Genomic DNA, 72,089 nt, shown 5'->3' on the forward strand with positions numbered 1-72,089 from the left:
GACAGCTGGAGGAGCAAGAACTATGCCTTTGAGTTTTTGGAGGCCATCAACAGCGTGATACGCTCTGACTTCATGGCAGAGCTTCGCAGTGCTCGGTATCATACATTGATAATTGATGAGAGCACAGATATTTCAGTTACAAAAATGCTCATCCTCTACTTCAAATTCAAATTCTGATCTGTAACTTTAACAGAGCACAAAACAGTTTTTGGAGGAATTGTAACTGGGTACATGCAACACGGAGGCTATCACTATAGCTGTAAAAGACTTCTACACTGTCAATAAACTGGACCTTATGAAAATGGTCATGATTACATCAGATGGTGCATCAGTGATGCTGGGGAAGAACAATGGTGTTACTACACGCCTCAAACAATTCATTCCCCATCTAGTTGAGCAGCACTGTGTTGCGCACAGAGAAGATTTGGGAGTTGATGATGCCTGGAAAAAAGTGCCAATGATCAGGGAAATGGAAACATTACTGAGGAATGTCTACACTGTGTTCTCCTGCTCACCTGTAAGGAAGTCCAAGCTGGCCGAAATTGCTTTGGTCAATGAATGTGAAGCGGTCTCCTTTCGGCCACTCAATGAAGTGCATTGGCTTTCAAGGCATTTTGCTGTTGGTCCACTCTAGTGTAATTATCAGGTTGCTCTCAAATACTTTGATCATGAAAGAGTTGAGGAGATGACCCTATTGCTAAATATTGCTACAAAAAACTATCTGGCTCAAACTACCATATTTCATTTGCAGCACTGAACAACATTCTGGGTGAACTTACATCTTTGTGCAAGTTGTTTCCAAAAACCTCTTTGACCACTGTTGAAGCTGTACAGTATGCAAAAGCAAAAATTGACCAAATAAAGGGACAGTACTTGGGTAACACTGTCTTTTGGAGCGACACAGTAAGAAATCTGATTGCTTTGTACAGAGAGGACCGAGAATATGAAAGTGAGACGATGTTTTCTTTCATTAAACTTCTTTGTGAGCACATGGAAAGGAGGTTCCCAGAAGATGAATTGAAGGAATGGACTAGCTTTGATTTCTATGCAGTAACAACACAATCAAAGTTTGATTTTGGACTGAGAATGTAAAGAAGGTCTTGGTCCTGGGTGATTGTGACAGCCCTGATGATATTGTTCAGCAATACCAAGATTATAAATATGTGGTGGCAGAACATATAAAAAGCGGATTGTTTAGGACCTTTCAAGACATGGTGAATTTCACTCTGCAGAATGCTGCACAGTATAGTGTTGTATCTCAGCTTATTGATGTCTGTGCAACTTTCCAGGCTTCAAGTGCAGACTGCAAATGAGGATTCAGCCTCATGAACTCAATCAAGTCCAAATTAAGAAACGGATTTAAAGTCACCTAGATATGCTAATGAGGACAAAGGCCTATCTCTCACCTCGAGGAGCTCCTGAGGGACGGGATCACTTTTTGGTGTAAATCCCGATTCTCCTCTACTGTCGACTGTCTCAGCCAACGTAGGAGTCCCACCCAAGGAGTCCCACCCAAGGCTGCTTCAGCCAGGAAAGGGATTAGTCTAGGTGGGAAGGAAAGCTCCCAGCGAACATTCGCCGGTACCGGGAGTCCCCAGGCAGCCCGGGAGAACCTACGGCATCTGTCGTTCCTGGCGCTCCCACAGCTCCTGCTTCCCTCAAGAAAGAAGCAGTCAGCCTTGGGAGAGAACATCGCCTCATCCCGGGGCCGGAGCTCATGGGGGCAGCGCTCCCTGCGGAGCGCCCGGTCTCTTGCTGCATCCGCAGCTTCTGATTGCTGCTGAGGAAGCGACCTCTCCAGGAGCAGTCGGGCACCCGGGAAACGGCCGGGAACTGACATCCATCCACAGCCTCCGACTGACTGTCCGGGGAAGGCACCAGGCGCAGTCGAGCACCGGGGAGGGAAAGCCTCTCCGGAGCTTCAGTCCTTCAGTCCTGGGGTGGCAGCAGGGGCTGCCCGGGATTTCACCGCCCTGTCCGGGGCCGAAGTTCCCTGGATCCAGTAGGGCACTAGAGCTGTTGCTGGCCCCGAGTCCTGGTGGAGTGGATGATCCGCCGCGGGACACTGAGAGCCATCGATCAGGGGAGGGCCGAGGACTGCTCCGCATCTTCTCCTGGCCGCCACAGAGGAAGGCAGCTCCTTTGGGCTCGGGATCACGGGACCACCCTGGCGCTGCTTCCTTTCATTCATGGGCCGCCTCTCTCTCCGGCCCTCTGTCGGCCCCTCGCCCACCGGGGAGCCCTCCCTGGATGTACGGTCTTCACCGCAGATCCTGGCAGCTGTAACAAGATGGCCGCCGCGACGGACGCACCTCGAGGAGCTCCTGAGGGACGGGATCACTTTCTGATGTAAGTCCTGATTCTCCTCTTTCCCTCTGGTGCCCCCCCCCTCTACCACCGACCGCCCTCGACCCTGCGGACTCGGACAGGGTGTTTGGGGGTTAGTTGATGCCCTGGAGCCCTGCGCGCGAGGTCTGAGGATCGATTGGCGTCCAGGTCCCCGGCGCCTCGCCCGTCCCCGCAGTTGGGCTGCCTTTGCACTGAGGCAGCCGAGGGCATTTTCTCAGCGTCTTGGGTCCCGCCGGATGAGACAGACGCTGGACCAGGTCTGCGCTCTCCTGGAGCCTCGCCCATCCCCGCAGTCGGGCAGTCTTTGCACTGAGGCAGCTGAGGGCATTTTTATTCAGCATCTTTGGTCCCACCGGGTGAGACAGACGCTGGACTAGGTCTCCGCTCTCCCAGAGCCTTGTCTCTTGCCCCAACCTCAGAGGAGCTGTTGTCGCTGGCTCCTGCCCGCGGGAAGCTACCCGACCGCCATCTGTACTGAGGCGGCCAATGGGCATTCTTCTGCGTCCCTGATCCCACTGCCGGCGGGCTGCCCTCCCCGACCGGATCGGGTCAAAGGCAGGACCGGATTCCCAACCCCCGGAGCCTCATCTCTGGCTCCAACTACTAAGGAGTCACCACCCCCGGCTGTGACCCGTGAGGAGCCGCCTGACTACAATGTCCCTAGAGGCCCCTAACCTGGGTTGGTCTACTGGAGCCTCTTCTCTGGCCCCAGCCTTGGAGGAGCCCCCATCTCCGGCTCTCACCCGCGAGGAGCTGCCCGTCCGCTATCTTTGCCGATGCTGGAGACCCCTAACCTGGGGTAGTCTACTGGAGCTAACCTTGGGCCGACTCAGGCACTAGTCTCCTCGTTGTAAAGGCTGATTTGCGCCGTCTGCAGCTCGCGAGGAGCTACATAACCAGGAGGTGCTGCTTCGCCATCCCTGACTCGCTATTGGGGACGTTTAGTTTCACCGCCTGCATCACGGGAGGAGCTAAACTTCCAGGAGTTGCTGCTTCACCACTCCTGACTCCAGCCTTGGAGGAATCTTCCATATGGTCCCGCTCGTCCGAGGTAGGGAGTGTCCTTGAACTTTGATCTGGCTGCTGGGCTGACTCCCCGAGGTCCCGGAGGGACAGGAGCTCTGGGTTCTTCTGTCCTTCCCATGTGTGTCCTTTCCACGCAGCGTTTGCGTGTGGCAAGTGAGCTGGCCCCACCCCTTTCTGATGCTTACCAGTGCTCACCAATGGGCTTAGATTGGGCATTGAGTTCTGCACTTTCCCTCTGACCCTTGGATACGGGTGATCTGCTATTTGACTGATCTTCTCGTCCACCATCCACATGCGATCCTCACCCAACTTTCCAACTAGCAGTGAGGCTGCCTATCCTGACCCTGTGTGCTGGTCCTAAGTGATCCCCTGATGTGGAGCACCCTACCCCCTTGCCTGCCCCACCTTTCCTTCCTCCTTTAACTAGTGGTCTCTCTCCCACCCTTCCCCACTCTGTGTCCGCCCATCTCCCAACAAGAACACTCCTTTCTAGTTCTCCCCTCTTTCCCTCCCTGTCGCAATCTGTGGAGCTTCTCTACCCCAGTTTGAGCCTCCTACCCTTGTTTTTCCTCCTGTCAACCCCCCCTAGATCCTTGGCCCCCTTTTTGACCCCTCCCGCCTTAACCCCCTCCCCCTTTTCCACCCTATCCTGAGTCCCTTTTTAACCCCCTCACGAGCAACAGCCTCACCTCGTCCACTTGATGTCGTTCCCCACAGGATACACCTCCTCACCCATTTCCCCCTTCCTTAAACCCCACGGGCCCAACTCCTTCTCCATTTCTCCCCCGAATCACCTCTCCCCCTCTGCGCTGAAAAACTTCAAACGCAAACTTACCAGGCAACATCCGGAGCTACCTCTTGTGGACACTTACTTCACTGCCCATAAAGGCCCGAAAAAGACTGATCTCATCTTCTTCACTAAACGCCCGGCTAAATGGAACACTCTCCTCACTACTCACCTCCACCCCTTCAAGACTACTAATATCCCTCACGGTTGCAAACTCTCTATCTCCAATTCCCCGGCTTTCCAGGGAAATGTCATCATCTCCATCTTCAGAAATGGAACCATCATGATTCAAGCTAACGACTCCAACCTCCGTGCCTTTGAATCCTTATTCCCCTCCCTTAAGTTTGCACTCCCTCACCCCCCATCCACCCTCAGCTCATTGACACCCCACCCCACCCCCATTTTCCCCCCCATCACCACTCCCTGCCCCCCCCCCGGTTCCCAGTGTCGACAACCCCGTCCTGTCTGACCCACTCATCCCCATTTTCCCCTCTCACCTTAATCATGCCCCTTACTCCCTTAACCTCAATACCCCCGTCACTACTCCCACTCTGTCTCCTCTTCCCAAACTCCCTTGATCTTCCCCCACAATACCTCTCCTTTCTCCGAACCCCCCTTCGACTCCCCCCTCCATTGCCCCTCACACCCCCCTTCTCCCCCGGCTCTCCTCTAGACCTAACTTGTTGACCTGTAGAGACACTCATATCAAGCCTGCCCCCCCTTTCTCCCCTAACCCTTACTCTGACTCTAACCCCTCTAACCCCTCCCACCCCTCAACAGCCTCCTTTAACCTCCTGCCCAATGATCCTATATCCCATCTGAACCAATCACCCCAGCCCCTACCTAAGAAGAACTTTATCTCCCACTCCTTCACCCCTAATTCCTCTCCCTCCACTAATATCAATGAACGGCTCTCCAACCTTGAATCCCAACTAGAACTCATCATTCAAGGCATCAACAAATTAGCGAGAAGCCTCGACTCACTGTTTCCCCCAGTGCCGACCCAGACACTCACGCTCCTGTCGGTCAACAACTCTTCACAGAGTATCCACTGGCCCTCTAGACCCTTTCCTCGTAACACCTCGAGACCAAGAAGAACAATCCCTCCTTTATCCCACAAGGAATCCACCATACTCGCTATCTCCTATAACCCGTCCCTCCCCACCCCGATCCCCCCTTTGAACATACAAGTCATCACCGGTTTCAGGAGACAACGTATACAACCTCCCTCTCCCAGACCCCCTGCCCACCTCGTTAATATCCCCCCTCTCCCTTCCAAACCTGAGCCTAAGATCCATCCTCGTACCAACTGCATGCTCTTAAACTGTAGATCAGCAGTCAAACACGCTACAGATCTTGCTGACGCTATCCTCAACCATAATATTGACATTGCCTTCATCACAGAGACCTGGCTAACCGAACTATCGCAACCAATCTTGGACACCCTTGTCCCTCCCGGCTACTCTATCTACAACAAAGAGAGAAAGAACCGACCGGGGGGAGGTATTGCCATCATCCACAAAAATACCATAGAAATAGATTTCAAAGAAACTCTCATTTTCAATTCCTGTGAACACTTGAACGCCTCCTTTAAGACCAGCGTCAATTCTAAGGTGACCTTCCACCTTCTCTACCACCCCCCTGGTAATACCCAACCTTTTGCGGATCACCTAGCTGACCTAATAACTCGCTGCTCCCTCTCTGACCCCAACTTTATCATCTTGGGCGATCTCAACCTTCGCTGGAATGATGAGAACAATGCACTCATCCAATCCCTAAATGACCTCCTTCACAGCAACAACCTTTCCCAACACTGCAAGGGCCAAACCCACAACAAAGGCGCTACACTAGATGCGATTATAGCGCATAAAGATTCCCTCAAGGTTGAATATATCCTTCCTGTCGACTGGTCAGATCATCATATCATCCTCTTCCATCTCAACTATATCCCCCAACTCACTCCCCATCCCCAAAAATCCTTTAGTTGGAAAAGAAATGTCAACCAAATCACCCTATCTACCCTTGAAGAAAAAATCACCTCTCTTCTTCTCCCCCCTTCGACCATCCTCTCCACGACGGACTTAACCACCCACTACAACTCGACTATAACTACCATACTTGATCAGCTTGCCCCTCTAAAAGTGAAAAGACTGCGAAACATCCCATCTAGAGCTTGGTTCAACAATGACCTCAACTCAGAGAGAAGACAACTCAGGGCCACTGAAAGACTTTGGAGACCTGACCCCTCCTCTACCCACTTAGATCAGCTCAGAAGTGCACGGAGAAGTTACAAAAAACACATATATAATGAAAAAAGATCCTTCTTCCAGAATACCCTTGACAGAGCCATAAACCGCCCGAAAGAGCTCTTTAACATCATTAAACAACAAAGGACCAAACCTGCTCCCAACCCCTTACCCACTACTGAGGCCGCCTGCGTTAACTTTGCCAATTTCTTCAACGATAAGATCACTGATATTGAACGTTCCTTAGCAAGGACCCCCCCCCCAACATTGTTCCCCGCCTCCCATCCACTATCAATCTCATCCCCGCTCTATACCTCTCCGACAACCCGTCCCCCTTAACTGAAATCACTCTCCCCACCCGGACACAGCGGCCGGCCCCCGCTAACTGGAGTTCTTTCTAATCCCTCCTGGTATCGGACATCTCCAAACTCATGTCCTCCTCCAAAACCTCCTCCCACCTAGCTGACCCCCTCCCTTCCTCCTTGGCAAACAACTCCACCAGTCCCTCTCCCCTACTTGGACAATGATCATCAATAGCTCCCTCCAGAAGGGCGTATACCCAGACTGCCTAAAACTATGCCAAATCACGCAAATTTTAAAGAAACCGGGAGCAGACCCGAACAACCTCCACAACTACAGACCTGTCTCCAAACTTCCATTCCTGGCCAAAGTTCTTGAAAAATGTGCTCTCCAACAATTAACCCAACATATTGATTCCAACAGCCTCCTAAGCCCTCTTCAATCTGGTTTCCGGAAAGGCTGCAGCACTGAATCAGCCATCCTCAACATTGTAGATGACCTCCTCATCTCTCTTGACTCTGACAGACCCTGCCTACTCATTCTCCTTGATCTTACAGCAGCCTTTGACACTGTCGACCACAAACTCTTTCTCGACTCCCTCCAAAAGAGAGTAGGCATTGAAGGTACTGTCCTCCGCTGGTTTTCCTCCTTCTTACAAAACCGAACACAACTAGTAAAACTTCTTAACTCGACCTCACCCACCTCCCCTATCACCAGAGGGGTCCCCCAGGGTTCTGTCCTCTCTCCAACCCTCTTCAACATCTACATGGACCCTCTTACCACTATCGTCACTCGAGCGAATATCCCCTTCCACCTCTATGCTGATGACACGCAACTCTATATTGAACTATCTACCTTAGATGACATCCACCGTCTGAACAATACCCTTAAAGAAGCCCTATGCTGGCTCTCACATAACCACCTCAAACTCAATCACGACAAGATGGAAATACTCCTCCTCTCGAAATCGAACCAGCTTCCTCAACTGCAAGAATGGCTAAAATCTATGGACGCCCTCAAATGCACTCTCTCCCTGTCTACCACTGTCAAATCCCTGGGAATCTCTCTGGACTCCAACCTGACCATGCAGGACCATATTAAGTCAAACACTAATAATGCCTTCCGCAGCCTTAAACTTCTTCACAAAATCAAATCCTTCATTCCCCAAGATGACCTCAAACAGGCCACTCAAGCACTGGCACTCTCAAGACTAGACTATGGGATCTCTATCCTCACTGGCATGGTCAAATCTCGACTCGCCCCTATGAGGTCCACTCTTCATGCAGCAGCTAGACTAGTGACGGGAACTAAAAAATTTGACCACATCTCCCCAGCCTTGAAGAGTCTGAAATGGCTCTTGATTGAGGCCCGTTGCCTGTTCCGCACTGCCTGCCTGACACACAAAGCCCTTCACACTGGGAAACCTGAATACCTCGCTAGCAAGCTAGTGAAAGCTGGTCAAACCAGATCTTTGAGAAACACAAACTCTCTCCTCCTCCTCCTTCCGAAACCCAACAAGCAAAAAACTCGATCATGCTCCTTCTCAAACAATGCTCCAAGAATATGGAACTCCTTACCCATCCACATCAGATCTAACCCCTCCCACATGACCTTTAAGAAACTACTGAAAGAATTCCTCTTAAACCAACTCTCACATCAATAAGGGTCTCTCTCTCACCACCCCTCCTTCCTCGAATTGCCACCCTTCTATTCATGAGAACCCATATGTATCCTCATTCTACAAAGTGACTCTTGACTCGTGTGTTTCTTATGTTTATTTCCTGTTCTGTTGTAAAGCGCTCTGTTGCCCTCTCGGTCTTGCTAGCGCTATATAAAACTCTTAAAAATAAAATAAATAAATTGGCAAGTAGACTTAGAACAAGTTTATCAGCCCTGGAAGAATGGCAAGGACCAGCGAGTAAAACAAACATGTCACAGATCAAATGTTGGCACCTGACTTGTCCAAACTCTGATGCAGCTTCTCCTACAGTCCATGTGTGGGTTGGGTAAGAACATTTCTCATCCTGTCTCTTGGCAGGGGCATCATGGCATTCATCAGTAGCGTGTTCATCAAATTTTAAATGTTAACTAATTGTACAATGTGCTTTATTTGATGTGCATGGCCCTCTGCAGCACTCTGAGAGTATTCGTTAAAGTTTCCCAGTGGTTCAACTTCCTGATTTCTCTATTCCCTAGCTGGGGTATAGGTGGCACTTAACAGGTCATGTCCTTGGGGTGTGCCACCAGGTCACAAAACTGCCTTAATGGCCTATTATATGGAGCAATGTCTATACAAAAATCCCTTTTTTGCTTTAGTGGTAAAACACAGCTATGGAGAGGCAAACGCGAAAGATCTTGGTAGTTATGCACTGTGCTTGCGTGAATGGTCAATTTTTTGGCGCACGTATCCTTGACTGCAGCGCACAGAGACCTTACACTGCCGCACATAGTGGGAAAAAATTAGAGGGAACATTGCCTATGAGGCACCAAGCCGCTGGACATGCACTGGAATTGACATCTGCTCATCGTACACCACTGTGCCATGAATATCACATGTATGGGCCCAGCCATGATGGCAGAACACAGGCCTACACAGCATTGGAACATATGTCTAGTGTGATGTACTTATTTTTCCTTTAAAAACCATTAAAGGTGCTTAGAATGGCAGCCGCCTGTCCTGCGTGCACTGGACAGAGGGAAGTAACCTAATTCCGCCTGTGTATGTCGTAATGGTGGTAGGCGGTCGCAACCATCGTTTAATTCCTCATTGGATAACATTGCTGCCTGTGGGAAAGTGGGGCCAATGATGATCACCGTTGGCGGTGACCGTCATGAACGCGGCGGCCGTGACTGCCATTTTCCTGCACTTGGCTCCAGACACTCCTGCAAGCAAAACCTCCATGACATGAGCTGCAGTCTACTGCATCTGGAAGCCACCAGGCCACATCCTGCAGATGATAGGGCCCCAGATTTCACCCAGGAGGAGCAGGAGAAGCTTGTGAATGGTGTCCTACCCATGTATCGACAGCTGTAGGGGGCACCAGAGGAGCAGGTGAGCCCACTACCATCATCCAGTGTAACAGGGGTATGTGTGAGAGTGAAAGGCGTTGCCAAAATGGACAGGGAGTGGATGAATCAAGGGTGCATGGAGTACATGTGTCTGTACCGTGCACATAGGTTTGTTTGGGCATGTGTTGTGTTTGATGTGTGAAGTCCACTGCTCTCGATGTGGTGCCACTCTACATGACCTTCTCCTTCTGTCTGTCACCCATGCAGGTCAGTGCCTATCAGAAGAAGGGGTTGTGGCATGCCATTGCTAATCAAGTGCAGACACTGGGGGTCCATGCCCGGTGGAGCACCCACTGCAGAAAGCAGTGGGAAGACCTGAGACACTTGGCTCGGAAGACTGCAGAGGCCCAGCTGGGGATGTCCTCCCAACAATGGAGGGGTGCCCGTCAGACCCTGACCCCCCTAATGACCCACATTTTGGCAGTGGCCTACTTTATTGACTGTTACCTCGCACATGACAGGCCTTGGTTGGGATTGGGTGGCTTACTGTGGTAAGATGTTTATGTGATCAACTGTACAGCCAAATTGACAATGGGTATAAGTCACACTGGTAGGCTCACAGTCATTGATGTGTGACAATACTATGCTGTCAGTGGATGTACTATTCAGATTTCCCACGGTTGGGTGGGTCTGGACACCGTAAGCATTATGTGTGACCAGCTCCATGCATCTGCATCAGCATATCAGATGTGTTAGTGCAATCCCATCGGTAGTTGCCTTCTTCAACAACTGAGACAATCTGGTTATTGTACTGTAGCTGCCTGTGACAGATTGTGGGGCCGGCTTCACAGTTCCACCTCATGAAGGGCCTCAATGGAACTGGAGTCTTGCCATAATAGCTGACTATGCAGTTATATGTTAACTTCAGAGTTTAGGAAATATGCAGAGAAAGACAATGGAATACTGCTACATGTGATTAAATGAGGGCAGATTGCCCAGCAAAATTGGTTTTGGAACCAATCATTTTCTTGAGTTGCCATTTTGACAATGGGATGGTCTTAGATGTGGTAATTCCCCTGGGAGGTGCCTCATGTTTCACCACTTTGTTTACATGTAATTTATGACATGGCACTGGCAATTACAATGCTGCTACGCAGAGTCACAGCCTTCATCATGTAACTAAGTCAACGTGTGTGCACATCTGTTGTTCAGTTATCATTACAGCTTGGTAGAAGCAGACTCGGGGTGCAATCGTAATGGCTTGTCCTGCCATGATATGTTATGTCACAGATGTACATGTTGATATGTGTCTATGGGAGGTATGTATTGACCCTTATCCACCCAATCTTTGTCTCTCACCCTCCCTCTCTTTCTCTCTCTTTGTGTGCATCAGCATCATCAGGCAGAGGAGAAGGGGCAGAGGCCAGTGGGGAAGCGGCAGCCCATGGGATTCAGGAGGCTGATACCAGCTAGGCCAAGGAACCCAGTGGGACGGAGGGTGAGGGAATGCCACCAGGAGGACTAGATCGAGAACATCATCTTCAGATTCTTCCTCTGATGGACACTCCTGGGAGGTGGTGGATCCCTCTGGGACCACCCCAGAAACATAATTGTCCGCCTCCTCCCTTACTATCACCACCCTCCCTGTAGCTACCCAGCCAGTTGCCCACTCACCTAAGATGGTAGGCATCTCCCTCACTGCAGGCACCTCTGCCCCTGCCCCAGCCAACCCTGCTGCCCTCAGTGAGGAGGCTAGTAACCTCCTGAGGTCCATCTCTGTGGGTCAGTCCACCATTGTGAATGCCATCCAGGGACTGGCAGCTCAAGTCCAACAGAGCAATGCATTCCTGGAAGGCGTTCACAGTGCCGTGGCTGGCCTGCAGAGATCCTTTCAGGCTCTGGCCTCCTCACTGATGGCAGCCAGTGTACCTTTGCCTCCCATCTCCCCTCCACCTACCTCTTCCCAATCCCAAACCTCTCTCCCCATACCCATTCAGAGCACACTTCACACAGTCATTCATCCACCTCAACAGACACAGTTTCACAGTGAAAAACCCAGCCACTACAAGACCCACCAACAGCATACACACAGAAAACACCAACCTGCACACATAACAAACATCCACTCCGGTCGCTGACTCCCCAACCACTCCCTCATTCATAGACACTACAGACACACCACTCACACCAGCTGGCACAACACCAACACTCACTGTTCCAGCCACTTGTACCATCATACCCACAGTCAGCACAATAACAGACCTGCATACACCCACTGCATTCACCACATGCACACTCACCACATCCACCAACACACCACATGGAGCACATCGCCCATACCTGCAGACACCACCCCAACAGACAGTCACCCATCCATCATGGCATCTCACAGCACCTCCTCCCCCCTCCCAAGGCACCTAAATGCCTGCACTCACCTATCCAACAAACACCCAGCACACACATTCAATCCACACTTGCCCCTGCACTCAAGACACCTACAAGAACACATCTTACAATCACTCCCACTCCCTCCACTTCCAAATGCTTTTCCCATGACTACCCTTGGGTCCCCAAGAAGTGTTTCCTTTCTGAGTTTCCATGTCCCCTACCCCTCCTCCACCTCATGGTTCCCCGAAGCGCCCAGTGTTCCTCCCCAAGTCCAGCCCTTCTACCTCCCAGTCCTCCCCTGTCACCTCTGGTGTTGTCCATGCCCCTCCACTGCTAAGAAGTCCACCCCCCACCCAAGGTGCCTTCTCCCACGGCAAAAGCTGAGGTGGCTCCTACTCTTCCCAAACCCAAGCCGCCCACCCAAACCCAAACCAAAGGAGCGCCCGCCCAACCCAGATCCAAACCCAAGGACCCCCTCCCAAGCCCAAACAACCACCACCACCCCCAAACATTCCTGAGGTGCCTGCCTGCCCCCTTGATGCCCCTACACTGTGGAGGTAACTTTGCCGTAAGGAGTCAAAATGGGGCATTGTGTTGTGCCATATGTGCCATGGGCACAAATGACAATGGACTGGCCAATGGCCTTATTTTGTATATAGGTCTGTGTCACAATTATGTTAATTTACTACATCTGGGCCAACCCGCAGTTGGTATCAAAGGTGACAAACTTGTCCTGCCTTTCCTTCGACATGGATGCGTTGTGTTTGTGGGATTTGGTTAGTGTGTGTGTGTGTTGGTTGTGCTAGCTATTGTACCTGGACTGCATGTGTGTGTGTAAGCCTGCCATTGGTCCCACTGCTATTGGTGTGTTTTGTGTCTGTGATATGATTGTGTAGCCCCATGCATGTGGGTTGCTGAGTTGTGCATTGTACGTAGTGTGATGTGTTGTGGTCGTGTTGTGTACCATTATTTGGTCCTTGTGTGTATCTGTGTGTGTGGTAATGGCTATGTCATTTGCATTGTATATTGTGAGGGCGTGGTGTGACATTTGGTACACTGTATGGGTGTTTGTTGTTGATTGGTTGTGAGTAGTCTTTGCATGTTGTTGTCAGTACATGTTGTTATGTGTCAATGTGCAGTTCTCTGGGTTGGCAATGTTGTTGTGTAGTTGTGATTGTGATGTTGTGTGAGTCGGTGTTGTCGTGTGCATGTGTGTTAGCCTGTGGCGGTGATGTGTGTCTGGGGTGAGCTGTGTATGTCACATGTGTGCTGGCTCTGATGTGTATTGGTCTTGTGCATGTGTGTGTTTTTTGTGTGTGTTTTTTGTGTGTGTAGGTGTGTGTAGGTGTGTGTGTCTTGGTATGGGTGTGTGGTTGTGTGTATGTCTGGCAGTCGCTAGCCATCCCTAATATAGGTGTTGTGTGTGCGCGTGTTTTAATACCTTTCCCTCCAGTGTGTGCTAGGTGGGTGTACTTAAAGTTGTTGTCGTCTTTGCTGTCGCTGGTTCTGGAGAAGCAGGGCAATCAGGAGCATTAGGAAAACTTCAAGTTCTGGTTCCATGGCGGCTCAGTATCTGTCTGTGCTCCTGAAGGTGAGTGTATCCTTTTATTTGGTTTGTTTGCACCAGGGTTTTGGTGGCGGTGCAACCCCGCTGGATTTCATGTTGGTGTGCAACCTCGTAATACGCTCAGCTGAAATATTGTCCCCGCTGGCCTGGAGATGCCTACCACCATCCACCGTGATCCATCTGCACTGCCGGTACTGGTGGTGGATTGGCTGTGTTCGGTTCAGATGACTGCCACGGTCATAATATGGCAGTTTTCTCCAGTGGCCCGGCGGCGTTGCAACCACAATCACCACCATGGTGGTCCTCACACACCAAACTCATAATGAGGGCCCTAATGTTTCAAAAAGTATGGGTGGGACCAGGAGGTGCAATGTCAGCTAGTATCTGATCTAAAATATGTATTACCTTTATTTATAAATATTGAGCAGCACTGAAAATAAAATAAGTGCATAATATAGAAAATCGGTTAGAGCCTGTTTAGCACACCAAATAAGATGTACAAAGCCAATTAATTAAGTGCAGTTTTGATATTTGATAAAGATCCACATAATTCCATGTTTTGTTGACTGATCCCTAGCGTGGTGAACTACTTTGAGCAAGTTACACAGACAGACTCATTATGGTAACTCCCTTTTCACTCCGATGGGGCTAGTAACAGTTGGAAGTGCTTCGACTTGAAAGTAAGAGTTTTGGCTGGAATTCCATGTATCTGCAGTGTTCCATCCAGACATTTCAGCTTCTGGAAGTGGCTTAATACTCTGGAGCAGTGGTTCCTAACCTTTTGACTCCTGAGGACTCCCACTGAATCACTACTGGAAGCTGGGGACCCCAGGAAATTTGTACAATTTAAATTAAAACATTAAAATAGTATTTTGCAAATAACACACCAAACAAATACTTGAATTATTATTTTAAATTAAAAAAAGATGCAAAAATTGAAAAAATGTAAATGGAAAGTTGGTGCTGCATCTCTGCAACTAACTTTTCAATGTTTGGTTTTACCTACAAAACTGAATCCTCCGTACAAAACTGAATCCTCAGGTCAGAGTCCACATTTCATAAGTGATTTCTGTTTTTATTTTTTAGGTACATAGGGGCCCTCATTACGAATCTGGCAGTTCTAGGACCACCAGACTCGCGGTGGCAGTCTGACCACTGCCGAAGCGGTGGTCCAACTGCTTTGGTGGTGGTCTGACTGCCACATTACCACCGTAACAGTTGTGCCACGGTCTGACCACCAGCACCACCAGTTTCCCTCCATTGGAGGGACTGGCCGTGATGGCAGTCCTAATCCACCAGGGCAATGCTGCAGGCAGCCCCGCCGTGGGGATTATGACCCCCCCCTCTCTGCCAGTTTTTACATGGCAGTTGCACAGCAAACAGACAGTGAAAAGTGCAACAGGGCTGTCCATGGGGGCCCCTGTGCTGCCCATGCACTTGGCATGGGCAGTGCAGGGCCCCTCATGTACAGCCCATTCGTGCTTTTCACTGTCTGCTTAGCACCCTTTCTACCAGAACATTGCCGTTGGCTTGATTACAAGCTGACGTAAATGTTGTGGGTTGTTTCCCACTAGGCCAGAGGGCAGAAATTCTGTTCCGCCCGCTGACCCAGTGGGAAACCTGTAATAGGGGCTGCAGGAATGTACGCAGGACTTTGGATGGTGCCCTTTTCTGCATGCCGAAGTCAAAATGAGGGTCAAGATCTGAGAACGTTTTTCACATAAATATGTGGTAGGGAAAAGAAACAAAACCATAATGGCCTCTCATCTCTTCATAGTTTCTACGTCACATGTATTTCATTTGTTTTTTACCACCTCTCAAACCAGTGTAGGGTGTTAGAGCATTTTACACGGGACAACAAGGTGTGGGATTCACATGTCATCCATACTGATAGGAAGTTTCTAAGAGTACTTAGGCCATCATTACAACCCTGGTGGTAAATCCTGCTTACCGCCGTGCCGACGGCCACCAACATACCGTGTCCGTGGCGGAAATCTGCAACGGGTATTATGACCCACACTGAGAATTCTACCACTATAGAGACACCCACACAAGTCTGCCACACCAAAGGTCAGTGATAAAGTGGCAATATCAAAACCCACACCGTTATGCCAACAGGAATACGCCCACAGTATCACGACCCACTAATCAACAAAGCAGTCTTACAACCACAGTAAACCATTGACAGTACACACCGCTGCGCTCAAAATACACAGACATTTACAAAACTACACCACATTGGGCAATTCAAACTACACAAACCTGACACACATACACACACCACACCCACACACCCAATCCAATATAAAACACCCACCCACATTACCCACAACCCCTTACACTGAAAAATTTAGAAGAAGCAGAGAGAGAGAAAAGCAAACACCACACCAGCATCCAGAGGCACACAACACCATCACTCATACACCATCCACACCACATCATGGCACCTCAAAGACACCCCAGGTTTTCAGAGGAGGAGCTCAGGGTCATGGTGAAGGAAATCATCCGGGTAGAGCCACAGCTATTTGGATCACAGGTGCAGCAGACCTCCATTGCAAGGAAGATGGAGCTATGGCGTAGAGAATTGTCAACAGGGTCAACGCAGTGAGATAACATCCAAGAACAAGGGATGACATCAGGAAGAGGTGGAACGACCTACGGGGGAAGGTGCGTTCCATGGTATCCAAACAATGGGTAGCCATACAGAGGACTGGCAGTGGATTCCCACCTCCTCCCCCACAACTAACAATATGGGAGGAGCAAGTCTTGGCGATCATGCATCCTGAGAGCCTCGCAGGAGTAGCGGGAGCACTGGACTCAGGTAAGGCATATCTTTACTATAAAATCCCCCACCCAACCTGCATGCCATCTCATACTCCCACCTTCACCCTCACTCCCATGACTCCAGCATCTCCCACACACCCCACCTTCACGACCCACCACTCCCACAACCAAGCCCTGCATGCAACAACAATGCATGGACACCCATCACAGACATGCATGGACACCCATCACCAAAGCATGTCCAATAGAGAGACTCACAGGGCACACAATCACCACTCACACAAGGGTCAAGGCAATAGTGCCAGCACAGTAATAGAGGGAAACACACCCATTGCACAAGATGGCACACACAAATAAAATGAAAATGCATTTACACCCCAACAGGACGCCTACCCAAAGTCATCGGACACGAGGTGCCAGCCATATCCATTCCCCCCACAGAAGAGGCCACCAGTGACGACAGCATCTCTACACGCCTCGATCAAGATTACCACCCTGGCCCATCAGGGACCTCTGGACAGTCGGTTCCCCTGCCACAGTACCAGACCACCACAGATCTTCCCCCCTCAGGAAATACCACCACAGCACCCACCCATCGGACCCATGCCACTGTCCCCAGAACACGTCAATCAGCAGTGTGTCTACCACTGTAGGGACCCCAGGCAAACCCACTAACCCAGGACGATCAGGGACCTAGGGTCAGTGGCAGTGGGCACACGGTTCAGGGGACAGAGGCACTGGACAATAGGGAAGCTGTGAGGACTGCTGTGTGACAGGGGGAGGACAGGCCCAGGGAACAGACCCTCCACGAGTCACTATCAAACATCATGGGACCATACCACCATTCCCAGGAGACCATGGTCACGGTACTGGCCAAGTATCAGGAGACCCAGCGGCTGCAGGAGGGACAATACATGGGGATCAGGGAGGACCTCATCAACATCTACACCCTCCTGGTGACCATAGCATGGGTGCTGGCTGACATAGGCAAGACCATGAAGGAGGCAGTGGCACAGCAAAGGGCCCCTGACACTAGCTAAATTGAGGAACAGCCCTCCACCTCTGCCAGCGCTAGTGGACAGGAGGCCCAGCCACATGAACAACAGGCCACCAGCACCCCACCCCCTGCAGAAGGATAACCACCCCACAAACGGTCCCTGAGATCCAGGCAGAAGACAGAGAACATTGCCAAGTCCCCCACCAGGAAATAGGACCCTCCTGATTGTCACCCTTCTGTCCCACTCAGTTACCCTGTCCACCTTGAACTGCCATTACACCCCTTTCCCTTTGCCCCATTGGACAATGCACCTGTGATACCAAGAGACTGAACTCTACTATGGACCCTCCTCCACCATCACCCCAGCCCTTTCCACATACCCCTACACTCATTAGCACCTAAATAAACACCCTTTAATCACAGACCAATCTGGTGTCAGTCTGATCTTTCACAAATGTATTATTACAACATCAGCAACAAATAGCAATGCAAATGTTCATTTGCTCATACCAATGTATGACAGTTGTTGGGCAGCAGTACATATATCAGAAGGTAGAATGAGGTACCCAGATTTGAAAAATTGAAAGCCAAAGTGAACTGTCAGTGTCCATAGACAGAGGTTAAGTGGCAGACTTTTACAATGTCCTACAGTATTCAGAAATGTGAGGGGCAGTTACAGTCTCTTACCTGTGTCACTGGAAGAACTGCATGATGATGTTCGTCCGGTTGTCAATATCTTCTTCCTCTGCCTCCTATTCCTCATTGTCCACAGGCTCCACCGCTGCCACAAGATCAGGTTGTGCAACATGCAGCATGCCACGATTATCTGGCACACCTTCTTCTGTGAGTAGTACAGGGAGCCACTTGTTAGATGGAGGCAACAGAATCTGGCCTTCAGGAGGCCGAACGTCCTCTCAATAATACGCCTAGTTCTCCCATGTGCCTCGTTGTAGCGTTCCTCTGCCCTTGTCCTGGCATTTCGCACTGGGGTCAGTAGCCATGAGAGGTTGGGGTAACCAGAGTCACCTGCAAATGTCTAGGGATAACTGTTAGACGCAAACTAACCCTAAAGGACTACCCCATACCCAGACACCTACTCATACTGTGTGGGGACCTTAGGCTCACCTACTAGCCACACACGGTGCCTCTGGAGTTGGCCCATCACATAATGAATACTGCTATTCCTCAAAATGTAGGCGTCATGCACAGAGCCAGGATACTTGGCATTCACATGGGAGATGTACTGGTCCGCCAAACACACCAACTGCACATTCATCGAATGGTAGCTTTTTCTATTTCTGTACACTTGTTCATTTCTGCGGGGGGGGCAAATGCCACATGTGTACCATCAATGACACCAATGATGTTGGGGGTGTCCCAGGGCATAAAAATCAGCCTGTTGTGGGCAAATCCTCCACCTGGGGAAACACGATGTAGCTGCGGATGTGTTTTCAGCAGGGCAGACAACACTCTGGTCAACACGGTAGAAAACATTGGCTGAGACATCCCTAATGCCATGGCCACTGTAGTTTGAAAGGAACCACTTGCTCGGAAATGGAGCACTGTCAGGACCTGCACTTGAGGGGGGATTCCTGTGGGATGGCGGATACCTGACATCAGGTCTGGCTCTAGTTGGGCACACAGGTCTTGGATTGTGGCACGATCAAGTCTGTAGGTGAGAATGATGTGTCTGTCTTCCATTGTCCACAGGTCCAACAGGGGTCTGTACACTGGAGGATGACGCCATCTCATCATCTACCCCAGCGGATGTGGCGTATGGAGGAGAACGGTGAGCAGAGGGTCATGTACCACATAGGTTGCAAAAGTGTGTTTGCAGTAATGTGAGTAAATCTGTGTGTGGCATAGTTAGTCCGTATATGTGCCAAAGTGTGCTGTGACGGAGTTAGGTGCCATGCCATGAGCCCCCCTGAAATGGCAGCTGCCTGGCTTGTGAGGAGGGACAAGGGGAAATGAGGTAACTGCGCTGGCGTTGTGCAGCATCGTGGTAGGCGGTCGAAGACCGACACGCAATTCAGCATTGGTTATCATTGGGCCCAATGGGTTGTAAGAGCCAATGGTGATGTACACTGGAGGTGACGGTACGCACCGCCGTGGACGTGACTGCCATTTTCGGTCTGTTCACTCACTTGATACCTGACCTCCAACAGGAGAGGACCCACACTGCAAGTGCTTCTGTGACCTCAGTCTGGAAGCGACAATGGCTACAGAGTCTGGGGAAAGGGCCCCTGCCTTCACCGCAGAAGAGTTGGAAAAACTGGTGGATGGGTCCTCTCCCAGTACACGCTACTCTACTGATCTCCAGACAAACAGTGAGTACACTGTGAGCATGATGCATGGGCAATGCCTGTTTGGAGTGGTGTGGATGGAAGATGCATGTGGGGGGAGTCTGAGGGCCGCAAGTGAGGATGGTGAGTGTATGTGCATCAGGGCATGGGTGGGAACTGGTGGGCAATGAGAATGACGGTCCGGACGGGTGAGTAATTTCCTTTGCTCCTGTGCCTTTTTCTAGGTGAGCGCCCACCAGAAGAATGGTATTTGGCGTGCCATCGTCATGGAAGTGCGGACCATTGGGATCTATCATAGACAGAGCACCCACTGCTGCAAGAGTTGGGAGGACCTGTGCAGCTGGAGCAAGAAGAGAGCGGAGGCCCAGCTGGGGATGGCTTCCCAACATGGAAGGGGTGCCAGTCGCACCATGACCCCCCTGATGTTCCAAATCCTGGCGGTTGCATATCCGGAGTTGGATGAGTGCTTGAGGCCATCACAGCAGCCACAAGGGGGTGAGTACAGTGTTATAAAGCTGACTCTGCGCGCTTTACGAAGTGTCTGGGTGGGGGATGAGGGCTGTAGGTTCCCCTACGCCAGGGCAAACATGGCAGGGTAGGTCCCTTGTTGGGCAGGCTCTGAGGCCCTCCAACCCCAATATTTTCAGTGGGCATCTACAATTGGGCATGCTCCTGTGGGTTTCAGGTGTGCAGCCAATGGCGTTAGTCATTGTACCCCATGGCCTGGTGAATTTCCTACTAACTGGTAGTGCATGGCCTAGTGCAGAGGGCTGCTCCCTGTGTGTTGTGTCTGCCAACGGTAGTGGTGTTGCTGGCATTGACCATGTGAGTTTTCTGTCTTTCTCCCCTTCTTGTTTTGTCACCCTGTCCTTTTGTGTATTAGCATCATCTGGCGGAGGAGCAGAGGCAACGGCGACAGAGGGAGCTGCAACCCACATGGCCCTGGAGGGTGAATCCATGGAGGGTGAAGGCACCAGTGGGACGGAGGGCGAGAGGAGCTCCACGACGGGGATAGGAGGGGATACCAGCGACAAAGATTCCTCCTCTGATGGAAGCTCCCTGGCAGTGGCAGACACCTCTGTGCCCATCCCAACTACAGATACAGCTGCCACCCCCCCTACCAGCACTGCCCTCCCAGCAGCCCCTCAGCGTGTTTCCCCTGCCTGCTCACCCAGGAGGGTGGGCATCTCCTTCCCCCCAGGCACCTCAGGCCCTGCCTCAGTCAGCCCTGCTGCCCTCAGTGAGGAGGCTATTGACCTCCTGAGATCCCTCACTGTTGGGCAGTCAACCATTCTGAATGCCATCCAGGGTGTCGAGAGGCATTTGCAAAAACAAATGCATACCTGGAGGGCATTCATTCTGGCGTGGCAGCCCAACAGAGAGCATTTCAGGCTCTGGCCTCAGCACTGATGGCGGCCATTGTCCCTGTGTCCAGCCTCCCCCTCCAACTTCCACTGCCCAGACCCAATCCCCTCTACCTCAGCCTATCCCAAGCACACCATCAGACCAGCATGCACACACATCAACACACAAAAGTGGCTCAGGAAAACATAAGCACCACACATCCCACAGGCACTCACACAAGCACCATACCCATGCACACATACCAACATCCACTTCCTCCACAGTGTCCCCCTCCTCCACGTCCTTCACCTCCCTCTCAGTCTTGTCTCCACTCACACCTGCATGCACTACATCATCAGCCACTGCCTCCATCACCAACAAGTCCATCACTTCACACCGCTCATGTGCAATCACCACCCCCACTACCATTCACATGTCCCCTGTGTCCTCTCCCAGTGTGTCTGTGAGCCCTCCTCCCAAAGTACACAAACGCAGACACACACCCACTCAACAGTCATCCACCTCACAACAGCCTCCAACCCATGCACCTTCACCCAAACTCAGCAGACGTACACCTCCTACAACCCCTACCTCTTCCTCCACTCCCACACACCCTCCATTTTCCCATCCCAGTGTGTCAAAAAAACGTTTCCTATCTAATTTTAACCTCTTCCCTACACCTCCCACCCATCTTTCCCCAGGGCCAGGATGTCTAGATCCCAGCCCAGCACTTCAGCCACCAAATCTGCATCTGCTGTCGTCCCTGCTAGTCCAGTACGGTCTAAGGGGGCACCTGCCAGAGCTGCCAGTGTGCCACAAACAGAAAAGAAGGACCACCCTATTCTACCACCTGCAAAGGTCAAAAAGGGTCCGGCTTCCAGCAGGGGACAGTCACACCACCCACCCAGCAAGGCCTCGCCCAAACACCGAGTGGACAGTGCCAAGGTCCCTGCAGCGACTGTCAAGATGGGTAAGGGCCACAAACCAAAGGGCACGTCACCTCAGGGCACGATGTCTCCTGGTGACGGGCTGGGGACCACCATATCATCAGGGATGGCAACCACATGCACCACAGTCACCACCACCTCTCTGGCTGCTACCTGCACCGCCACCTGCACCGCCATCTGCACCGCCGCTGCCTCAACGTCAGTCTACAGCATTCTCCCCAAGAATCAGCCAACCAAGGCTGCCGGAGACGGGGTGGTGTCTCCATCCACCACAGCAGTCACTTGCACCACGGCCAGCACTGGCAGCATCTCCGCCGCAGACACCGCCAACTGTACCACCATCAGCACTGCCACGTGCACAGCCGATGCCACTCTGTTGGATATCAGCCCCATCCCCAGTGTGCAGACGTAAGAGTCTGCAGGTGACGTCCTAGACCCTTAATATGCCACTTGAGACACCACCTCCAGCACTGACACGAACCAGCAATTGGCAGCCTAAGTTGCTGCAGGATAGCGTGTGGCTCTGCCTCCATGGAGTATCATGCTACCTGTTCCAGGTACATCGCGTGGCTAAGACACTCAGGTGAGAGGATGTCAACTGCCACACCCCAGGTGCAGCATCACTGGGCACAAAGCCCCCTCCAGAACCAGTGGAGAAATGCATCCACTCACCCAGTCCTTGGCAGGATGAAGTACTCTGGGTACAAAAAAACCTCCAGAACCAGTGGAGAAATGCATCCACTCACCCAGTCCCTGGCAGGATGAAGCACCCTGGGCACAAAGCCCCCACTAGAACCAGTGGAGAAATGCATCCACTCACCCATTCCTTGGCCGGATGAAGCACTCTGGGCACAAAGCCCCCTCCAGAACCAGTGGAGAAATGCATCCACTCACCCAGTCCTTGGCAGGATGAAGCACTCTGGGCACTAAGCCCCCTCCAGAGCATGAGGGCAAACCACCCACTTGAGAGACTGTGGCTTTGCACTCCCCAGGACCAAGCAGTGGGCAGTGAACCCACTTGAGAGACTTGAGAGACTGTGGCTTTGCACTCCCCAGGACCAGGCAGTGGGCATGGAGCCCCCTCATGGAACAGTGGTGTTGTACCATCATCCGGCTGAGGTGCCCCCCCCCCACCCTTTCCCCCTGAAGTGCCTGATTTTTTTCGACCTGATGCCCCTGCAGTGTTCTCTCCATTTTGAGGCAGGTGTCATGTGTGGGCTTCGCCCATGCTTTTTCGGGACTACTTGTCCACGGACATTTCATGGGACAGTGTACAGACTTGTGTACTTGCTGTAAATATTTGTGTATACTGATTATTTGCTGTTCTCTTGATCTATCTGATTGTTCCAATATTACACTAGTTAAACTTATTTTGTTTGGTCTTTGTGTTCTCCCAGGGTGTGATGGGGTGTCTGTGATGTTATTGGATATGGGTGTGTGTATGTTGTTGTGGGTGGGGGGTGGGGGTGTTGCGTGCGGCGTGTGAGTGCCACTCTCTTTTCCCTCCTCCCCACCCCTGTGTGCTAGGTGCAGTACTCACCATCATCGTCGCCGCCTTTTTTCGACTTCGTGGTGTATTAATAGATACAGCAAAATGGGTAGGATCTGCAATTCGGGCTCCATGGCGTCCTTGTTCTTTCTTGGGTGTCGAAAGGTGAGTTGTTTCCCTTCTGTGTACTGTTTCTGCCGTGCTTTTGATGGCGTTGGTACCGCCCTGGAAAAGCTGGCGGATTGGTGTCTTGTAATAGTGTGGGCAATACATTGTCTTCAGCCTGTCTGTTGGCGGTTACCGCTGCGGTGTTTGTTGCTACCACTGTGGCGATCAGAGTGTTAAAGTGGCTGTCTGTGTTGGCGGTTTCCGGCATGGTCGTGATCCCATGTTTTTTTACCGCCGGCCTGTTGGTGGCATTGCCGCCACTTTAACTCTGACTGCCAGGGTTGTAATGAGGGCCTTAGTCTGGAGAAGCACAAACACGATTCAGAACATAACACAATGGTTAGCTTTGACTTTAATAATCATGTATTTCTACAAATGCAAATCTTTCCTTTTAGCAGCATAAGAATAATGAAAGACTGGGAAAGGAATATAACTTTCTAACTTGTTTCATGCAGTTTGCATGCAGTTCTTTAAATGGCAGTTCTTAGCTCACTGTACTACAGTACGATTGTAGCTTATGAACTGCACAGTCACAAAAGATACTGGCAAAAGCAGTAACCTGCTGTGCTAAGCACATAAAATACTGTTCTTTTCATGATACATGTTCTTTGCAGCAGGCATATTAACCATATGCGCTACCTTAAATGAGTCATCTCTGCCACTAGACAAAACTCATATCTCCCTCCAACAGGTACATTATTCACCAGAGTTATTTTTACACCTATTTTTGGCGGAAAGCTGTTGGATGTACAAGGACTTTGCAGTGCTTTTAAAACTGCTGCACAAATAAAGTAGCAAATATCAAAACACGGATGTTGTATATGTCTTGAGTCCTCGGCTGAAGAAGTGCCTTCCTACTGGCCCAGGTCTGTGGACCCAATGGCAATGGTCCACAGACCACAGATTAGGAACCACTGCTCTGGAACAAATACCTCAAACAATGGGGAAATTATGTGATGGAATTAAATGGGAAATTACTAATTTTGCTAGTAATTCCTCATTTTCAGAGGAATCTATGTAATAGACACTCTGGGGTGTAAATCACCCCCTTGTGTTGACCACACCTAGAGCTGCCACCTTTCTAACATTTTGCTGTTCTGGGACAGTTAACAGTTGGCAGGCGTAAAAAGAATTCTTGTAAAATTTTCAGGTTTCTTCTGTAACATTGCAATTATCCCCACGTTTGCTCTAATAACCATCCTGCAAAGTTGGAAAGTTCTCATATACAATTGAACTGATTTCTTTATGTGCTTGCTGTTTTAGGTTTAGGAAGGGAAAAATATCAGATTTCACTGCTTTCCATAATATTTTTTTTACTGACTGACTTAAAAATACAGATCAGACCAGTAAAAACACAGCAACTCTAACCACACCCCTGGAGAACTTGTAATCCTGTCCAAAGCCCACTTTTTTCTGCAAAACGTAGGGGCATATTTAAGAGCCCCTAGCGCCACTTGCCCCACATTTGCATCATTTTTAACGCAAACATGTCCCAACGAGGCCAAAAACGCTGTGCCATATTTACAAGCATGCATTGCGCCACTTTGTAACTTTTTGCCATACATTAAGCCTGTGCCAGGCATAATGAATGCAAAAGGCGAGAACCTCAATTAGGGTGGCCAAAAAACGGCCCTTTTAACGGATGATAAGAGCAGGTGTTAAAAGGAGGATTCCATTGCTTACAATGGGTCTCAGGGTGCTTTGCAAGATTAACATCAGGATTTTTTACACTAATCCTGCAAAGCGGTAAGCTAGCGTAAAACATTCAGATGGTAGTCCCTAACTACTGCCATGGTGCCTCGTATTTTAAATATGGGGACACATGGTGGCATTAGGGCGGCACTAAGGTGTGCAAGAAAAGTGGCGCTGCACAGTGTGCAGCGCCATTTTTCTTAAATATGGCACTTAGGGCCTTATTTATACTTTTTAGTGCCACATTTGCCTCATTTCTTGACGCAAAAGTGGCACAAACTTACAAAATATAATTGAATTTTGAAAGTTTGCACCACTTTTGCATCCAAAAATGATGCAAATGCGGCACTAAATAAGTATTAATCAGGCCCTTAATTTTTTAGTGTTCAAGTTTTTCTTGTTCACACTAAAAAGCATCCACTTAAAATTAAAATAAATTCTTATTTTATACTTTTGCTACAAATGTAGCACTTGTAAAATACTCAACAATTCATGTGTTTCTGAATAGATATGATTCCTTTCTTTGGATTGATTGGTTAATATTTAAGGATATAACAGATATTCAGGTAAACAGTGACATGTAAAACTATCAGGGTCATTTAAAACATTGTGACCTGCCTGTTCGCCATACTTAGGGAATGACACCTGTAGAGTCTGCACTTTTAGCTTGTCTGAAAGTATCCATTATTTTATCACCAATTTGGCCTGCATTTAGGTTTTTGACAAATTCACAAAGTAGAAATTATTGCGTAAACAAATTGTAGTATGTGTTTTTCCCTGTGTATGGTGGCCTTTTTTTCTTTTCCTTGCACTAGACTACTGTGTCTGAAGCAGCTGGCTTGAACAGGGAAATGTGCATCAGTAGGCCTGCACTACATAGGAGGATTTCCCAATCATGGAAGTTAGGTTCCTTGCAACGGATGAGCCATTGCATTTCATTGTTGGTGCCTCCCATGAGTAATCAATTGTTGCCCAGTTCAAATTGTGGCAAGGAGTCCAAGGTTCAGTGTAATAGAATGGCTGATGATTTGCAGCAGTTCTCCTATCCTGCATAACTTTAAATGACTTTTAAAGACATGATTCTGTTTTAGGCAACCAGTGCTTCATTAGGAGCTATTGGAAAATGAATATACGGTGTGGCTATCAGATTACTGCATATTTGAATGTGCTCCTTCTTTAGCTTTCAATTACTGTAGAAGCTTTTTAGATTAAAAGGGAAAACTGAAGAATTGGGCTATGACAGCCCTATTTTTAACATTGTATTTACAGAGAGGTTAAAGAAAATTCACTCTGAAAAATCTAGGAGAGAGAGGTTTCTGAGTATAAATCCTGAAGGTGTATTGAACATTAACCCCTCCAATGCCGGGGATGATCTGGTCTCGTCCAGGCACACGGTTGCCACATGTGTTAAAAAGACAGGATGCAGCAGGCCTAAAGAACACGCATCAATCCCTATAAGTGCCCAGTGAAACACAATATATGTGAAATAGTAACTGTTTATAATTTATGGTGTGCAACTCCACCTAGGCACCTGCTGCAAAGAAGAGCCTAAGAGGCAAATGAGGCCCAAACGATACAAAATCATTCAGGGGGTGCACCACTCCAGAACATCCAGCAACACTCAGTGAGTAAAAAGAGTCCAATGCTGTTGAGTTAATAATGGTGGAAGACTTCTCTCAGTTTCTTTCTGAAGACTTTTATTGGTGTAAATAACTTGTTACGACATGAAGTTCATGCGAAAAAAGCAGCCAACGCGTTTCGCCCTATACAAATGGGCTTCTTCAGGGCTGCAAAGTAACATATAACCATAAATGATGGGGGAATAATATAGTAACATCAATATGTCACCAAAAAACACCATATTGACATATAAAGTGCTATTTTACATACTTGTGACAGGACAAGATTGTTTTATAATGATACATCAAAAATACAGTGCGAGAGAATCTAAATACTAAATTAATCTGGACCAATATTGAATCGTACATGGTCAAAAGAACCGTCAAGGAAAAGAGATCAATCCAAAGGAAAATCCAAGAAGTACAATGTGAATTGAATGTGAATAAGGAAAGAGGTGTGCAGACAGCGTGATGGGACAGGTTCCTCATAGAAAAACAAGTGCACATAAAGTATTGAAAATTCAAACAGAGAATCCCTCCGCCAGAAGTCAAAGCTCACAAGAGTGCAAAATGACATAAGTTAGGAAGAATATTCTCGGATCGAAAAACATACCAAGGCAGTATTCCAGTTGATGCGAAAGTAATTTGCGATATGTAAGTGCACAAGGGCATATGGTGAGTCTAATGAGAAAACCAAAGGGATGAATATCTAAATATATGGTTTAAGAACAGTAACCACTAATCACATAAAAGAGACAAAAGTACTGGGAATGTAACAATATCTTCCCATCTGTCAGTTTAAATTCAAAAGGAATGGAAAAAAGTAAAAACAAATAATGCATGCATGTATGTCAGTAAATATTCATTTAAAGGTACTGACATAAGGTATACTTCTCCCAGTGCTGTTGAGACCGAGCTGGTTTGGTGTGTGAATAGATCCCTTGCCAGTTCTTCATGATTATCCTTGAACCGTGCCACATTCTATTTAGGTAGGGAGTTCGTAAAAGCCTTAACAATGAGTTAAAAAGACAGGATGCAGCAGACCTAAAGAACACGAATCAATCCCTATAAGTGCCCAGTGAAACACAATATACGTGAAATAGTAACTGTTTAGAATTTATGGTGTGCAACTCCACCTAGGCCGCTGCTGCGAAGAAGAGCCTAACGGGCAAATGAGGCCCCAACGATACAAAAACATTCAGGGGGTGCACCACTCCAGAATATTCAGCAACACACAGTGAGTAGAAAGAGTCCAATGCTGTTGAGTTAATAATGGTGCAAGACTTCTCTCAGTTTCTTTCTGAAGACTTTTATTGACGTAAAGAACTTGTTACGACATGAAGTTCATGCGAAAAAACCAGCCAACTAGGTTTCGTCCTATACAGATGGGCTACTTCAGGGCTGCAAAGTAACATATAACCATAAAAGACGGGGGAATAATATAGTAACATCAATATGTCACCAAAAAACACCATATTAACATATAAAGTGCTATTTTACATACTTGTGACAGGACAAGATGGTTTTATAATGATATATCAAAAATACAGTGCGAGAGAATCTAAATACTAAATTAATCTGGACCAATATGAAATCGTACATGGTCAAAAGAACTGGCAAGGAAAAGAGATCAATCCAAAGGAAAATCCAAGAAGTACAATGTGAATTGAATGTGAATAAGGAAAGAGGCATGCAGACAGCGTGATGGAACAGGTTCCTCAAAGAAAAACAATTGCACATAAAGTAGGGAAAATTCAAACAGAGAATCCCTCCATCAGATTCAAAGCTTACAAGAGTGCAAAATGATATAAGTTAGGAAGAATACTGTTGGATCGAAAAACATACCAAGGTAGTATTCCAGTTGATGCACAAGTTATTTGCGATATGTAAGTGCACACAGGCATATGGTGAGGCTAATGAGAAAACCAAAGGGATGAATATCTAAATATATGGTTTAATAACAGTAACCACTAATCACATAAAAGAGACCAAAATACTGGGAATGTAAAAATATCTTCCCATCTGTCAGTTTAAATTCAAAAAGAACGGAAAAAAGTAAAAACAAATAATGCATGCATGTATGTCAGTAAATATTCATTTAAAGGTACTGACATAAGGTATACTTCTCCCAGTGCTGTTGAGACCGAGCTGGTTTGGTGTGTGAATAGATCCCTTGCCAGTTCTTCACGATTATCCTTGAAATGTGACATATTCTATTTAGGTAGGGAGTGCATAAAAGCCTTAACAATGAGTTAAAAAGACAGGATGCAGCAGACCTAAAGAACACGCATCAATCCCTATAAGTGCCCAGTGAAACACAATATACGTGAAATAGTAACTGTTTAGAATTTATGGTGTGCAACTCCAGCTAGGCCGCTGCTGCAAAGAAGAGCCTAAGGGGCAAATGAGGCCCCAACGATACAAAAACATTCAGGGGCTGCACCAATCCAGAACATCCAGCAACACTCAATGAGTAGAAAGAGTCCAATGCTGTTGAGTAAATAATGGTGCGAGACTTCTCTCAGTTTCTTTCTGAAGACTTCTATTGGCGTAAAGAACTTGTTACGACATGAAGTTCATGCGAAAAAAGCAGCCAACTCGTTTCGCCCTATACTGATGGGCTTCTTCAGGGCTCCAAAGTAACATATAACCATAAACGATTGGGGAATAATATAGTAACATCAATATGTCACCAAAAAACACCATATTAACATTTAAAGTGCTATTTTACATACTTGTGACAGGACAAGATTGTTTTATAATGATATATCAAAAATACAGTGCGAGAGAATCTAAATACTAAATGAATCTGGACCAATATGAAATCGTACATGGTCAAAAGAACTGGCAAGGAAAAGAGATCAATCCAAAGGAAAATCCAAGAAGTGCAATGTGAATTGAGTGTGAATAAGGAAAGAGGCGTGCAGACAGAGTGATGGAACAGGTTCCTCATAGAAAAACAAGTGCACATAAAGTATTGAAAATTCAAACAGAGAACCCCTCCGTCAGTTTCAAAGCTTACAAGAGTGCAAAATGATATGTTAGGAAGAATACTGTCGGATCGAAAAACATACCAAGGTAGAATTCCAGTTGATGCAAAAGTTATTTGTGATATGTAAATGCACACGGGCATATGGTGAGCCTAATGAGAAAACCAAAGGGATGAATATCTAAATATATGGTTTAAGAACAGTAACCACTAATCACATAAAAGAGACAAAAATACTGGGAATGTAACAATATCTTCCCATCTGTCAGTTTAAATTCAAAAGAAACGGAAAAAAGTAAAAAATAAATAATGCATGTATGTATGTCAGTAAATATTCATTTAAAGGTACTGACATAAGGTATACCTCTCCCAGTGCTGTTGAGACCGAGCTGGTTTGGTGTCTGAATAGATCCCTTGCCAGTTCTTCATGATTATCCTTGAAACGTGACATATTCTATTTAGGTAGGGAGTGCGTAAAAACCTTAACAGTGAGTTAAAAAGACAGGATGCAGCAGGCCTAAAGAACACACATCAATCCCTATAAGTGCCCAGTGAAACACAATATACGTGAAATAGTAACTGTTTAGAATTTATGGTGTGCAACTCCACCTAGGCCCCTGCTGCGAAGAAGAGCCTAAGGTGCAAATGAGGCCCCAATGATACAAATCATTCAGGGGGTGCACCACTCCGGAACGGTTGCCGCGTGCCTGGGACGAGACCAGCTCGTCCTGCACCCAGCCTATGGGGGAGCGCTAGCGATCCCTCCGTGGGCCTCCCTCCCACACACCCCAGTCGGGGATAGAAGGGGAATCACTTCCCCTTCCACCCCTGACCCCCACCCTCGGCAATCTGATGACATCAGCGTGCTCACAGCCCGCCGACGTCATCAAAAGCTGCAGAGGATGCGCTGGAAGCCATTTGCTTCCAGCGCGTCGAAAAGAGAGGACGTCTAAAGGTGAGTCCCTCACTTTTTGGGGGTTTTGTGGGGGAAAACAGACACAGGGGGAAAGGAAAGAGTTTTTCCTTTCTCCCTGTGCCTGTTTTCAATGTATTCCTGCTCCACAATTGCGTGCAAGGCCCGCGATCGTGGAGCAGGAATCCACCGCTGGTCACCAGGGACTTAGAGTGTGTGTATTTTGGGGAGCGACCCCTTGGGGCAATAAAAAATCCATGTTTCGCAACCCCCCCAGGGGCAGATCGGCCATTTCTTCGACCGATCTGCCCCGGGGGGGGATCAAAACCCACTAGGAACCAGGGATTGCATTTTTATTATGTTTTTGGGCAGTGACTGCTTAGGCAAGGGTCACTGCCCCGGGGGCAATATTATTTAATATGTTTTGGCCCACCCTGGGGCGGGATCGGCCATGTTTTTGGCGGATCTCGTCTCCGGGGGGGTCGAAACCCATTAGGCCGCAGGGATTGTGTGTTGTGTGTATGCGTTTTGTGTCTTGGTGGCATCCCTTGGGCAACGGTCACCCCCCGAAAGGGGGGAAATTAGTGTTGGCCAAAGGGGGCAGATGGGCCTATTTCTTTTAGGCCCGTCTGCCACCAAGGAGGGCAGAAGCCACCAATACGCCAGGTTTTTTTTTTGTTCCCCTTTAGTTTTTTGTGCTGGGGGTGCCCCTTTTCACCCCCTTTGGCAAGGGTCACCTCCCCAAAGGGGGCACAGAGCTATTGGCCATTTCTGACCCCCTTGGGGGCAGATCAGCCTATGTTTCTTAAGGCCCATCTGACCCCCAGGTGGGCAGAAGCCACTGAGACGTCAGAGATTTTTTTTGTTGTTCCCCTTTTCTTTGGGCTAGGGGCGCCCCCTTTGACAATGGTCACCCCATGAAGGGGGCACAGAGCTGTTGGCCATTTCTGCCCCCTCTGGGGGCAGATGGGCCTATTTTATTTAGCACATCTGCCCCCAAGAGGGGCAGAATTCACTTAGGCACAAGGGATCTTGTGTGTGTGTTTTTAGGCTTGACATTTTTGATGGGGTTTTAAGGAAGTCATCACTGGTTTCTTATTGGTCTACTAGTCCCTTGATGGCAACGGCTATATTTCCTATAACTATGAATCATAATTGCTATTTGCTTCTTCTTCGTATGCTGCATTTTGTAGACAATGCTTTAGCCTTGCCATGAGATAACCCTGATTATGACCGTCTTTTTATGATTAGGCCTGTCCTTGATAATTTTGTAGATCGCTTTTCAAAGGCGTATGTTCCAGGCAAAGAGATAAGTGTGGATGAGTCTTTGGTCCTGTTTGAGGGATGTTTGGTTTTCAAGCAGTACATTTCTAGTAAGAGGGCACGGTTTGTAATTAAATTGTATATGCTGTCAGAAAGTAGTACAGGATACGTGTAAAATTTCCGTGTCTACACGGTAGGGATTCCAGTATTGACATCCCTGGTTGTCCGCCCACTTTTGGAGTTAGTGAGAAAATTGTGTGGGAACTTGGTAGATGACTGTATAAGAAAGGTCACCATTTGTACGTAGATAATTTCTACACTGGAGTGCAGTTGTTTAGAGTGGACACTGTTGCTCGTGGCACAATCCGTTCTAACCAGAAAGGCTACCGAAGGGAGCTTGTCTGTAAAAAACTTGACAGGGGACAGTGCAGTGCCTTGCGGAATAATGAGCTGCTGGCTCTGAAATTTTCAGACAGGATGTGTAAATGATATCTACCACCCATGATAAGAGTACTTCCCCTGTGACTGTTTGGGGTCAGGTTGCCGAAGTGTGTAAACCTGCATGCATTTTGGACTACAATAAGCCTTTGGTGGTGTTGATAGAGTAGATCAGAGGTTGGAACCTTACACTGTTCTTCGTAAGTCTTACGTGTGGTATACAAAGTTGGCCCTACATTTCTTTCATTTGGCAACTTTTAATGCTTGATTGTGTTCAAGGATTGTTCATCTGGGTCAAGGATGCAATTTGTAAAATTTCAGGAGTCAGTGATATAGGCCCTCATTTCAACCTTGGCGGGCGGTGTTGAAACCGCCGGGTGGCTGCCAATGCAGCCGCACTCCTGCAGGGCCTATTTGGAGATCCCCCCTGGGCCGGCGGGTGGAAACCTGGTTTACGCCCTCCTGCCCAGCGGGGATCTTGGCTGCAACATGGGAGCTGGCTCCAATGGAGCCGGCGGTGTTGCGGCTGTGCGACGGGTGCAGTTGCACCCGTCGCTCTTTTCACTGTCTGCTAGGCAGACAGTGAAAAGCTGCATGGGGCCGTGGCAGGAGCAGTGCAGGGGCCCCCAGGGTCCCCGCGACTCCCCTTTCCGCCAGCCTTTTCATGGCTGTTCATACCGCCATGAAAAGGCTGGCGAGAAGGGGACTCGTAATTCCCTGGGCAGCGCTGCAAGGAGCACTGCCCTGGGGGATTTAAGCCGCCGGGACAAAAGTGACGGGAAACCGCTGGTCCCGGCAGTGCAACCGCGGTGCTTCCGCAGTGGTCATAATTCCCAAGGAAGTACAGCCAGCCTGTTGGTGGTGCTTCCGACAAAACAGCCCTGGCGGTCAAAGACCACCAGGGTCGTAATGACCCCCATAGAGCCTTATTGTGGTGGAATAGGCAAGAGTTCCCAGAGTAGCAGTGGTGGAGGATGTGGCTGGATTGAAAGACCTCCGCTTTCCTGATCACATTCCTCCCACTCCCAAAAAAGACTTCCCCACTAAGAAATGTAGAGTATGTGCCCGAAGGGGTATCCGGAGGGAGAGCCGGATGTACGGTCCTGATTGCTCTTCAAAGCCTGGGCTGAGTGTGGACGGCTGTTTCAGGAGTTACCACACCAAAAAAGTTTTGGGAGAAATACCGTGAGCGTAAACTGCCTGTTTTATATTTTCAGATGTTCAGTTTTACATTTCTGTCATGATTTCAGTTAGAGCTTTTGTGTTTGTAGTTTTATACTTATTTTATAATTAGTTAGTGGTTTCTTTGTTGTTTATAACCAAAAAAAAGGGATGGTGATGTGCGTGGGGTGGCGCTTGGCTGGCGGTGTGCATGGGGTGGTGCTTGGCTGGCGGTGTGCGTGGGGTGGTGCTTGGCAGGCAGTGTGCGTGGGGTGGTACTTGTCTGGCGGTGTGCGTGGAGTGGTGCTTGGCTGGCAGTGTGTGTGGGGTGGCGCTTGGCTTGCGGTGTGTGTCGGGTGGCGCTTGGCTGACGGTGTGTGTAGAGTGGGGCTTGGCTGGAAACGTCAGTCCACACACTCGCATCAGCTAGTGTGATTGCTGTATCAGGCCTGTGGGTGTATGTAAGTGATGGGCCCTTGAGTGGCACTGTCTCTCGATGCAAGTGTTGTAAAGTGCTGGGCTGTGGCTGGCGGCCTGAATGGTCTTGTGCATGTCATGTATGAAAGGCATGTGAACGGACTGTAAACGGTTGGTGTCTTGATGCGGCTTTAGAGCTCACGACCTGTGAGTCATTGCTTCAGTTGTTTGGCCTTTCAGTTATTAACAGTGCATTTCATTTTTGTGAACTGTCTTGTCAATAAAATTTGATCTACTAAACCATCACTCACCCTCGTGCCAAATTCAACCAGTGTGTGTGGTAAAAATGACAAAACCTGCTCCGCTGTAATCAGGCGTCACAGCACACCTGTGACATGTTAGGTGTCTCAGGTGGGACCCCGATGATGAAGCATGCCACCAACATGGTTGGTGGGTGAGGGATCATTTTAACATAACGGAAGTGCATTTCTTTTCACAATTTTAGTGTTTGGAACATCACAGAAGTATGTGGACACATCAAAATGATGTTTTACAAAACGACCTGGGTTTGGGAAGGGAGGGGGCACCTATGTTTTTGGTCCCGGGTGCGGCCTTCACCTAGGAAAACCTACCAAACCTGGGCATGTTTTAAAACTATATACCCCAAGGAGTCCTGGGAAGTTTGGCTTGCATGGATCCCCCATCATTGTCTTTCCCAGCCTAGTCTGCCACTAGGCCTACTCACACAAGTGAGGTATCATTTTTATCGGGAACACTGAATGGAAGGAAATTTGAGGCTCCCCTCAGGTTCCAGAACGTTCTGTCACCGAAATCTGAAGAAACAGTGTTTTTTTAAGACAAATTTTGAGGTTTGCAATGGATTCTGGATAAGAAAACAGTGGGGTATCAATCCAAGTCACACCTCTCTGGACTTGCTTGGGTGTCTAGTTTTCAAAAATATTTGGGTTTGGTAGGTTTCCCTATATGGCTACTGAGCCCAGGACCGAAAACGCAGGTGCCCCCCTCCCCAAAAAAGAAAACAGTTTTGTATTTGATCATTTTGATGTGTGCACGTTGTGTTTTGGGGCATTTCCTGTCGTGGGCACTAGGCCTACCCACACAAGTGAGGTATCATTTTTATCGAGAGATTAGGGGGGATGCTGGTTGGAAGAAAATTTGTGGCTCCTCCCAGATTACAGAACTTTCTGTCACCAAAATGTGAGGAAAATGTGTTTTTTTAACCAAATTTTGAGGTTTGTAAAGGATTCTGGGTAAAAGAACCTGGTGAGAGCCCCACGAGTCACACGATGTTGGATTCCCCTAGGTGTCTATTTTCAAAAAATGCACAGGTTTGGTAGGTTTCCCTAGATGCCACCTGAGCTAGGGGCCATAACCACAAGTAGGCACTTGCAGGCACTAGGCCTACATACACAAGAGAGGTACCATTTTTATCGGGAGACCTGGGGAAACACTGGATGAAAGGAAATTTGTGGCTCCTCTCAGATTCCAGAACTTGCTGTTACCGAAAAGTGAGGACAAAGTATTTATTTTGCCAAATATTGACGTTTGCACAGGATTCTGGTTAACATAAACTGGTGTAAGCCCCACTATTCACCCCATCTTGGATTCCTCTAGGTGTCTGGTTTTCAAAAATGCACAAGTTTGGTAGGTTTCCCTAGATACCACCTGAGCTAGAGGCCAAAATCCACAGGTAGGCAAAAAATAGCTCTGTTTTCTTTGGGAAAATATGATGTTTCCACATTGTGTTTTTGGGCATTTCCTGTTGCGGACCCTATCCCTACCCACACAAATGAGGTATCATTTTTATTGGGAGAATTGGGGGAACGCTGGATGGAAGGAAGTTTGTGGCTCCTCTCAGGTTCCAGAACTTTCTGTAACTGAAATGTGAAGAAAAAATATTTTTTGAGCCAAACGTTGACGTTTGCAAAGGATTCTGGATAAGAAATCAATGGGGGATCAATGCAATTCACACCTCCCTGGACTCCCTCGGGTGTCTAGTTTTCTGAAATGTTTGGGTTTGGTAGGTTTCCCTATATGGCTACTGAGCCCAGGACCAAAAACACAGGAGCCCCCCTCCCCAAAAAGAAAACAGTTTTGTGTTTGATCATTTTGATGTGTGCACATGGTGTTTTGGGGCATTTTCTGTCATGGGCACTAGGCCTACCCAGACAAGTGAGGTATCATTGTTATCAAGAGATTTGGGGGACCATTGGGTGGAAGAACATTTTCTGCTCCTCTCAGATTCCAGACATTTCTGCTACCAAAATGTGAGGAAAAAGTGTTTTTTAGCCACATTTTGAGGTTTGTAAAGGATTCTGGGTAACAGAACCTGATGAGAGCCACACGATTCACACTCTCTTGTTATTCCCCTAGGTTTCTAGCTTTGAAAAATTCACAGGTTTGGTAGGTTTCCCTAGGTGCCCGCTGAGCTAGAGGCCAAAATCCACAGGTAGGCAGTTTGCAAAAAACACAGCTGTTTTCTTTGGCAAAATGTGATGTTTCCACATGGTGTTTTGGGGCATTTCCTGTCGCGGCCTCTAGGCCTACCCACACAAATGAGGTATCATTTTTATTGGGAGGCTTGGGGGAACACTGGATGGAAGGAAATTTGTGGCTCCTCTCAGGTTCCAGAACTTTCTGTCACCGAAATGTGAAGAAAAAGTATTTTGTTGGCCAAATTTTGACGTTTGCAACGGATTCTGGATAAGAAAACACTGTGAGATCAATGCAAGTCACACCTCCCTGGACTCCCTTAGGTGTCTAGTTTTGAGAAATGTTTGAGTTTGGTAGGGTTCCCTATAGGGCTACTGAGCCTAGGACCCAAAACACAGGAGCACCCCTCCCCAAAAAGAAAACATTTTTGTATTTGATAATTTTGATGCTTGCACGTTGTGTTTTGGGGCATTTCCTTTCGCGGGCACTAGGCTTACCCACTCAAATGAGATACCATTGTTATCAGGAGACATGGGGGAACACTGGGTGGGAAGAAGTTTTCGGCTCCTCTCAGATTCCAGACATTTCCATCACCGAAATGTGAGGAAAAAGTGTTTATTTGCCAAATTTTTAGGTTTATAAAGGATTCTGGGTAACAGAACCTGGTGTGAGCCTCAAGAGTCACACCATCTTCGATTGCCCTAGGTGTCTAGTTTTAGAAAATGCACAGCTTTGGAAGGTTTCCCTAGGTGCCGGCTGAGCTAGGCACCAAAATCCAAAGGTAGGCATTTTGCAAAAAACACCTGTGTTTTTTTAGGGAAAATGTGATGTTCCCAGATTGTGTTTTGGGGCGATTCCTGTCGCGGGCACTAGGCCGACCCACACAAGTGAGGTATCATTTTTATCGGGAGACAAAGAGGAACACTGGGTAGAAGGAAATTTGTGGTTCCTCTCAGATTTTAGAACTTTCCGCCACAGAACTGTGAGGAACATGCGTTTTTTTTGCCAAATTTTGAGGTTTGCAAAGGATTCTGGGTAACAGAACCTGGTCGGAGCCCCACAAGTCACCCCATCTTGGATTCCCCTAGGTCTCTAGTTTTCAGAAATGCACAGGTTTGGTAGGTTTCCCTAGGTGCCGGCTGAGCTAGAGGCCAAAATCTACAGGTAGGCACTTCGCAAAAATCACCTCTATTTTCTTTGAAAAAATTGGATGTGTCCACGTTGCGCTTTGGGGCATTTCCTGACGCGGGCGCTAGGCCTAACCACACAAGTGAGGTATCATTTTTATCGGGAGACTTGGGGGAACGCTGGGTGGAAGGAAATTTGTGGCTCCTCTCAGATTCCAGAACTTTTTGCCGCAGAAATGTGAGGAACATGTGTTTTTTTAGCCAAATGTTGAGGTTTGCAAAGGATTCTGGGTAACAGAACCTGGTCCGAGCCCCACAAGTCACCCCATCTTGGATTTCCCTAGCTCTCTAGTTTTCAGAAATGCACAGGTTTGGTAGGTTTTCCTAGGTGCCGGCTGAGCTAGAGGCAAAATCTACAGGTAGGCACTTCGCAAAAATCACCTCTGTTTTCTTTCAAAAAATTGGATGTGTCCACGTTGCGCTTTGGGGCGTTTCCTGCCGCGGCGCTAGGCCTACCCACACAAGTGAGGTATCATTTGTATCGGGAGACTTGGGGGAACGCTGGGTGGCAGGAAATTTGTGGCTTCTCTCAGATTCCAGAACTTTCTGCCACAGAAATGTGAGGAACATGTGTTTTTTTAGCCAAATTTTGAGGTTTGCAAAGGATTCTGGGTAACAGAACCTGGTTCGAGCCACACAAGTCACCCCATCTTGGATTCCCCTAGGTCTCTAGTTTTCAGAAATGCACAGGTTTGGTAGGTTTCCCTAGGTGCCGGCTGAGCTAGAGGCCAAAATCTACAGGTAGGCACTTCGCAAAAATCACCTCTGTTTTCTTTAAAAAAATTGGATGTGTCCACGTTGCGCTTTGGGGCGTTTCCTGTCGCGGGCGCTAGGCCTACCCACACAAGTGAGGTATCATTTTTATCGGGAGACTTGGGGGAACGCTGGGTGGAAGGAAATTTGTGGCTCCTCTCAGATTCCAGAGCTTTCTGTCACCGAAATGTGTGCAAAAAGTGTTTTTTTAGCAAAATTTTGAGGTTTGCAATGGATTCTAGGTGACTTAACCTGGTGAGAGCCCCACAAGTCACCCCATCTTGGATTTCCCTAGATGTCTAGTTTTCAAAAGTGCTCAGGTTTGGTAGGTTTCCCTAGGTGCCGGCTAAGCTAGAGACCAAAATCCACAGGTGGCCAGTTTGCAAAAAACACAGCTGACTTCTTTGGGAAAATGTGATGTGTCCATGTTGGGTTTTGGGGTATTTCCTGTCGTGGGCACTAGGCCTACAGACACAAGTGAGGTGTAATTTTTATCGAAAGATTAGGGGGAACCCTGTGTGGAAGGAAATTTGTGGCTCCTCTCAGATTCCAGAACTTTCTGTCACCGAAATGTGAGGAAAAAGTGTTTTTTTAGCCAAATTTTGAGGTTTGCAAAGGATTCTGTGTAACATAACCTGGTGAGAGCCCCTCAAGTCACACCATCTTCCATTCACATCGGTGTCTAGTTTTAGAAAATGCACAGGTTTGGAAGGTTTCCCTAGGTGCCAGCTGAACTAGGCGCCAATATCCACAGGTAGGCACTTTGCAAAAAACACCTGTGTTTTCTTAGGGAAAATGTCATGTTCCCAGGTTCTGTTTTGGGGCGATTCCTGTCGTGGACACTAGGCCGACCCACACAAGTGAGGTATCATTTTTATAGTGAGACATAGAGGAACACTGGGTAGAAGGACAGTTGTGGTTCCTCTCAGATTCCAGAACTTTCTGTCACCGAAATGTGTGCAAAAAGTGTTTTTTTAGCCAAATTTTGAGGTTTGCAATGGATTCTAGGTAACATAACCTGGTGAGAGCCCCACAAGTCACCCCATTTTGGATTTCCCTAGGTGTCTAGTTTTCAAAAGTGCACAGGTTTGGTCGGTTTCCCTAGGTGCCGGCTGAGCTAGAGGCCAAAATCCACAGGTAGCCAGTTTGCAAAAAACACAGCTGTTTTCTTTGGGAAAATGTGATGTGTCCATGTTGTGTTTTGGGGTTTTTCCTGTCGTGGGCACTAGGCCTACAGACACAAGTGAGGTGTCATTTTTATCGAAAGATTAGGGGGAACGCTGTGTGGAAGGAAATTTGTGGCTCCTCTCAGATTCCTGATCTTTCGGTCACCGAAATGTGAGGAAAAAGTGTTTTCTTGGCAAAATGATGTGGGTTGCAAAGGATTCTGGGTAACAGATCCTGTTGAGAGACCCACAAGTCACACCATCATAGATTCCCCTAGGTGTCTAATTTTCAAAAATGCACAAGTTCGGTAGGTTTCCCTAGGTGCCGGCTGAGCTAGAGGCCAAAATCCACAGGTAGGCACTTTGCAAAAAATACCTCTGTTTTCTGTGGGAAAATGTGATGTGTCCAGGTTGTGTTTTGGGGCGATTCCTGTCGCAGGCACTAGGCCGACCCACACAACTGAGGTATCATTTTTATCGGGAGACATGGAGGAACGCTGGGTGGAAGGACATTTGTGGCTTCTCTCATATTCCAGAACTTTCTGTCACCGAAATGTGAGGAAAAAGTGTTTTCTTAGCCAATTTTGAGGTTTGCAAAGGATTCTGGGTAACAGAAACTGGTGAGAGCCCCTCAAGTCACACCATCTTCCATTCACATAGGTGTCTAGTTTTAGAAAATGCACAGGTTTGGAAGGTTTCCCTAGGTGCCGGCTGAGCTAGGCGCCAAAATCCACAGGTAGGCACTTTGCAAAAAACACCTGTGTTTTCTTAGGGAAAATGTGATGTTCCCAGGTTGTGTTTTGGGGCGATTCCTGTCGCGGACACTAGGCCGACCCACACAAGTGAGGTATCATTTTTATAGGGAGACATAGAGGAACACTGGGTAGAAGGACATTTGTGGTTCCTCTCAGATTCCAGAACTTTCTGTCACCGAAATGTGTGCAAAAAGTGTTTTTTTAGCCAAATTTTGAGGTTTTCAATGGATTCTAGGTAACATAACCTGGTGAGAGCCCCACAAGTCACCCCATTTTGGATTTCCCTAGGTGTCTAGTTTTTAAAAGTGCACAGGTTTGGTCGGTTTCCCTAAGTGCCGGCTGAGCTAGAGGCCAAAATCCACAGGTAGCCAGTTTGCAAAAAACACAGCTGTTTTCTTTGGGAAAATGTGATGTGTCCATGTTGTGTTTTGGGGTTTTTCCTGTCGCGGGCACTAGGCCTACAGACACAAGTGAGGTGTCATTTTTATCAAAAGATTAGGGGGAACGCTGTGTGGAAGGAAATTTGTGGCTCCTCTCAGATTCCTGATCTTTCTGTCACCGAAATGTGAGGAAAAAGTGTTTTCTTAGCAAAATGATGTGGGTTGCAAAGGATTCTGGGTAACAGAACCTGTTGAGAGTCCCACAAGTCACACCATCATAGATTCCCCTAGGTGTCTAATTTTCAAAAATGCACAGGTTTGGTAGGTTTCCCTAGGTGCCGAATGAGCTAGAGGCCAAAATCCACAGGTAGGCACTTTGCAAAAAATACCTCTGTTTTCTGTGGGAAAATGTGATGTGTCCAGGTTGTGTTTTGGGGCGATTCCTGTCACAGGCACTAGGCCGACCCACACAACTGAGGTATCATTTTTATCGGGAGACATGGAGGAACGCTGGGTGGAAGGACATTTGTGGCTTCTCTCATATTCCAGAACTTTCTGTCACCGAAATGTGAGGAAAAAGTGTTTTTTTAGCCAATTTTGAGGTGTGCAAAGGATTCTGGGTAACAGAAACTGGTGAGAGCCCCTCAAGTCACACCATCTTCCATTCACATAGGTGTCTAGTTTTAGAAAATGCACAGGTTTGGAAGGTTTCCCTAGGTGCCGGCTGAGCTAGGCGCCAAAATCCACAGGTAGGCACTTTGCAAAAAACACCTGTGTTTTCTTAGGGAAAATGTGATGTTCCCAGGTTGTGTTTTGGGGCGATTCCTGTTGCGGACACTAGGCCGACCCACACAAGTGAGGTATCATTTTTATAGGGAGACATAGAGGAACACTGGGTAGAAGGACATTTGTGGTTCCTCTCAGATTCCAAAACTTTCTGTCACCGAAATGTGTGCAAAAAGTGTTTTTTTAGCCAAATTTTGAGGTTTGCAATGGATTCTAGGTAACATAACCTGGTGAGAGCCCCACAAGTCACCCCATTTTGGATTTCCCTAGGTGTCTACTTTTCAAAAGTGCACAGGTTTGGTCGGTTTCACTAAGTGCCGGCTGAGCTAGAGGCCAAAATCCACAGGTAGCCAGTTTGCAAAAAACACAGCTGTTTTCTTTGGGAAAATGTGATGTGTCCATGTTGTGTTTTGGGGTTTTTCCTGTCGCGGGCACTAGGCCTACAGACACAAGTGAGGTGTCATTTTTATCAAAAGATTAGGGGGAACGCTGTGTGGAAGGAAATTTGTGGCTCCTCTCAGATTCCTGATCTTTCTGTCACCGAAATGTGAGGAAAAAGTGTTTTCTTAGCAAAATGATGTGGGTTGCAAAGGATTCTGGGTAACAGAACCTGTTGAGAGTCCCACAAGTCACACCATCATAGATTCCCCTAGGTGTCTAATTTTCAAAAATGCACAGGTTTGGTAGGTTTCCCTAGGTGCCGAATGAGCTAGAGGCCAAAATCCACAGGTAGGCACTTTGCAAAAAATACCTCTGTTTTCTGTGGGAAAATGTGATGTGTCCAGGTTGTGTTTTGGGGCGATTCCTGTCACAGGCACTAGGCCGACCCACACAACTGAGGTATCATTTTTATCGGGAGACATGGAGGAACGCTGGGTGGAAGGACATTTGTGGCTTCTCTCATATTCCAGAACTTTCTGTCACCGAAATGTGAGGAAAAAGTGTTTTTTTAGCCAATTTTGAGGTGTGCAAAGGATTCTGGGTAACAGAAACTGGTGAGAGCCCCTCAAGTCACACCATCTTCCATTCACATAGGTGTCTAGTTTTAGAAAATGCACAGGTTTGGAAGGTTTCCCTAGGTGCCGGCTGAGCTAGGCGCCAAAATCCACAGGTAGGCACTTTGCAAAAAACACCTGTGTTTTCTTAGGGAAAATGTGATGTTCCCAGGTTGTGTTTTGGGGCGATTCCTGTTGCGGACACTAGGCCGACCCACACAAGTGAGGTATCATTTTTATAGGGAGACATAGAGGAACACTGGGTAGAAGGACATTTGTGGTTCCTCTCAGATTCCAAAACTTTCTGTCACCGAAATGTGTGCAAAAAGTGTTTTTTTAGCCAAATTTTGAGGTTTGCAATGGATTCTAGGTAACATAACCTGGTGAGAGCCCCACAAGTCACCCCATTTTGGATTTCCCTAGGTGTCTAGTTTTCAAAAGTGCACAGGTTTGGTCGGTTTCCCTAAGTGCCGGCTGAGCTAGAGGCCAAAATCCACAGGTAGCCAGTTTGCAAAAAACACAGCTGTTTTCTTTGGGAAAATGTGATGTGTCCATGTTGTGTTTTGGGGTTTTTCCTGTCGAGGGCACTAGGCCTACAGACACAAGTGAGGTGTCATTTTTATCGACAGATTAGGGGGAACGCTGTGTGGAAGGAAATTTGTGGCTCCTCTCAGATTCCTGATCTTTCTGTCACCGAAATGTGAGGAAAAGGTGTTTTCTTAGCAAAATGATGTGGTTTGCAAAGGATTCTGGGTAACAGAACCTGTTGAGAGTCCCACAAGTCACACCATCATAGATTCCCCTAGGTGTCTAATTTTCAAAAATGCACAGGTTTGGTAGGTTTCCCTAGGTGCCGGCTGAGCTAGAGGCCAAAATCCACAGGTAGGCACTTTGCAAAAAATACCTCTGTTTTCTGTGGGAAAATGTGATGTGTCCAGGTTGTGTTTTGGGGCGATTCCTGTCGCAGGCACTAGGCTGACCCACACAACTGAGGTATCATTTTTATCGGGAGACATAAAGGAACGCTGGGTGGAAGGACATTTGTGGCTTCTCTCATATTCCAGAACTTTCTGTCACCGAAATGTGAGGAAAAAGTGTTTTTTTAGCCAATTTTGAGGTTTGCAAAGGATTCTGGGTAACAGAAACTGATGAGAGCCCCACAGGTCACTCCATCTTGGATTTCCCTAGGTGTCTAGTTTTAAAAAATGCACAGGTTTGGTCGGTTTCCCTAGGTGTCAGCTGAGCTAGAGACCAAAATCCACAGCTAGGCACTTTGCAAAAAACAGCTTTGTTTTCTTCAGGAAAATGTGATGTGTCCTGGTTGTGTTTTGGGGCATTTCCTATCACTGGCACTAGGCCTACCCACACAAGTAAGGAATCATTTTTATAAAGAGGCTTGGGGGAATGCTAGGTGGAAGGAAATTTGTGGCTCCTCTCAGATTCCAGAACTTTCTGTCACCAAAATGTAAGGAAAAGTTTTTTAGCCAAATTTTGAAGTTTGCAAAGGATTCTGGGTAACAGATCCTGGTGAGAGCCCCACAAGTCACCCCATATTGTATTCCACTAATTGTCTATTTTTCTACAATTCACAGGTTTGGTAGGTTTCCCTAAGCGCCAGCAGAGTTAGAGGCCAAAATCTACAGGTAGGCAGTTTGTAAAAAACAGCTGTTTTCTTTGGGAAAATGTGATGTGTCCATATTGTGTTTTGTGACATTTCCTGGCGCGGGCATTAGGCCTACCCACACTAGTGAGGTTTCATTTTTATCGGGAGACTTAGGGGAAGGCTGGGTGGAAGGAAATGTGAGGCTCCTCTCAGATTCAAGAACCTTCTGTCACCGAAATGTGAGGAAAAAGGTTTTTTTATCCAAATTTTGAGGTTTGCAAAGGATTCTGGGTAACATTCCCTGGTGAAAGCCCCGCAAGTCACCCCTTCTTGGATTCCCTATGTGTCTAGTTTTAAAAAATGCACAGGTTTGGTAGGTTTCCCTAGGTGCCGGCTGAGCTAGAGGCCAAAATCCACAGGTAGGCACTTTGCAAAAAACAGCTCAGTTTAATTTGGGAAAATGTAATGTGTCCACATTGTGTTTTGGGGCATTTCCTGTAGTGGACACTAGGCCTACCCATACAAGTGAGGTATCATTTTTTATCTGGAGACTTGGGGGAATGCTGGGTGGAAGGAAATTTGTGGCTTCTCTCAGACTCCAGAACTTTCTGTCACCGATATGTGAGGAGAATTTTTTTTTTAGCCAAATTTTGAGGTTTGCAAAGGATTGTGGGTAACAAAACCTACTGCGAGCCCCAGAAGTCACCCCATCTTGGATTCCCTTAGGTGTCTAGTTTTCAAAAATGCACAGGTTTGGTAGGTTTCCTGTTAGAATTGGGGTCTTTGGTTGACAGTCAAGTTACCCCCTATCCAAGAAAGGACCCTCACTCTAGTCAGAGTAAAAGAGAATCACCCTCAGCCAACACCTGCTTACCCTCTTGGTAGTTTGGCACGAGCAGTAGGCTCAACTTCAGAGTCCTACGTGTAAATTATTTGTAGCAACACAGACAGTAACTTAATGAAATCACAACAAAATGAGACACCACAGGTTTAGAAAAATAGGAAATATTTATCTAAACAAAACTAGACCAAAACTACAAAAATCCACAATACACAAGTCAAGTTATCACTGAAAATGGAAAAAGAGTTTTCATGTAATTTTAAACACACACTAACACTGTTAGAGTGAAAATGTACCTTGGGTGCGTCAAAAATACCCCGGCTTGGGTGAGTGTGCGTGAAAAAGGGATTGCGATGTGTCGATTTCACTCACGAGCGAGACCTTAAGTCGTTTCTCCTTTCATTGGGTCGGGAGCGTCATTTCTTCTCTCTGTAGGAGAGCAATGCGTTGATCCGGTCAGCACTCTCGGGTCCGGACAGGCCTTGCATCGTTTTTACACGCCCACCGGTGTTTGCATCTGAAATCCAGCAGCACGATGATCTGAAAACCACGCAGCGCGGGTTTTGATCTCACTAGACTCCATCAGCAATACTGTGCATCATTTCTCCAGCCCCGGGTGTCGATCTTCGAGTTGCGTTGCAGGTGAGCGTTGATTTTCAGCCGCAGAACGGAGTCGCGTTGATCTTTTTCATGCATGGTGTTCTGTGTGTGGATTTCTTCCTCTTAGGCTGCCAGCTTCTCCTTTCAGGGTCCCAGGAACTGGATGGGCATCGCTTGGCAAAGTAGGAGTCTCTCCAGAGACTCCAGGTGCTAGCTGAGAGAAGTCTTTACTGTCCTTGATACTTCAAACAATAGGAGACAAGCGCTAAATCAAGCCCTTGAAGATCTTCACAAGATGGAAGGCACACAAAGTCCAGTCTTTGCCCTCTTACTCTGGCAGAAGCAGAAACTGCAGGATAGCTCCACAAAGCACAGCCACAATCAGGGCAGCTCTTCTTCCTCAGCCTTCAGCTCTTCTCCAGGCAGGGGTTCCTCTTGATTTCCAGAAGTGTTCTAAAATCTGTGGTTTTGGGTGCCCTTCTTATACCCATTTTCTCCTTTGAAGTAGGCCTACTTCAAAGCAAAGTCTCTCTGATTGTGAAATTTTGCCTTGCCCAGGCCAGGCCCTAAACACTCACCAGTGGGGTGGAGACTGCATTGTGTGAGGGCAGGCGCAGCCCTTTCACCTGTGAATGACCACTCCACCCCTCCCTCCTAGAACAGATGGCTCATCAGGAAATGCAGACTACACCCCAGCTCCCTTTGTGTCACTGTCTAGTGTGAAGTGCAACCAGCCCAACTGTCAAATTGACCCAGACAGGGAATCCACAAACAGACACAGTCACAGAAGTGGTATAGGCAAGAGAATGCTCACTTTCTAAAAGTGACATTTTCAAACACATAATCTTAAAATCAACTTTACTAAGAGATGTATTTTAAATTGTGAGCTCAGAGACCCCAAACTCCACATGTCCATCTGCTCAAAAAGGGAGTCTACACTTTAATCAGATTTAATGGTAGCCCCCATGTTAACCTATGAGAGGGACAGGACTTGCAACATTGAAAAACAAATTTAGCAGTATTTCACTGTCAGGACATATAAAACACATTACTATATGTCCTACCTTAACCATACACTGCACCCTGCCATTGAGGCTACCTAGGGCCTACCTTAGGGGTGCCTCACATGTAAGAAAAGGGAAGATTTAGGCCTGGCAAGTGGGTACACTTGCCAAGTTAAATTTACAGTTCAAACTGCACACAGACACTGCAGTGGCAGGTCTGAGACATGATTACAGAGCTACTTATGTGGGTGGCACAAGCAATGCTGCTGGCCCATTAGTAGCATTTGATCTATAAGCCCTGGGACCTCTAGTGCAGTGTACTAGGGACTTACTAATAAAACAATTATGCCAATCCTGGATAAACCAAATACATACGCATTTTGTATAGGAGCACATATACTTAATCACTGGTTAGCAGTGGTAAAGTGCCCAGAGTAGCAAAAACAGCAAAAACAGAGTCCAGCACACATTAACAACCTGGGAAACAGAGGCAAACAGTTAAGGGAGACCACGCCAAGGATGAAAAGTCTAAGATTTCCCTAGGTGCCGGCTGAGCTAGAGGTCAAAATCCACAGGTAGGCACTTTGCAAAAAACAGCTCTGTGATGTGTTTATGTTGTGTTTTGGGGCATTTCCTGTCACGGGCACTCAGCCTACCAATACAAGTGAGGTATCATTTTTATCAGGAGACTTAGAGGAATGGTGGTTCCAGAACTTTCAGTCACCGAAATGTGAGGAAAAGGTGTTTTTTTAGCCACATTTTGAGGTTTGCAAAGGATTCTGGGTAACAGAACCTGGTGAGAACCCCACAAGTCACCCTATCTTGGATTCCCCTAGTTGTCGGTTTTAAAAAATGCACAGGTTTGGTAGGTTTCCCTGGGTGCCATCTGAGCAAGAGGCCGTAATCCCCAGGTAGGAAATTTGCAAAAAAAAAGCTCGGTTTTCTTTGGCAAAATGTGACGTGTCCTCATTGATTTTTGTGCATGTCCTATCGCTGGCTCTTGGCCGACCCACACAAGTGAGGTATCATTGTTATTGGGAGACTTGGGGGAATAGTGGGTGGTAGGAAATTTGTGGCCCCTCACAGATTCCATAACTTTCTTTCACCGAAATGTGAGGAGAAAGTGTTTTTTTAGCCAAATTTTGAGGTTTGCAAAGGATTCTGGGTAATAAAACCTGGTGAGAGCCCCACAAGTCACCCCATCTTGGATTCCCCTAGTTGTCTAGTTTTAAAAAATGCACAGCCCTCCCTCTGAGTTGGTTATTTCGAGAGGCTGTGGTTTTTAGAGTGAAAATTTCCAAAAATTTAACCAGCCTAATGTTCAATATTGTATTTCGAGGGTTAAAGGCTGCAATTAATGCTTGTCTACAAGATCAAATTTTTAAACCGTTCAATTCTTTTTTTAGTAAGAGTCTCCTTTCAGCCGCCAGGGCTGGGCAAATGCAGACCACATGCATCAGGTTTTCATCTGCTAGATGACAAAGACGGCACTCCAGGGAGCCTACTTGCCGCTCCTTCTTCCATTTTGGCGTGAGGTCTAAAGTAGGGACTTCACCCAGCCTAAGTCTGAGAAAGGATTGCTTGATTTTCCTTGAGTAGGGGCCAGCCATAAGTGGTGATTCTTTAGATGTTTTGTAGGAGTTAAGAATCAACCAACTATGCTCCCTTTTGGCCAATGAGATCTTATCTTCTATCAAGCTCTGTAATTTACTTGCTTTATTCACTGCTTTATTGAAAATGGGGATGGGTAGAGACCGGTTCCATACATCATCTAAGTTCAAAAGATTCTTACTTTTTTCTAGATACCTTATGTAGTTGGGGTTCTTTCTTTCTAGGATAATTTCCTGCCAGACTAGATTGGCTAAAGACCCTTTTGAAGCGCGACTCAGTTTGTAGCAGCATTTAATGTATGCTGCCGGTCGGGCTAACGACTGTTTGACCAGCATAAATTCCAATCTGACCTGGGCTGGCGATGCACGTCCGGGCAACCGAAAAACACGCTAATAGGTTTTTATCAGAAGTTTATCCAGAAGACCTACTTCCATCCCCCTCATTATTTCGGTCCCATAGGTAATAGATGGAAGTAGTTTCGCTCTCATTACAGCTGTTAATGGGTTCAGAGCATGACCACAGATTGAGATTGCTAGCTTGCAAAAGGCGTAAGTAAGGGCCTGCGTCTTGTTTTTTATAGCCTCTTTTTGTGGCGTGTAATTACCTCTAGCATCTACCACCAATCCTAGGTATCTGTATGATGTTACTTCCTCTAGGGTTTTCCCATTCATATGCCATTTGCCTTGCGTGGTTGGCCTGCGGTTTAAGGTAATCATTTTAGATTTTTTATGATTAATTTCTAAATCATTAGAACCTGAGTATTCTTCTAATGCCTTTAACAATTTCTGCATGCCTATTCTGGTATTACTGATTAGTAGTAGGTCATCTGCATATAATAGGTTGGATACTTGTTGACCGCCCAGTGATGGAGAGTGGGATGCGTGACCATTTAACTTGGCGGGGAGATCTGCTATGTACAGGTTGAAGAGTGCTGGAGCCAATACACAGCCTTGCTTCACCCCCACTGTTGTTTTGACTGCCCTGGATAGGTGAAAGCCTTCCCCCAATTTAACCTTTACCCAAGTATCAGAGTATAACATTTTGATGGCATTTAAAATAGGGTGTGGCAGCCCCCACTGTAGTAATTTGGCCCACATTTTGCCACGGGGGACACAGTCAAAAGCAGCTTTAAAGTCAACAAAACATAAATAAGTTGGAGTCCCCTTTGCTTTTGCTCTGTTTATGATCAAACCTAGCCCCATAAGATTTGTTAATTTTCCTTGGTGCTTGGTAAACCCGGTTTGATTAAAGGGTAGAATATTGTTCTCTGTAATCCAGGCTTCTAGATGTTTAAGCACACAGCAGGAAAAGTACTTGAGGTCAACGTCTAAAAGAGCGATTAGTCTGTAGTTGCTTGGGGAGAGCGCGCTCCCACCCTTATAGATGGGGTGGATTAATGAACCTTTCCACGATGCCGGGACAATGCCTGTTGTGATCACCTCATTAAACATTGCTGCCAGGAAATTGGCCCATCTTTTTGTGTCTTGTTTAAATAGTGCTTGCGGTAGGCCATTGGGGCCAGGGGCACAGTCCATTCGTGACTTTCCAATGATTTTTAATAGTTCTGGTGCCGTAAATTTCAAAGGTTCAGGGGTGTTGGGATCCCCACCAATCATATATGACTGCATTTGGGGGCCTTCTTCGATGGTTGATTCTTTTAGATGTGACCTTAAATGGGATACCCATACTTCCTCTGTTATGTTTGCGTTATTGCCTGCTTTTGCACCATTGTCTATTGTATTGATGATTTTCCAAAATCTTTTGGAGTCAGATGTTTTGGTCTCAAAATGTAGTTTGGCCCACAGGGCCTCCTGTTGGCCTTTTTTAAAGGTCCATAGAACCCTTTTATACAATTTCCTTTGCTTTCTAAGGGTGGTCAATATTGATCCATTATCTGGGCATTTACGCAGTGACATTAATAATTTACCTACTGCTGCTTTCCTTTTGCGCACTGGCAGCGGTAAAAGTGAACTTTGGCGGTGATTCAATTGTGCTCCCTTTCTCGTGTTACTTAAGGAATCTTTTTTTATGAGGTTGTGGGCAAAGTTCTCCCAGACTGTTGTCAACTTTGCCCCACCTGTGATAGTTGATTCTAGGTTCCGTAGGGCCTCTTCTGCTTGTCTTTCAATGGTGTCAGAGGACCATTTGAGTCGCTTTAGATTTTCGGAGCCTAGTGTCCCGTTTAGGGCTGCCACTTTCTCCGGTTTTTGCGGTGATGCACAAATCCCAAATACCTGTGGTTTGTGGTCGCTTTCCATGCGGTCCATGATGGTAAAGGTGTTTACTAACTTATATAAAGCAGGGGACACAAAAGTGTAGTCTAGATAGGAGACCGACTTCCCAGAGAATCTTGTCCATGCCGGTGGAATATCTGGGCACTTCCGTCCGTTTAGCGCGAAGAGGCCTACTAATTCACAGGTGCGTATGAAACTCTCCCCTATTTTATCTTTCCTAAGTTTTTTTGGGAGGGTTTGGGCAGGCATTCTTGCAACTGTTTGGATGTGATCCTCACTGGGGTTGTGGAATAAGCTTGAAGTCGCCCGACATTAACCAGAATGCTGATTTTATTGTTCCTTTTATCCTTAATAGTTGAGTTAGAAGTTTGTTTGCTTCAATTTTTTTATTTTTAGGATTGATGTATGTGTTGACCAGAATCAATGGCTCCTGTGTGTTTTTCCCCCAATTGTCTAGCTGGAGCAATTGGAAAGGTTGGTCTTCCTCCTTATGCTCAGAGATTTTTACCAAAAGGCTGGTGCTAACGTAAATGGCGAGGCCTCCCTTTGGCCTTCCACACCTATTTGTTTTCGTTGCTGGGCTAAGGTATTCCATGAATACGATTATCGGTATTGATTCCATTGCCCAGGATTCCTGTATGAGTAAGATGTCGAAGGAGCTGAAAAAATGTATTACTACAGGATCCTCCAGTTTTGACCGTAGGCCACCGACGTTCCAGGAGCAAATGGATAAAATGCCGTGTGCGGGTTGATCCTTACCAATTCAATTATTGCCCATCGGTCTTGGGGGTAAAACCGTTGCTACCCGTTCCCTATCTGGATACTTTTGTTGACCCAAGACCACTCTTTCCCTCCCGTCTTCTCTCCATACTTGGACTGTCAGCGGGTGGTTAGGTGGATTCTCCTCACTACATCTTTCTTCAATGGGTCTGCTGGCCTGATGTACTCCTTTCAGAACTGACCATGTGCCTTTGGGAGTTCCCAGGTGTTGTGAGGCTAGTAACGGAGTTGGATAGCGGTCTCCTTTGTAGATGGTTACCTCAATGCCCCAGGCTTTCAATAGGTCCTTTCTATTCAAGATCCGCTTTGGGATATCTGGTGCCGAGAAGATGGTGAGTGTTGATCCGTGTGTTGGTTGCCTCTTGCTTGGATAAATTTTATAGCTGCCAGGTCCTCCGAGGCTACAAACTGAAGATCCGGTAAGGCTTTTATGATTCTTAAGATCGAAGAGCGATTAAGAACATCTGTGGGGCACCTGGAGGTGAATTCTGGAATCCAGAGTAACTGGAGGGTATTCGTGTCTGTTATATGTGACTGATTTTGCTATATGCGCGGGTCTTGCTCCATATAGCCATCTTCCTTCTGACTAATGGCAGACTTGCTGCCCAAATTGACCAGTGTTAGTTGTGGAGGCAGCGCAGGTGTAATGGGTTTAGGTTTTGTGCTCTGCTGGACCCTTGTGGGGCTTGATCTTCGGTTCGTTATAGTGCCAATCGCTTCGGGAGGTCTCAGGGGGGACCTTGTTAAGTGGGTGACGTCTGCTGTGGCTGGGAGTGTTGTCACATCTATTATTGTGTTAGAGCTTGTACTTGTGTGGGTAGTAATGTTTCTATTATACCCTCCATTTGACGTCGCCTGGTCTTTAGATGGGTCCTTTGATGAGTTGAATTGATGGGGTTGGGCGGACTTCCTTCCCTTCCTTGCCCGCTTTCGTTCTCTATTTGAGAGGGTCCGAGTTACGGGAAACTCAGGGTTCCCAGGCTTATTGTTGGGCTGTAGCAGAGGATGATTCACCATGGGTTCCCAGTGGACACTTGCTAGTTGGCGGCTGTCAGCCAATATTCTCTCCTCATTTAAAAACGATGAGACAGGCGCAAGGGAGGAAAGGGGCTGCTGCTCTTTTTGTTTCTGCTCCCTCGGAGTAGATTTTAGCATGGTGGCGAGTGGTTTAGGCCATGTATGTTCATACTTCCGGGTGGAGCGGATTTCTTGAAGTATTCCCTCTAAGATTTGCGGCAGTTGAGATATCTTTTCTACTACCTCTTTACAGGAACAAATTGTATAGTCATTAGAGTGAGTGACTTGCGCCCTTGTTATAAGTGCGTTTAATTTTTCCATCTTACTGTCAATCCCGGAGACAAATACTGCCAGGGTGTTTAGCAAGTCAACTTGAATGTCCATTTTGTTTGAATGAAATTGCAGCGCCATGACCGTTGCTTGCATTGAATTTAGGATTGCAGCCCACATTTCTTCTGACCTGACTGCCACGGGGGCTTGTGACTTTAAGTCGGGCGCTTGGTTACCACTTGATAGAACTTTGTTTATTGTTGTTTTATGGGGGACTTTCTGTGCCGCTGTCACTGTTTCTGTTTTTACTGGCCCGTTTGTGATGACCTGTTCTATACCCCAGAGGTCCTGTTCTTCTTTTTCACAGTTATACATTGGGAATGAGTGAAGTTTTGGACTTTGACAGAATGGGCCACCTTCCTGAGATTCTTGTTCTAAATGTTCTGCGATTGCTACCAGTTCTGAGTCCAGGATGGGTAGTTTCGCTGGACTAGATGTCCATTGGCATTTAGTGGCGTCTAGGGGTTTATTACATAGAGTTAAGTCTTGCCTAGGATTGTAGAGGGATCCTGGTGAAGGGGTAGCTGGCATCGCATTGTCCTGAACTATACTTGATGCGTCTACTTTCGTGGGGTGATTTTTCCTGATCACTACTGTTGGCGATAGGGGGGGGAGGAGGAGAATTCATTCTGAGTTTCTTTTTGCTGCTTCCTTGCTGTTGCCGGTGTTGGCTGAGTGGGGTTATTTCCCCAAAACTTGTTTGGGTTGGAGCCAGGGAGTCGAACCTTTTTCTGGTGGCAATGGTACCAGCAGTAGGGAAATAGTCGGTTATCTTGTGATGCTTGGGAGAAGCTATGGTCTCTGGAACCCCCACCGGCGGAGTCGCCGGTTTCCAAAAGCCGGGCTCCCCCCAGATCGTTTCTTCCATGCTTGAAATTTGGTCACCTCCCCTGCGTGTGCCCTTTGTTAGGTTTTGCCTCCTGCCTGGGAGGGGGTGGGGGAGATCCTGTTCGCTGCTTGCTCTCCTTTTTGGGGTTGCTTCATCCAGAGCCAGGTCTCCCTTCCTTTTTCTCTTTCCTTGTTTTGCTGGACGGTTGGTAATACTGCCTCGTGCTTTGCCTGATCTCATGATTGTTATGTTTTGCTGTATTGGAGCAGGATGATTTTGGGTGGGCTGTTGGTGTGAGGGAGAAGGGCCTTGTTGGGCCTTGTTGTGCCTTTTGTTGTTTTGGGGCAGTTAGGGGTGCCGTCCTCCAAAAAGAGGCTTTAACGGATGTTGATATCTGAGTGTGCGATCGCCCTCAGGGGATTTTGGAGTTTTTGAGGGCCCGAGTCCGGAGATACTGGACCGTGCCAATCCATGTTGTGTTGTGTCGGTCTCTCCCGCACCTGACACTTGCTGCCCTGGGCAAGGGCGGGTGAGGAGCAGGGCAAAGAGGGGGGGGGAGGGGTGAGACCACGGACTGCCTGGTGGATCTACCAGGGTGGGTCAGGTGGGGGGTGCTGCGCGCCCTTGCTGTGGGACCAATACCAGAGCCTGGACCAGCTTCCCTCCGCCCTGTTGCCCTCCTTGCCCCCCTTGCCCCCCTTGCCCCTTTCCCCTTCGCCCTCCGCCCTCGCCCTTCGCCCTCTGTTGCTCACTTGCCTCTTGCTGGGTGGTCGCGGGCAGCACCTGGAGCACCTGGAGCACCTGGAGCACCTGGAGGAGAGGGCCGATAGCGAATGTCCTGAGCCTGATGCTGATGCTTGATGCCTGGTGTGCAGTCCTTGAGGGGTCCTTTCTTCTTCTTGCCACCTAAAGATTTACAGGCAAAGGACCCCCTATGCCCCCCCGCAAGCCGCACCCGCGATCGGGCCGCTTCCGCGGGGGTCCGTGGAGGGGGGAGGGGATGGGGGACGCTGACCTCCTCTGCTCGCTGTCACGGTGCTGGGGGCACCGGTGGCAGGCTCGGTTGAGAGTCAAGCTATGGGTAGGGTGCTCCCGATGGTCCCGTGATCCGTGGCCCGTGATCCGGAGGCTGGGAGACTGGGAGGCTGGGAGGCTCACCAGTGCGGGCGAGCTGTGTGCGGCGCGCTGACCCGAGAACCGGAACCGGAAATGCCTCTCGTCGGAACCGGAAATGCCTCTCACACCTCCTCTGGGGCCGGGGCCGAATGCTCAAATGCTGCAGCATAAGCCAAAAAGGTTTGGTAGGTTTCCCTAGGTGCTGGCTGAGCTAGAGGCCAAAACCCACAGGTAGGCACTTGGCGAAAAATAGCTCTGCTTTCCTTGGGAAAATGTGGTGCGTCCACGTTGTGTTTTGGGGCATTTTCTGTTGCGGGCACTAGGTGTACCCACACAAGTGAGATATCATTTTTATTAGGAGACTTGGGGGAACGCTGGGTGGAAGGATATTTGTGGCTCCTCTCAGATTCCAGAACTTTCTGTCACCGAAATGTGAGGAAAAAGTGTTTTTTTAGCCAAATTTCGAGGTTTGCAAAGGATTCTGGGTAACAGAATGTGGTGGTAGTCTCACAAGGCACCAAATTTATTGCTGTATTTGGCTAATTTCTTGGTCTCCTTGAGAGGAACCCACAAACTCTGGGTACCTCTAGAATCCCTAAGATGTTCGAAAAAAGGACACAAATATGGCGTGTGTCGCTTTTGTGGACAAAAAGATATGACATCCTAAGCGCAAACTGCCCCAAATAGCCAAAAAAAGGGCTGGCACCTGAGGGGGAACCGGCCTGGCTGCGAAGGTGTTAAAAAGCAATGCAGAAGGCAAAAGGCATTGGTTAGTCATATCAAATGCTCGCATTGCAAATAAATGTTAAACATCTTTGGCAGCAGTAACTTAACCCTAATCTAATTAACAGACAGTACTGAATGTGGTCCAGCACAAATCAAATGATAATCAAGTAGCATTTGTCCCAAGAACTGTCCACGAGGACCGGACAGAACCTGAAAAATATAGTAAGTACACATAGCACAGAATCTATGCTCTAAGAGGATCAAGAACAAAATACCAGCTCGTCCCTAAAATTGGTGAGCCTTTATACTGGGCAGATGCCATAGTCTGACAGAAAAAGTATAACTGAACTATTCAATATTTAAACAGAAAACAAATCACATGGTGAGATTGTCATTTGCTCTAAGTCTAATGAAAATGCTGTACTATTCAGAATATAAACAGCATCTCCAGTTAGCTGAAGGAAATAACCTTCAATTTATATATAATTGTAAAATCCCTTCTGGAGCAGAAAACATTACATTTTATAAATGTTACAATGGGACCAAGATCATAGAACTAACTGCATTTCACACTATTAAATAAACAATGAAGGTCATATCTGAGCTCTGCTGTGCACAGTCAGGGAAGGGTTGATGAGCTGGTGTCAGGCTCTGCAAACCACACGCATTAAAAATGCAATCTGAAAACACAAGTAGGCCTAAAGCTTCACTTATGTCAAGCTAAAGTAAATTAATTAAAAAAAAAAAAAAAACAGGACAAACGTTGTATTTACAACCCTTCATTATTGCTTGCAAAATTAAATGTAGAATCTGCGCCCTCATTACCATAACTTTGAAGTGCCCTGCCGCAGCTTTGAAGTAAGAAAAAATGCAAGTTAATGCTAGCAAGATTTTGGTTTTAACTAGAGATGAATGTAATTACTTCTAGGTATGTCATATTTTTGTGAGCAAAATGCAAAATTCAATGTAAAAATGCACATCCCGATTGCGAATAGATTTACTGCTTAACTGATGTCACCCTGGAGTACGCATCAAATTCTAAATTTCATCACTCCTGATTTTACAGAGATCAAAATTGCATAATGGGTTTAGTTGTGAATAATTAAATTGTCCCTTGTTCAAATGTTTCATTGTATGAAAGCAAATGCATCATTGAAATGCGAAGAATGTGTGCCTTAACTGCCTTTATGTGTTGCACATAATGGCTTTCTGTAGCTTTAGTTTCAATAAATGCTGACTGCTCAGAAACGTATTAATTTTTTGGAGTGAATGCTAGAAAAAAATCAAGCCCAGAAAGCTTTCGAATCCCAGCACTCAGGATTCTGTATATTTCCCATGTTTCCTGCTCTGAGAACTTTTAAGGAATTATTGAACACAGCCAATACTGTTAAACTAAAAACGGACACATTATGACTGCTGAATGAAAAAAGACTAACCAGGTCATCAGACCTTCTCTCTGATTTTTTGGCATTCACAAGACTTTGATTTAGCACCGTCACCGCTAAATGGTGCACTGGCATTAATAATCCAATTATCCTATCTTTCATTGTGTGTCAATCGATGCATGCTTTCTGTAAAATCAGCATGCAGAGAGTTTACAACCTTGCATGGAAATGGATGTACTCTTTTAATAACACAGGAAACATTTGCAGGGTTACATCTGAAAAATTAAGGTAGTGGCAGTTTTCAAGGCATAATCCTTGTAAAATTCTCAGCATTGCTCTTTTGCAAACTAGAATGTATACTGTTAGACCTGTCAGCCTTAGGGTTGTCTTTCTCCAAACTTTTTGCTTTCTGCCTTCATTTTTGCTTATCTAATTTTCACTTGCCTTAGATCCCAACCTACTTTATCACTGGTTCTCTGACAATATATTGAAATCCAAAATATTGTGACAGAGAAATATCTTGTAAAAAATATTGAGCACAAAAATAGCATTTTCTAATACTTTTTATGGAAAATACAAAAAATCCGAAAATAAATATTGTTTTACACCCATATCAAAAAATATACACAAACACTTTTTTTAAGGTATATATATTTAAAAATAGTAAACAATAAATATAATACCATGTAACAGTAATACAATGTAAATTAAATATATGTATATATATATATATATATATATATATATATATATACATATATTTATTTATAAATACATAGTTATTTAAACAAACACACACACATATATATGTATGTGTGTATGTTTATTCACACATGTAGAATGTAAAATAAAACAATTATTAAATAATTTTGAATTGTCATAATTAACTATTTAAAAAAAAATCTAATAATATAACAAGTAGCTACATATATATGCATATATGTGTTTATATGTATGTATATAAATATGTCTATTAAATCAGATTTTTTAATTAGTAATGTTTGTAATATATATATATATATTTTATATATATATATATATATATATATATATATATAGATATAGATATAAAATAGTAACAAAGTAACAGAGAAAATGTAAAAACCATACCACTTTAATTGCACATAAAAAGTAAACAATATAAAAATGCATTTTACTAAAAATATATCATCTATTACAAACATTATTAATTAACCCCTTCGCTACCTGGCCTTTTTCCCCTCAGGTGACAGGTTTTTTTTTGGCGACAGTTCGAGCTTAAGCCCTCATAACGTTTTGTCCACATATGATACATATGCCAAATTGAAGTCCTTTTTTTTCAACACTCTAGGGATTCTAGAGGTACCCAGAGTTTGTGGATTCCCTTGGAGGAGACAAAGAAATTAGCCAAAATGCAGCGAAAATTAATTTTTTAAAGAAAAAATGCAAAAAAGGGCTGCAGAAGAAAGCTTGTGTTTTTTTGCCTGAAAATGGCCTCAGCAAAGGGTTTACAGTGCTAAAATCACCATCTTCCCAGCTTTCAGTAACAGGCAGATTTGAATCAGAAAAACAAAATTTTCCCATAATTGTGGAATTTTACTTGGACATACCCCCTTTATACTATTTTTTGTTCTTTTAGCCTCTTTCCAGTTAGTGACAGAAATGGTTGTAAAACCAATGCCGGATCCGGACAGCTAAACATTTCCCAAAAGCAGCCAAAATTCCAAATTCAGCAAGAGGTCATTTGTGTATATCCTACAAGGTTTTCCTACAGAAAATAACAGCTGAAATAAAAAAATATTGAAATTGAAGTGAAAAAAACCAGCCATTTTTATCCACGTTTTACTCTGTAACTTTTTCCTGTGATATCAGATTTTCAAAAGCAATATACTGTTACTTCTGCTGGACTCCTCTGGCTGCAGGGATATATAGGGCTTGTAGGTTCATCAAAAACCGTAGGTACCCAGAGCCAATAAGGGAGCTGCACCTTGCAATGGGATTTCATTGTATTCAGGGTATACAGCAAATCATTTGGTAAAATACAAAGAGTGAAAAATAGGGATCAAAGAAAACTTTGTATTTCCAAAATGGGCACAAGATAAGGTGTTGAGAAGCAGTGGTTATCTGTACATCTCTGAATTCTGGGGTGCCCATACTAGCATGTGAAATACAGGGCATTTCTCAAATAGACGTTTTTTTTACACAGTGTCTTACATTTGGAAGGAAACAATGTAGAGAAAGACAAGGGGCAATAACACTAGTTCTGCTATTCTGTGTTCCCTTAAGTCTCTCAATAAAAATGGTACCTCACTTGCGTGGGTAGGCCTAATGCCCGCAACAGGAAACGGTACATGGACACATCACATTTTTACATTGAAATCTGAAATTTTTTTTGGAAAGCTGTGGATTTTGGCCTCTAGCTCATCCAGAACCTAGGGAAACCTACCAACCCTGTGCATTTTTGAAACCCAGGGGAATCCAAGATGTGGAGACATGTGGGGCTCTCACCAGGTTCTGTTACCCAGAATTCTTTGCAAACCTAAACATTTGGCAAAAAAAAACACTTTTCCCACACATTTTGGTGACAGAAAGTTCTGGAATCTGAGAGGAGCCATAAATTTCCTTTTACCCAGCGTTCCCCCAAGTCTCTTGATAAAAATGGTACCTCACTTGTGTGGGTAGGCCTAGTGCCCGTGACAGGAAATGCCCCACAATTTCAATGTGGACATGTCACAATTATGAAATACAAAACCAGCTGTTTTTGCAGGGGGCACCTCGGTTTTGGGTCCTGGGCTCAGCAGCATTCTAGGGAAACCTACCAAACCGAAACATTTGTGAAAACCAGACACCCAAGGGAGTCCGGAGAGGTGTGATTTGCCAAAGTTTTCTTACCCAGAATCTTCAGCAAACTTAAAATTTAGCAAAACAATCACATTTTTCCAAAATTTTGAGTGGGATCACCACCCAACATTCCCCTCAGTCTCCCGGTAAAAATTATACCTCACTTGTGTAGGTGGGCTAAGAGCCTGTGACAGAGCCAAAAAATGTCAACATTAACGGGTAACCACAGTGGGTCCAAAAGGGCAGTTTGAAAAAAAACATTTTTAGGCTGACAAGTGGGGCAGGCTTTTATTCGGTATAGATGCGACAATGGTGGGTGATAGGAACATTGTTGATTCCATCACAAACATTTGGGAAAAATGTGTGATTTCCAGCAAAGTTGGAGGTTTGCAGGGCATTGTGGATAAGAAAATGGTGTGGGGTGCATGTGAAGCACACCACCCTGGACTCACCTAGATGTTTAGTTTTCAGATATGTCTACATGGCATGGCAGCGTCCCAAAGTCCAAAAAGTGCGGCCCTCACCATTCCAAATTTGATGATTTTTAGAGTTAGACAAGCTCTCATGACTCAAATGTAAAACCAAAACCCAAAATATTCAACCATCCTCTTGTATGCTGTGGGATAAGATTTGTAGTGTGCAGGGGAGAGATGAAAGACAGCTACCCCTTTCAGTTGGGGTGGGGCGTAACCATGCCCATCCTGGATGATAACCACCACCCCACTATGTTTTTTAAAATTCCCTGGCACCTAGTAGGATTTCTGCTCCCCCCGGGGAGTGGATCGGGGGTAATTGCCCCATCTCCCCACCGGTGACCAGAACAACTTTGTCCCCATTTATTGGGGGTGGGGGTATGGCCACACCCCCACCCTCTTTTTTGTGAAAAAAAATCTTCCCTGGTCTCTGGTGGGCTTTCTGCCCGCCCATGGGGCACATGGGCCTTACAAAAATAGGCCGATCTGCCCTTAAGGGGGACAGAAATGGCCAACAGTAATGTTCCCCCATGGGGAGCAACCCTTGCCTAAGGGGCTGCCCCACAAACAAAACACACACACACACCAATCCCTGGTTCCTAAGTGGTTTCTACCCCCCCAGGGCAGATCAGTCTAATAAAAATAGGCTGATCTGCCCCCAAGGAGGGCAGAAATGGCCTAAAGATGATTTTCCCCCAAGGGTAGAGACCCTTGTCTAAGGGGTTGCTCCCCCACGTGTAAAAAATAAAACAAAACCACAAAAAAAAGATTCCTCATGTCTAAAGGTTTCTGCCCCCGCGGGGCAGATCAGCCTACTTGCAGTAGTTCAATCTGGCCATAAAATAATTTGCCCCAAGGGGTCACTCCCCTTATGTCATTAACACAAACAATCAAACTTCCTGGTGTGTAGTGGGTTCTGCCCCCCAAGGGGCAGATCGGCCTAATTAAAATAGGCTGATCTGCCCTCAGGGGGACAGAAAAGGCCTAATAATGAATTGCCCACCTGGAGAGTGGCCCTTGCCTAAGGGGCCACTCCCCTTATAAGTAAACCAAGCATAAACAAAAAAACAAACATCTCTGGTGTCTAATCAGTTCTGCCCCCTCGTGGGGAGATCGGCCTAATTAAAATAGGCCGATCTGCACCCTGGGGGGCAGAAAAGGCGTAATAATAAATTTCCACGCTGGGGATGCCTTTCCTTTCCTTTGATGCCTCTCTCACCTCCAGCACATGTTCGGAAGAGAAATGCTTTTGCTCAGCTTCCAGCGCGGTGGGGTGACCTCTAATGAGGTCAGTGTGCGATCGTGAGCTGACGTCATCAGCGTGCAATAACATGGGGGGGAGGTGGAAGGGGAAGCGATTCCCCTTCCAGCCCTAACCTGGGTGGTGGGAGGCCCTCGGGGGGACTGCTAACTCTTCCGCCGAGGGCCTCTACTAGGATGTAACGGTTATGTACTTGGTGCCTCAGCGCCGCAGCCTAGGACGTTACCGTCTCGTCCATTAGGGGAAAGGGGTTAAGAGCACATAGGCCATCAGAGTTCCAGTGCAAAACAGCATATTCAATTAGAATACCAGATGACAAAGAACAGTTGCCAAATTTGGTAACATAAAGCCACTCTATTGTTACAACTTCAGAGGACATTTATCAGATTTACAACACTTTACAGAGCAGGACTTAAAAGAGAGGCCCTCATGTACAAACCCTTTGCGTAACCACTTCATCATTTATTTTTACAGCGGTGGTGCTAGCAGTGTGTACACTGCTTCCTATTTTCAAACTGATGAGTGGGTCCAATGCATCAGTTTGTAAAGCTCTGTTTCACATTTTATCTGCCCCAGGAACAATGTATGCAGGGTAGGTGTTCTGACCCAAAAAGCCACGTAGAGCACATGCAGTGAAATTTACAACTTTTCACTGTATTATTCCATGACTTAATTGCATCAAAATTTTACTGCCTGCTCAGAGCAGGCATAAAATTGATGCAGGAATTTTCCCTATTGAACTCTCCTCACATTGCTGGAGTCTTGTCAGTTTAACAATGCAACTCCAGCAATTTGTCAGTTTAGCGCTTACAGATGCATGAGAAATTCTGATGCATCTATGAAAATGTGTGCCATGAAGCTCTGTATTGTAAATACAGTGTATCCATGACGTTATTTGGGGATGTGCGGAAGGCACAAAATATCTGACTCCTTGATGGTGAGTTTCCAAAGCTCACTTTTTGTGTCTTGATCCCTTTAGAGTGAAGAGTTATTTTCAGCTGAGTAAGCTATGATGCTGTTTCTCCTTGAACAAGGACTGGACCATCTGGGTCTCATCGGCATACGTTATTTATTCATTTCTATCTGGGTTGTTTTATTTCTTTCTTAAATCTTTTGAACCGAATCAAGAATAAGATGCAAAGTATCCTGCTCCGTATTCACTATGGAAGCCCAAGAAGTGCAAGCCAAAATTGGCAGTCTTGAAAGGGAAGACTCACCGTCATGCTAATTTAATACAAGCCATTCCTTTTGGGACCATAAGTAACCTGTTTGCCCAATTCAAATTATAGTCCCTGGTACCCGCCATGTCCTGTCCACAGCCTGCCCCATTCTGACCTTCACACTTCCTAGCCTATTATGGATGCCCTCTGCAAGATGTACCAAGAAAGTAAGAGGCTGCAGCAGCACAACTTTTTTAAATGATTTTTACTCCAGAATATTACACGAAGGGACACCCTGGAATAGGAAATAGCATTTGTTGCCTCATTTGTTTGTAAAAAGGAACAGTCTAGGCGAAGTCTATATTTTTTGGGAAATCTTTGGTGGCTCACTTCGACCCAAAGTGTGCAAAATTGGGCACAAGCAGGGTAGGACTGGCCTATAGCATATTTGGGCAGTGCCCGGTGGGCTGCTTTGACAGGTCAGGATGTGGGCCTTTTTTGGTCATTTGTCAGCCTGTTTAGTGGTTTGCTGGGCCAGTGTTTACTGTTGGTTTCCTTGTTATCAAAACAAACATTGCCTACAGGAAGCTCAAATCCATGCAGTCTACCATATCTTGCCAAACACATATACAGCATTAAAGGTTAAAAACTGCCCCAATTTCCAAACAAAGGACACATTTTTTACCTATCTGTAAGAAATTAAGTTATTGTTTGAGGATGATGAAAATCCATCTCAAGCAACAGCCACAATCCTTCTCAGGTTGAACCACAAAAGTCACTAAAGTGACCTGTGCTTAATCCTTTTGTAGTTTGGAACAAAAGCACCCAGGGTTAACTTGGAGGCATTGTGTTAAGTATTTATGCATCACTCAAACAGTAATAAAGTGAACTCCAACAAGGAAAATCACAAACCAATGTAGAAACATAGAATACATTTTAATCAATAAAATGACATTTAAAAGAATACATTTCAATCAGTAGAACCAGAGATCTAAATTATTAATTAGTTTAGCGAAAAATAATGCGTAAAAGATCAATGCACCAAATGTAGCTATCTGGAAGCACAAGACCAGGGCAAAGTAAAATGTTAAGGCTTGCCACAATGGAGCAAGGGTCTGATACACAAGGTGGGTTGGCCCAGTCTCAGCTTAACTTTAGACTTAGAAAATTTTCAAGGCAGGGGCAGGAGAAGGTACAGTTATGTGGGCTGTGTCCAAAGGGGCTTCATTGGGCAGCCAATAGAAGAAATCTTAGTGAGTCTATTGATGATATTGGTAAAAAGCTCAGAGCAGGAAATGCTGGTGTTCCAGGCCGAGGAGTGTGTTGTTTTTCAAGTGCAGTGAAGATTCTGAACGTTGGACTTAAAAAACATTTTGGAAGTCGAAAAACTTGAGTGCAATGAAGCTGCATGCTGCTGCCAAAGAGGGCTCGATGAGGATGGATACCATCGCTCAGAGGGACTGCAGAACAGAGTTTGTGCTGCAGAGAAGAACATAGCAGAATCTACCGCAAAGTCAGGCTGACTGGCCTTGGATGGATCAACTGACAGGTAGGCCCTTCTTCTGGCACCGTTTACTGGATTTTCTTCTAATTATCAAATGTTATAGATAGGGAGAAACAGCACATCTAAAACCATTTTCAAAGGTCCAGGACCAGATAGTCACCACATGGGGAGTAAGGACTCCCTGCAGGCTGAAACGAGATGCAGGACTTAAGGTGTCTGAAGCTTGTGATGTGACTTTAGCTCTAACATGGGGCAAGGCAACTAGCCCTTCGAGTCACTCTCGTAATCCTGGTTTCAAGGAAATGATCCTCTTTCCAAGCATCAAGCTAGGACTCAAGCAGCAAGGTTGTTCTCTGGGGATAAAGGCAGGCCTCAATTAGCAGACCAGTCTGGAGCACAAGGCAGTCCATCTTTTCTGAATTCTTCCAGAGGTTTGGGAGTGTTAGACCTGGCATCCTTGATGTGGTCCCCCCTTAACGTTTTGCCTCTACTTCACAGGTTGTTGCTGTGTACTGGACTCTGTTTTTGCTGTTTTTGTTACTCTGGGCACTTTACCACTGCTGACCAGTGCAAGTGATCCCTTTGTGAAATTGTTTGTGTAATTGGCTTTTCCACAATTGGCATATTCGATTTACTAGTAAGTCCCTAGTAAAGTGCACTAGAGACGACTAGGGCCTGTAAATCAAATGCTACTAGTGTGCACGCAGCACTGATTGTACCATCCACATGGGTAGCCCTGCAAACATGACTCGGACCGCCCACTGCAGGGCCTGTGTGTGCAGTTTTAAACTGCCAATTTGACTTGGCAAGTCTATTCACTTGCCAATCCTAAACCTTCTCTTTTTATTCATGTCAAGTACCCATAAGGTAGGCCCTAGGTCGTCAGTGGGAAGGGTGCAGTGTATGTTACAGGTTGGACATGAACTTGGGTGTGTGGTTTTACCTGTCTTAACAGTGAAATACTGCCAAATTCAGTTTTCACTGTTGCAAGGCCTATCTCTCTCATAGGATAACTTGGGGCTGCCTTAAAATAACCTTTAGGTGCAGTTTCCCTTTGGGAGCAGATGAAGATTTGGAGTTTGGGGTCTGTGAACTCACCATTTAAAAATACATCTTTTAGTAAAGTTGATTTTAGATTGTTAGTTTGCAAATGTCACTTTCAGAAAGTGGACATTTTCTTGCCTAAACCATTCTGTAACTCTGCCTGTTTGTGGATTCCTTGTTTGGGTCAGACTGACAGTTGGGCTGTTTGTGCATCTACACTAGACAGTGGCACAAAGAGAGCTGGGGTGTAGCCTGCATATCCTGATGGACCATCTGGGCTAGAGTGGTCATTTACACCTGAAAGGGCTGTGCCTGCCCTCACACAAGGCAATCTCTAACCCCCTGGTGTATGTCTGGAGCCGGACCTGGGCAAGACAGGATCCTGTAAACAATGGAGACTTTTCTTTGAAGTTGGGCAACTTCAAAGGTAGAAAGGGGTATAAGTATTAGACCCAAAATCCCAGACTTTAGATTACTTCAAGGATTCAAGAGGAACCTCTGCCACAGGAAGAGCAGAAAAGCTGCCTGTGAAAAGGGACTAAGACTGGACTTTGTTGTGCCCTACTGCTGGAGAGGTGTCTCCAAGGGCTTGGCCTGAGCTTGCCTCCTGTTTTTGAAGCCTCAGGGACAGGAAAGGCTTCACCACCAGTCTCTGAATTTGTATCCTGTGAACTCTAGCTTGCCAGAGGGTGCTATTCCAGTTCCTGGACACCTGAAAGCGAATTTCTGGATAAAGTTTTGTGAAAAAACACTGGACAACTCTGTTCAACTCCGCTAAGGATCCCACTGCCTGACGCCTGCAATGTTGCATGTACCTGGATCAGTGGACCTCACCAATGCACAATGACCCCACTGTCAATGTAATCCCTATGTTGATGCAGCTGCTGACATATTTAAGGGAGAGGGCAATATACTACTGGTTAGCAGTGGTAAAAGGCACAGAGTCTCAAAGCCAGGAAAAATTGAAATTCGGAGAATAGGAGAGGTGATGTCAAAATGTTTAGGGGAACACCACATCAAGGATGAGAAGTCTAACACTATGTAATTTACAAATGGGGGAACTTTTTTTTGGTGCTCGAGCCTATGTTCTGTTCCATTCCGACCCACGGACACAAGCAGTATTCCCACAAGCTTCTGCACTGGCACCAATTTAAATCAGAGTGCACATTTTACACACTTCCAAATTGTTCTCCCTGTACGTATGCACGTGCAAAATAAAGACAATGGGTCTCATTATGAGATGCCTATTAATGAGAGAGAGAGATCCTGGTACTGGAGTTAACAATCCTACCCTGTATTTTACCCCGAGTTAATGGAGCATTCCAAGTTTGTAGTCCAAGGTTTGGGAAAAAATACTTGACCTCTAATTATTAAATCCAGCTCTGGTTTTCCCAATTTCAGCTCGATTATTCATGAATCCAGCTCTGTTTTTCCCAATTGCAGCACAATTTCTGCGCATACATTCCTCCCGATTGAAAGGCATAGAGCAGTCCTGCATCCAGTAAAATTTGGATTCAGGTGGTGAGGTACGGAGTAAAGCTCCACCCAGTTTGCACTAGGACTCATGAGGTTCATGAGATAAACAGGTGCGAATACTGTTTGTAATTTCTGACGATTACGTTGTCATTTAGACCTTATGGTTATATTATATTAAGCAGAAACCTCTCGGTGCCACATTCTGTTTATGCTAATGAACATCTTATTGTTAAAATTGCAGATTTATTTGTTCAAACGGTTTTGCACCTGTTTTTTATGTGTTGTTACCCCGGTTTATTATTTAGCATAATCGACAACTGGCGGTAAATACATGGCTGAATACCAGTGAGTACAATTTGGCTCCCCATCACAAACGCGATATCGCTATAATGGATGCAAAAAATGCATGCCTGTAGTACTAAAAGATTGGGTCTAATTAGACACTACAAATGTATACTTAAACGAATTAATTGCACTTCCAATGTGAAAAACACCAAACGTGTACCCGCTATGTACCTTGTTCGCTGAAAATGTATTTCAACTTAGCTGAATTTCCTTAGTGGAGATGTCAGAATCAACTACATTCTCAAAACCAATTGGTATTGAGTAGTAAGAAAAAATAAAAAACCTGAAGGAAGTTTGAAAAGAAATGCAATGAGCTTGGAGCAGCTGTATATTTTTTTCAATTATTTTGTTCAGCATGGAGGGTAATGCACCACAGGCCTGATCCTAACAGAATTATTGTGGCCGCATAGCTTTCTGTGGTGGCAGATAGAGGGCACATAGTGATGGATAGCACTATCCCATTTCAGACCTCATTTCTTTATACAATTTGTACAGAAGACCAATGGCAAACGCGCCATATATTTAAGACTGATGGTAAATGAAGAGGCGATCCCGGCATCGTTATAAACAACAGCAAGAAACAATGAAACACTTCTCTATGTTATCCCTTACACAACCATTACAATACTCCGACTAAATACATTACATGTTATAATCATGTAAGATAAATTAGTTACTTCGAATCTTTAGGTGTTCATTTTGTTTGTGAAATTAATGAAATATATCTGTTAATTTCCTTTGCATGCCGCAATGTTAAATATTATAGGGGTATCCTCCCTATGCCAAGTCCCGAGGACTGAGAGGTTTAATATCGCCTCTGACGTGAATTTAATATTAGTAATCAAAATCTACCAAGTTCTTTGCTTTTTTTTTGCACCCTTCATAGGAGCTTAACTATTATTGAATCGCTGCTGGCCATTATCATTGCTGGGCATAGGATCAAAGTCTGTATCTATCTAAAAGCACCAAGGTCCGGCCATGCGTTCCTGTGTTACTTTATGATGTGATTAACCTCTCACTAGACAAAACTCCGATATCTCTAGCGGGAACGTTAATGACCATAGTACCAAAGTTATCTTGACATTTCTTTGTTGCCTGAAAATCGCTAGACATGCAAGGAATTCTGAAGCACGTGTTTTAAGATAAACACAGTGCCCTCTCCCCCATGTCAATGCCAGGTGTGGCTGCACTTGCCGCACCGCCCTAAAGGCAAACCTGCCTAATGTTTTCCCCCGTGTCTATGCCAATATACTGTTCCAGATCCTTCTTGAACAATTGGAAGGAAGACCCCAAAGGATCAGAATGTCACAATGAGGAGTGTAACACAGATCCCTAAAGCCCCTGCGACACAAGGGGCCCTCAACATTTAATATGCCACTAAACCCTTTAGAGGACCTCCACTGAGCACAAGACCCATAATTATCAATGAGAAATAGAAGACCGGGGGGCCTCTTTTCATTCTGCATGGGGCCCCATCAATTTGTGTTGCGCCCCTGGTCATAGTCAGTTGTCTTGTGAAATATTAGCTATAGACTGAACACCTAGTTAGCTCGAAGTAACAGTTTCTGTCTGAACTGACCCAAATAATCAAGTGCACTTCCTTGGCATCTGAAAGCACTTTCTGAAGCAAAGAGTCAGCGTTAAATCCAGAGCAAATTACCAAAATACCATCTCAACCACACACTTGTATCCAGCTAAGTCTATGGTATCACAGATTAAAACTTCACAAAGAATTGGAAGAGACCCACAATTTCCATCACTATATCAGACTTATGAAGTACTTCAATAATGGTGGCAACAGATTACCTACCACTGGAAATGACCCGAGCAACTTATACTTTCATAAGGTTTCAGTGTCACTTTCAAGTCCAAATACATCCATGCCTATAACTAGTGAACAGTCCTTGCTTGCAACCACGTGCAATTGACGGTCATCTCACAATCTGCCTCAGATATTTCCAATGTCTGGATAGAGCAACTTCCCTTTAGGGATGTTGTTAGACCTGTCAACTCTTGGCATGATTTTCCCTGTCTTGCTGCTTCTGACCACCTGTTTTTGATCCTGTGCTGAATTTCGATGTTTTCATTTTTGCTGGCTTTCGGACTCTGGGAACTTTACCACTGCTAACCAGTGCTAAGGTACAAGTGCTCCCTGTTTACATTTTATTTGTGATTGGTTTCATCAAGATTGACACATTTGATTTATATGTAAGTCCCTGGTATAGTGTGCGGTGTGTGCCCAGGGCTTGTAAATTAAATGCTACTAGTGGGCCTGGTCCCTGATTGTGCCACCCACATGAGTAGTACAGCAAACATGTCCCGGGCCTGCCATTGCAGTGCCTGTGTCTGCAGTTTTAAACTGCCATTTCGACCTGGCAAGTGCACCCACGTGCCAGGACCAAACCTACCATTTATCCATTTATCCCTAAAGTAGGCCCAAGTTAGCCCCATGGGTGTGGCGTGGTGTACGTAAGAGGTAGGACATGTACCTGTGTGTTTTACATGTCCTGATAGTGAAATACTGCTAATTTTGTTTTTCATTGTTGCAAGGCCTATCTCTCCCATTGGGTAAAATGGGAAATGCCTTGAAATATCTTTTAAGTGTAATTTTCCATTGGGAACAGATAGAGATGTGGAGTTTGGGGTCTCTGAACTCACAACGTAAAAATATATCTTTTAGTGAAGTTGTGTTTTGAATTGTGAGTTTGAAAATGCCACTTTTAGAAAGTGGCCATTTTCTTGCTTAATCATTCTGCGACTCTGCCTGTCTGCTGAATGCACATCTGGGTCAGGATGGCAGTTGGACAGTTTGTGCATTCACTGTAGACAGTCACACAGAGGGAGCTTAGGTGTGCCCTGCATATCCTGATGACTCATCACCAGGTTGATGGATATTCCTGAGCGAGAGTGGTGGGAGGAGCTTAAACTTGCACCTGAATAGTACTGTGCCTGTCCTCGCACAAAGCAGTCTCCAACCCTGTGGAGTGTGTCTGGGACCAGGACAGAGAAAGCAGGGTCTTGTGCACTACAAAGACTTCCACTTTGAAGTTTGCCTACTTCAAAGACATAAATGGGTATACGTATTGGACCTCTGACACCACATAGTTAGAACACTTCTGGACTGAGAACATTCTACCAGGAAGAATAGCTAGATGCTGTAGGTAGGACTGCCACTTTGTCTGTTGCTTTGTTGTGCTGGCCTGCAGCTTCTGTCATTGAAGGTCTGGACTTTGCTTTCTACATCCTGCTTTCCAAGGTTGTCCATGGGCTTGAACTGAGCTCACCTCCTTTTAAGAAGTCTCAGGGCCATCAAAGACATCACCTTGCTGGGAGTCCTGACTTGCCAAGTGGTGCCAAATCCAGTTCCTGGACCCTTGGGAGTGAGTTCTGGTGCAACAAGGAAGAAACTAGTACATCAACTTCAAGAACGACTCAGAAACTGGCACCGCTCTCTGACCCAGTACTGCTGGTTGCACCAGAGCCGTGGTCCCCACTGATTGCAATGACCGTGACCTACAATTCAGGACCGCCGCTGCCGCAGCACCTCAAAAGTCCCACCACATAATGAGTCCAGAGTGCCATGTCACGATGCCCGTGACACCCAACTCCACCACAGCACCTGTGGCCCGTGATGTGATAATGTCACTGCGAAGTTGACACCTCACATCTTAACCTGTTGGATTCATCGACCCCGCAGGGTCGTAAGGAACTGATGCCTCACCACCGACACCAAATCACCTCCTTTACAACATTAAGGAACTGATGTCTCACTTCCCCTGCCTAGTAGTAAGGAACCAGTGGCTCATCTCCCCAGTAGCAGTAAGAAACCAACACCGCACCAGTTCCAGCGATGCCTCACCTCCCCAACTCCATACAACATCTTTGTTTTCTCATCGTTTTCGATGGTACTGTACCTGGGGTTCGTACGACTCATGACCTGCCTGCACTCCTTCAGAAGTGGCATTGGACTGTTGGGAATGAATCCGTCAAGATATCGTGATAGCCATAGTTGGAGCTATTGTGTTTCTAAGCAATGTAATTAGATTTAATTTTCGAAAATTTGTATCTTTACTTGTGTATGCTGGATGTTTGTTTGTTTGGTCTTGTTTTACCTCAGATAAATAGTGGTTATTTTTCTAAACTGGTGTGGAGTACGTTTGTGGTGGTTTCAATATAGTACTGTGTGTATACAAATATGTTAAACATTGCCTCTGAGATAAGCCTAACTGCTTGAGTCGAGCTGCCAAGGGAGTGAGCAGGGGTTAGCTGTGTGACTCCCTTACCATGACTAGAATGAGGGTCTCTATGTGGACAGAGTGCAAACCACTGCCAACTATAAGCCCCATTTTCAACAGGTGTTAACTGAAGAAACTTTTCCTTACAACATACTCCCACCACCAGTTATGGAAATCTAGAGTTTAAATTATACTGTTGCTTCAGAAAATTCCCTTTCTCATAAAAATAAGCTAGGGGATATTCACAAAGATATATTTAAGTAAGAACTTAAGCTTATGCATTGAAATACATAATTGTTGCCTGGTGGGAATTCACAAATGATTTCCTGGTAAGCAAAAAGGCATTTAACTCCTGCATATCTTGACAGGGAGTGTGGAGAAACCTAGAGCAATAAATGTAACTCAAATGATGGGAAGGGGGCATTCAAAGGTTTCAAGTTTTGCCTTGTAATTTTGGGACCGCTGTCAAACATGTTTGCTTATGGGCATTCCAGAACTCTTCTCTAACTCATTCCACTCAAGAACTATCAGAGATTGACTGCAGTTATCAGCTACCGTAACTCTGCTTCCAATGCAGGAAGAGAAAGCATTACCTGCAGATCTGCTGGGAATGTAGGGGAAAAACTGTCTCCATGGAAAACAATGGTTTACCTTGTGAAGACAAAAAAAGGAGAACAAAATGCCTTTGCAGTGCACTGGAGGCTCCATTCCACCTCTGTTGTTTTTTACATGTTGTAGAACTCTGTACCTTGGGAATAGAAGCCCATGTGAAGGATCATATGACATGAACACTAGTATGTATGGAAAGACGTGTAACGCCTGGTACAGATTTCCAGGCAGAATATGGGAATATTGGTGATTAGCACAATTACTTAATGCACTTCCAGATGAGAAGTATCTTTTGATTCTAATATCTCTGTGTATAGAAGCTTGGTAGCCACCTCTGACATGATCTCAGCATCAATTTGGGAGATTCCAATACTCCTTCGTTAGGAAGCCCTGGTGAAGGTCTTCCCCTAA

Source organism: Pleurodeles waltl, chromosome 7, assembly GCF_031143425.1.
Source record: "Pleurodeles waltl isolate 20211129_DDA chromosome 7, aPleWal1.hap1.20221129, whole genome shotgun sequence".
Taxonomy (NCBI): domain Eukaryota; kingdom Metazoa; phylum Chordata; class Amphibia; order Caudata; family Salamandridae; genus Pleurodeles; species Pleurodeles waltl.